Raw genomic sequence first — 72,089 nt, forward strand, 5'->3', positions numbered from 1 at the left:
TCGTTCAAGCCCCGGAATCAGCCCTTAAAATGGTAGGTTTGAATCGGCGACCTGGCCACTCGCACCCATACAAATCAAAGGACCACCCTCAATGGCAAGAGTTCCCAACTCACTCAGAATTGAGGTCATGTTACCTATGGTCATCCTAGTGAAGTGAAGTCTCTGTCATGTACGGTATTATATAACAAGACGTTAACACTTCGTGGTTAGGTCTTATACAAACTCTTTGTATAGGATGCCCCAGCTCACATGTCCCCAACACGAATGATCAGGATTAGACCATATGTGACAAGTCACAACACTTGTGACCATTCCCTAAAGCGGGCCGCGTCCGTAGCACCAATATAAGGTTTCCCTCCTTTATCCATATACTACAGACCATTTTGGTTATCACTCAAGACAGGATCCACTTGTATGTCACCACATACATGCTTGAGTCACATATATATAACCAAGGATTTTATGTTTATTGGTTTGTGGTAAAGCAAATAAAACAAGTAACTGAGTAAAAAATACAAGATGTGAAGTAAATATCATATATTAACAACACAAGCATTCGTACATACTATTTACAAACTATAGGACACAAGACTTTAGGGCATCAACCCCAACAATTTATTGGTTTGTTGTTAATGCAACTAATTTTGAAATAAAACATCAAATATTTTATTATATAAATAAAATGTTTGTACAATACAATTACAAACTATAGGACCCTATGAGATTTAGGACATCAACCCTAACAAGGGAAGCCTTCCCCGTCCCTGCCCCACCCCTTGGACATCTTAATGTACATAGTGTTGGGCACGCCTCGCGTGTAACCCTTCACTCTGTCGCACACCCTCGCAGTGCTATAGAGTTGCACAAAATTTGATGTTTTTGGAAAAAGTGCCTAGCGCTAACGCCGATGTGCTTTGTGTCACAATCGTAGACTTTCATGTACGAGACAGGCGATTGTGCGACACTTGCTCTAATCCAACGAGCAAGTCAGCCGTATAAAAATCGAAAGTTACGGACAATGTTGGTATATGACGTAGCCTCCACTCACGTTTTGAGAGAAGATGATTTTATAAAATGTGACAGAGAAAAAGCATTGAAAACAACATTAAAGAATGCATTGAAGACTGATATTTGCAAGAAAGCTTTGATTGTAAAGAGTACATTAATCCATCGGTCGGGGAGTTGACTAGTGGGTCTCCCCTATAGTGCATTCTAAGTCATTCCTAAAATGCCTAGCTAACATATCAAAAGAGGCAAACGGTCACTTGCATGAAAAACAACTTACTAAACTAATTACAAGATCCAAAGATAGGATGGTTAAGAATGGTTTGGACATGTGGCCATGGGCTAACATTAACCTAGACGAGCATGCCCAAGAAATTTTCCCCCACCTAAATAGTTGACATCCCTATCGATTGGCATAGCTTGAACTTAACGATCTTCTGCTTCCAAGCTTCTAAATCTTCGAGACGTTCCCAACTTGTTTTTTCCACGGGGAGGTTCTTCCACTTAACCAGATACTCGTGGACTCACTTAGTGGGTCTTCTGGCATTTCTCACTTTGTTGGCAAGAATCTCTTTTACGTCATTCTCTTCTTTCTGCTTTAAGTAAATACTTGGTCGGACAGTCTCATTACGGCGATAATCTTCAAGATTAGGATAATAGGGCTTTAAGTTGCTTACATGGAGTACTAGGTGAATTTTCATCCATGCAGGCAATGCCACACTATATGAAGTGTTCCTAATCTTCTTGAGAACTTCCACTGGACCTTCATACTTTCTGACAAGACGTTGGTTCTTGCGGCTTCAAAATCAGATTTGTTCTGGTCTTAACTTTACAACTTGGTCCCCTGCTCGAAATTTTTCTAGGTGACGCTTCTTATCAACCCACTTCTTCATATGTTTGAAGGCTTTCTCCAAGTATGCTTAAGCAATGTCAGTACTCTGCTTCCACTCTTTGGTAAAATTATGGGCTTGAGGATTTTTTCCAGCATACAGATGGTTAACAAGATGAGGTAACAGATGTTGCCTCCCATTTACAACTTCAACAGGGCTTTTTCCGTTGACGAGCTTGTTTGACAATTGAAAAAAAAAATTGAGCTATGTCAATTAACTAGACCCAATTCTTTTGGCGTGCATCGACAAAGTGCGTAAATATTCCTCCAGCAAGCAATTGAATATCTCTATTTAAACATCGATTTGTGGATGATTACTTGAGGATATATTCAGACTTGTCCCCGTGAATGCAAATAGCTCGGTCCAAAATGTGCCAATGAGTCTGTCATCTTTGTCGCTAACAATACTCATCGGAACTCCCCACAACTTCACTATATCTCTGAAGAACAGTTGGCCTATTAGCTCAGTCGAACAGTATTTCAGCGTATCTATGAAGGTTGCATATTTCGAGAACCTATCAATGATAACCAAGATGGCCTCGTGATTGTCCACCTTCGAGAAATGGGTAATAAAATCCATGGATACACTTTTCCAGGGTCTGGTTGGTACAGGTAGAGGCTTAGAAGCCCGATAATTTTTGTTTTCTCGACATTGTTTTGTTGACAGATAAGACAGGTTCTGGTATACATCGTCTCTCATATTGGGCAAAAAATAGTCTTTCTTCAAAAATGCATAAGTCCTATGCCAGCACGAGTGACCGGCCCACAAGGTATTGTGGCACTCGTATAACAACTTCTTTCTTAAGTCTCTCACTCTTGGAATATATAATCAATTCCCTTTGTCACCAACAAGTCTCTCTCAACCCAAAACTATTTGGTTTTACCAGCTTTAGCTAGAGCGATGATAGCTTGAGCAAAGGAATCCTTCTGTAAGAACTCTTTGATGATATCCCGCATTGACCCATCGACCTTACTTGCATGAATGTGGGCTAACATGCATAAGCCCACATGCTCACCCTTCCGACTCATATTGTCGACTGCTTCGTTACTCGTTCCTTTTTTGTGTTCAAACTTAAAATTGAATTCTACTAGAAACTCTTGCCATCGTACTTGTTTAGAAGTCAACTTCGACTGTTCAAAGAAGTGACAGATGGAATTGTTATCGGTCTTCACTACAAAGGAGGACCCCAAGAGATACTATCTTTAGGTCCTCAGACAATGGATCATGGCCATCATTTCCTTCTCACAGACTATATACCTCCTCTCAGCGCTGTTCAATTTTTGGCTTTCCTATGCCACAGGATGGCCTTCCTACATGAGGACACCTCCGAGGGCGTACTCTAACACATTTGTCTCTACCTCAAACAGCTTTGACACATCAACTAGACCAAGGACAGAACCCTTTGTCATGGTTGCCTTTAACTCTTCAAAGGCGTTCTAACATTCTACCGACCATTATCAAACTATGCCTTTCTTCAATAACTCAGTCAGTGGGACAACTCTTCTTGAAAAATCTTTGATGAAATTGGCGATAATAATTAGCCAATCCTAGGAAGGAATGTAACTCGATCACAGAGGTCGGGACTCGCCACTCTTGTATAACCTGCAATTTTTTGCTATCCATTCCAATTTTTCCATATTGATTTACGTGTCCCAAGAAGTTTGTCCGACGTTGCAAGCACATTTCTCTTTCTTGACATACAATTGATTCTGTTGCAATTTATCAAAGACTAAACGGAGGTGAACTTGGTGTTCTTCTAGGGTAGAACTATAAACGACTATGTCATCTAGATAAACCACCACAAAATGGTCGAGATACTCGTGAAAAACTCGATTCACCATGGTACAGAATGTCGTAGGAGCATTTTTCCGACCAAAAGGCATCACAAGAAATTCAAAAGCACCGTATCTTGTCACGCAAGTGGTCTTCGGTTTGTCGCCTTTTGCTATGCATACTTGATAATAATTGGATCAGAGGTTGAGCTTCATAAAGTATCGAGCTCCATTCAACTAATCAAATACATCAACTATAATCGGCAGAGGGTATTGGTTGCAAACCATGACTTTGTTCAAAGCCCTGTAATTAATACACACCCGTTACGTTTCATCATTTTTCTTTTGAAACAGGACCGGGGCCCATAGGGCACCTTCATTGGGCGGATGAAGCCAACGTACAGTTTTTTCCTGAGTTCAGCGAGTTCCGGAGGAGCCATCCGATAAGCATTTTTTGTTAGCAGTTTGGCTGCTAGCACCAGTTCAATCTCATGATCGATCTCCCGTCAGGGAGGTAAAGTCTTTGGTAAGCTTCTCGGCATAACATCAGCATAATCCTTCAAAACTTCCTGGATTTCCACGGGAACAGGCTCTTTCCCTATAGGCTCATCAACAACTGGGATAGCCATAAAGGTGGGTTCTTCTCTATTGAGCCCTTTCTTCAACTGGAGGGTGGAGATCATTCTTACTCCACTAAGCTGTTTGATGTTGGCTAGAACTACCGTGGGGTTACTGCTTGTAATGATCAGGCACTTGGCCAAGGGCATGGGGATGACTTTATACTCCAAGAGGAACTCCATTCTAAGCACAACGTCCAAGTCACCCATGTGCACAACAAGTCAACATTTCCACTCCAAGCACCACGGGGAGGGCTTCAAAGTTAATAAATTTCATCTTGCCCATGTCTTTTTCAACTTTCAATCCCAAACGTCGGGCATTTAGCTCCGAGATGAAATTATGGGCTGCCCCTAAGTCTACCATAATGCCTCTTGCAGGTTTGAAGTTTATGAGTATCGAAGAACATAAGTCCTCTTTCTGACACATCCTTATAATAGAAGGCTTTCTTTTGAATTGTTGCTAAGAATTTCAAAGCTCCCACTCAGGGAGTTTCCCCATCCTCTTCTTCTTTTTCAACTTCAACTTTTGCCTCTGTTTCACTACTATATTGTACTAAGGCTTGTAAGGCTATCAAGGCAGCCCGATACAGGCATTCGGCTACTCGATGAGGGCCTTTGTTAATTCAGGTTTGCTTGATAGGCCCCCAGGAGGTACTACACCCGTAGTTTGGGGTTTCCTTTAGAGATGTTATTTACTGCTGTAGTCAAGTAATCTCTCCGCTGCGGCCAAGGTGGAAGCAAGATCCTAAACTTTCTGTTCGTGTAATTTAGTTCTCGCCCAAGGCTTCAGTCCTTCGACAAAGCAAAACACTTTATCCTTCCTAGACATATCTCTGATGTCTAACATGACAGCTGAGAATTGTTTCACATAATCTCTTATTGCCCCTATGCATTTAAGTTCTCGTAACTTCCTTCTTGCAATGAACTTGACATTTTTGGGGAAGAACTGGGTTCTTAGTTCTCTCTTGAGATCTTCCCCTTTTTTTCAACGATGCATAGACTATTCTGAATATCATTACTTTGGATCTCCACCACATCTTTGCATCATCAGCACGATGCATCAAGGCCAACATCACCTTTGTTTCTTTGGTAACAGTCTCATTCGATTTGAAATATTGTTCCATGTCAAAGATGAAATTCTCAAGTTCTTTAGCATCACGGTTCCCATTGAAAGCTTTGGGTTTTGGGATCTTGAACTTGCTTGAAACAATACATGTCAGTTCGGGGTCTGGTTCCCTACTACCCGCATTGTCAAATTCACTTGCGTCTCCATTTCTACCATCTCAGCTTTGATGATACCTATTGTTTCTATAAAGTCGTCAATCAGGTCATTGAACAACTTTAACATGTTCTTCTGCGAACTATCAAGCTCTTCGAAACGCTCCTTCATGTGTGCAACATAGCTCGTAGAGCTATCCCCACGCTCAAAACTACTAGGTCGTGTAGCCTTGATATCTCCATTGTTTCTTAACTCTCAGCGTCAATTCTTTCATTGAACAACTTTAACATGTTCTTCTACGAACTATCAAGCTCTTCGACACGCTCCTTCATGTGTGCGACATAGCTCATGGAGCTATCCCCACGCTCAAAACTACCAGGTCGTGTAGCCTTGTGTTCCAAAGAATTAACTCTCAGCGTCAATTCTTTTATTGGTAGCTCATCTACTCGGTCGTTCAGGGCCTCAATTCCTACGACCTTTTCCTCTAACCCATCAAGGTAGGTTTGGACGTATCTCACTTCGCCGGGCAATTCCCTTAGATACAAAAATTGCTCTTTAATTTCGGTAAGTTGGTCAAACTGCGACTTTAAAAATTGCTTCATTGTGGACATGATTGCGGTCTTTACTAGCCAATGAGCTAACTAAGCTCTGATACCACTCGTCACAATCGCAGAATTTCGTGTACAAGACAGGCAATTGTGCGACACTTGTTCTAATCCGGCGAGCAAGTCAGCCATATAAAAATCGAAAATTGAGGATAACATTGGTATATGACGTAGCCTCCACTCATATTTTGAGATAAAATGGTTTTATAAAATGTGAGGGAGAAAAAGCATTGAAAACATCGTTAAAGAATGCATTAAAGACTGACAGTTGCAAGAAAGTTTTGATTGCAAAGAGTACATCAATACATCGGTCGAGGAGTTGACTAGTGGGTCTCCCCTATAGTGCATTCTGAGCAATTTTTAAAATGCCTAGCTATCATATCAAAAGAGGCAATAGGTCAATCACATGAAAAACAACTTGGAATCAAAACAACTTACTAAACTAATTACAAGATTCAAAGATAGGATAGTTGATGATAGTTTGGACATGTGGTCATGAGCTAACATTACCCTAGATAAGCATGCCCAAGACACTATGTGTTGTGCCTTCGTGGATATTTTCGTCATCTTTTATCCCTTAAAATCCAGATGTTCTTTTTGGCTCCTAATTGCTCCAAATTAACCTCAAATGATCCATAACGATCAATTCTACCTCTAAAATGTTCAATACTTGTAAAAACATTAAATAAACACATAAAACCAACTAACGACCTTGAATTAAGCGGAGCAAGATAACAAATTTTTGGTGCTATTAATAAATATGAAATGTTTTGGATGTTTGAAACATAATTTCATAGAGGAGATATAAATGGTATAATATATATAATTTTTATAAATATTAGACATAAAGTTTAAAATTAAATAAAGAGATAAAATAGAGAAATATATTTTCATTTACAATTTTAAATGGTCTTGTGTAAAAATAATTATCTGTAACGATATGCACTCGAGATTTTTTTCCAAAAAAAAAAAAATTGAAACAATATTGTGTCTTCTAAAACATTGTGGAATTCTATAGATTGGACAACGATTTTTTGTTTTGATTTTTTAGTTAAAAATTAACAACTTGAACCAAAGAAACTAATATTGGAAATAAAAGATTCAAGGATAATAAGAATCGTCGAAAGATTTAATGAAAAAAGAAAAATGATAAATGAAAATAGAAAAAGAAAAGATAGGAAAGGTAAAATGAAAGTAGAAGTACAAAAAAGTTGGAAGGTATGTTAAATATGAATTATTGAAAGATATAATAGTAAAAGAGAAATATAAAATTCAATAAACAACATGGAGAGGGAAAAAAGGTACCGAGGCACATAGATATAGATTTAGGATAAAGAGGAAAGTTATGGCCTCTTTGGTGGGAAAGTTATTACGGGTGTTCAAATAACTGGACAATCTGAACAACTCGGACTACCCAATCCAAAATATAAGGGTTGGATTGGTTGGGTTGTATTAGTTTTGTTTTAGGGATGGGTTAAATTTTTTTTTTTTTTGTTGAGTTGGGTTGGGTCATGGATTGGCTAAAAAAGATTTGGGTTGACCCAACCCAATCCAAATTTTATATATATAAATAAAATATGCTATATATATTTCTCTTTGTTTAAAATTTGGTTACTTTGTATTGATTAATTTGTGAATTTTAAATATTTTTATTTTAAAATTGTTATGATATTTGTATTTATTTGAAGTTTGCAATAAATATCTTAGACATAATTGGTATAAATTTACATATTTTTAATTAAAAAGAAAAAAACAAATTATAACCCGACAACCCAACCCGAATTTTAAGGGTTGGGAAGGGTTGAATTAGAGACTTTATTTGGGTTCTTTGGGTTGTCAACCCAACCAACCCGAATTTTTGGGTTGGTCCAAAAAACACCCTCAACCCAACCCAACCCATGTACACCCCTAAATGTTATGGCCTCTTTAGTAAAGAATTTGAAAACAAATGATTAAATGAAAACAGAGTTCAAGGTATGGAGACACCATCGTCGAGGTCAGCGTGCGTAGGCACATAAAGCTTATAGGGGTCACCACTCCCCGTCTTTATGTGCCCTACGCGCAGGTCCGACCCTTCCGTTCCTACGGAAGCTTCTGCATGCAGCTTCTCCCTTTTCGAGGGGAGTGGAGCTCACTCGGCTTGTCATGCAATAATCATGATCGACATATAGCCTACAATTGATGCCATCTTTTGTATTCTATGTTTTCAGATATGTGTTTGGTAGTAGAATTCAAAAACTGGATTATAATTTAAACAAATTACAAACTAATTGTAGTTACCCACTAAATATTAGTTGACAATAAACTATTATTAATTTATTTATGCACATGTTTTTATGTTAAAAAGATTGTATAACTATTATTTTGTAATATTATATAATTTATAGGATAAATTGAAAATTGTCCCTATATTTCGAAAAAGTTAAAATTTAGGCCTTATGATTTATAATTAGAATTTACCCTCATGGTTTGATAAAAGTTTCATAAATAGTCCCTACCATAGGTATTATTTAAGAAGATTTAACAAATGTAAAGATATTATTTAAGATGATTTAACAAACTGTAAAGCCTATATATGAAGTTATATCATACCATAGGAACTAATTTCTAAAATTTAAAACCATATGGAGTAACTTTTAACTTTATCCAAACAATAGGGATCAAATTTGAAATCTAACCTAATTTATAATGCATCGCATAATACATATTTTAATTTTAAAATAATAAATTGAATTTATAACATGACATATTATATTTCTAAATGTTTTTATTTTTATTTAATATAATTCAACATTGTAAATTTTAAAATTCAAATTCTGGATACAATGAAAACATAAAAACGTCGAATCCAAAAATAGTTTCCAAAAACAAAATTCGATTTATCTGCCAAACACATATTGGCTAAATTCTCGACAAATCTGGAAATATAAAACAGAATTCAAATGGCAAACCAAACAGAACCTTAAAAATTCCACCCTCTTAACGTTTTAATATAGTACCAATATAGATTTATCTTTTCAGTAAAAGAGGGAATTCTTTCACTGCTAGTTTATTTTAGAGAGAATGGCATTAACATTCCTAATTTGGGCACCTGGTTAGGAACTATTTGTATTTTGCAAGACAAACATTATAAGTTATGCATAGTGTACATGTTTTCCATCATTAGACACTACAATTTGGAAGTACTAGACCCTATTTAAAATAACTTTCCAAGTGTTTAAGAAGAGTTTTTGCACTCAAAAATTACTTTTTTAAGCACTTAAAATTTATACCTCTTATCATTTTTCTCACTTATTCTACAATATGGTCATAGAATGTGAACTTTAAACGATAACCTAACAAATTGACAAATCCTCAATTTACTCGGTTTACTGTCCAACATTGTTTCTACTATTTATTCGTCGAGTGCCAACTCAATTAAAATTTCTCTCATAGGCATGCCACGTCAACATTCAACTAAAAGTAATAGTTAATAACAAAAACCATAATTCAAAGTTCAAAAACATAACTAAAATTTATGAAAGATTATGAGCTAAATATTTATACACAACCATCAAAGTTCAAATGATTAAATTTATAATTTAACCTGGAATGGTTTCTAATATAGACATTGTATTCAACATGTACCAAATAATACCTATGCTAGAACTTTGTAAACAAGTGAGATCTTTCTATATCCCTTATATGTATAAGAAAATGACCAAAAATATCATTGGTAGTCAAGGGCTAAAAGGTGTTGTTTGGTAGCAGCAAGAGTGGGAAGCTTTACCCTTAGAGGATGAGCTTGAGATGTTTGAGGAGAGAAGACAATGCACATTCTTCCATCAACTTCTTTCTCTATATCATACAGCTTCTGTCCTGCACCATACCTTCCAAGCAATTCATATGATCTCTCTGAACCCTCCATTGTAACACACACATTCTCATCACCTATTTCAAATCCAAGAAAATCATTTCAATTCTTAGAAATGGGGAATGAATTAACTCATATATTCACCCATTGATATTTGTTTCAATACCAAGAATAAATAGTTAAAGTTATAACTTTAGTTAATAAAGTTTGGGTATTTATTTAGCCTCAACTTTAAAAATGTTAAACTATATACCGAACTGTAAAGTGAAATTATATATTGTATTTATAATTGATATTAACTTATGCATGTTGAACAACTTTAGAGCATTCAGCAAGACATGGCAAATAAATGATAGCAGAAAGTGGACGATTAAACAAAATTTTGATTGATAAAAGGAAAGTTATGTTACACATCATTTTAGTCACGAACTTTTAGTACCTAATAATTTAATCGTTGTCTTTTCAAATTTGTAACCATCTAGTCTTTAGACTTTCTTTTTAAAAGGTCAAATTAAAGCGAGATAGAGAAGAGCAAGGGTGAGACTGGGCCATTCAAGAGTTTCGGTTTGGTAATCTCACCGTGTTCACACCAGCAAAAGGTTAAAAAATAATAATAAAACCCTTATTTTCACAAGGGAGGCAAATCTCATTTTTTCCTTCAATTTGGGTCATCCATACAAAACTCCCCTGTACAATTGCAACTCAAAGTTGCATATAGCAATTGAAACTTTGAGAGTTTAAAGACCAAAGTTTGACATCTAAATCCTTCACTTCTCTGATCTCTGTAAGTTTAAAGACTAGATAGTAGACACAACGAGAAGAAAGTTTAATTATTAAATCAACAACCCGCTTTGTCATTTCAAAGTTTAGAAACTAAATGACTTTTCTTTTTGTACTAATAAACTAAACGACTTTACTAACTTCAAGGATTCAATTACAAAATCAATCTGTCGAATGGCACTGAAAAGATTAAGAGAAAAAATTGGAATTGTAATGAAAAAAAAGTGAGAGAGAAAATAACTCACAGGCAGCTAATTCAATCTGGGTCAGGTAGACAAAGTCCAAAACTGCAGTAATCTCCCTCTCAAAAGTATAGAAAGGGCCACTCTGAAAATCCATCTTCCGTAGCTTACAGAGCCCCTCTCCAAGCTCCATCATCGCCCCTCTATGATTCTGAGCAAAAACAAATTCACGGTCACAACCACAACCAACTCCATTCCAAAAGACAAACACACGGCATCAATATCACGAAACGAAAACTTCAATTTCAAATCACCAACCCGATTAAAGAGATGATGAAGCCCCACAGCACACTGAAGAATGCCATGAAATAGGGTTCTGGTAGGGTCCTCGGCTCCGTTCCACAGAGTCTCGAGGACGTCATGGCAATCGTAATAAGCTCCTTGATTGAAGAGGTCGACTGCTTCGTCGAAGCCGAAATCTCTGGCGATTTGCTCGTCTTCGTCCTCGTGATCGGCGGCGAACAGGTAGGATGTGCGGAAGGAGAGTGATATCGTGGTTCTTCTTTGGCTGCTTCTGGTTCTTGGAGGGCATGGGAGGCTGGTTTCATGGCTGAAAATGGAGTTCAAACTGCGGTGAGGTCGAAGAGGGGATGGTAAGGAGGAGGAAACATAGAGTGCTGGAAGAGAAGCCATTGGCGATTGGTTGAAGAAGCTCGGAGAACTGAATCCATTTCTTAGGTTTGGTGTGATTTTTTTTTTGGAATGAAGGGTTAGGGGTTTCGTGTGCGGCTGTGTGGCTTTGAACCGGTGGACAAAATAAATATACATATTAAAAATTAGTTCAAATGACAAAATTTATAAAAATATTTATTAAAAAAACAATAAAATATCACAATGTCATGATATGTATCTATCATGACATAGAAAGATATTGTTATTAACATCGTCAATTACAGAAATTTTGTTATATTTATAAATATTTTAGTTTATTTTTCTATATTTAAAAATAGCTCTAATATAGGAGTATACTTGGATTAGGTTAAGAGTGTTTTTAGGACCTATCCGAAAATTTTAGTTGGGTTGACAACCAAACGACTCTCCAATCCAACCCAAATTGGGTTGTCGGGTTATAACTTATTTTTTTCTTTTTAATTAAAAATACGTAAATTTATATATAATATATGATTAATAGCTAAAATCTCATAAAATTCAAATACTAAATATCAAATATCTATTATATTTATTGCAAATTTGAAACAAAAATAAATAACATATTAAAAATTCACAAATTAACCAAATTTTAAACAAAGTGAAATATATATATATAAAATTCAGGTTGGGTTGGGTCAAGTCAAATTTTTTTAGCCAACTCACGACCAATCTAACCTAACAAAAATTTAAAAAAAGAAAAAGTTGAACCCAATCTAATCCAAAAACAAAACTAATCAATAGAATCCTTACATTTTAAGTTGGATAATCCGAATTATTTGAATTGTCGGATTATTTAAACACTACTATTAATATATTTTTGTCAAAGAAGGAAATAGAGATATTTTGATTTTCTATTAGCTATATTATTTTATTGGATAAAAAGTGGGTGGAAAATTTGATCTTATGATCTTGTAATATAAATTTACGTTAATTAGTTTCTTACTTCTTCCTTGCTTTCCAACCGTCATTTTTTTGTTCTCGTCCTTCTCTCTTTCACCTAGGTTTATTTATTTAAATAACTACTCTTTTCATCGAAGTCCAACGCCAACACAACTATCAACACTCTTCTTCTCAATAGCTTCGATGAACTTTCCTCCCAAAATCAGTCGAAAATTATTAATCTTTGCTTATGACTAGTTGGCTTGGCACTCACAAAATCCACAACCAACAATTATATTATTTTTTAACGACTCCTAAATTCTATTTTTCCTTGTTTGCAAAATGACACTTTATTAAATGTGTCACAATGAGCTTGAGAACTAGTTTCTCGAGATATCTCTACATATGATTTGATTATGTAGCAAATTGCATCCATAGGTATTTGCATTTTGCTTACGTATTAGCACAGTAAGGGTGTTTGTTCCGAGGGTTGGGCTTGGGATGAGTTAGGCATCCTAAGCTCAACCCTTATTTGGGGTAAGGGTCTAGGAGGCCAAGGCTTCTATAGTATGAATACACTATTCAAATTCTTGGGTTAGACATTTCTTTTCCTTTTTTTTTTATTTAATCTAGGAAGTTCGTCGGTCAACCTCCGAATATCATTTATGTTGATCATCGTCAACCAACTCCGACCACTGCTGGCCAACCTCCAGGCCAGTCACCACTTCCGATGACTTCGTCGGCGAACTTCCGACCACTAACTCCGGCCAACCTCTGACCACTAACTCCGGCCAACCTCTGACCACCATGAGCCAACCTTGAAAAACATTAATAAAAACACTTTTAGTATATAACAAATTCAACAAACTTATATATATATATATACTTCTAGGAAAGAGTTGTCAAATATTTCTATTTTAAAGGGTTTTTTTTTTTTTATCAAAAGTGTTGATATAAAAATGAATATTTTTTTCTAAGTCATTCCAAATAGGTTCATAGTTTAATTACAAATTTTCTAAAATACACTTTCTCTTTCTTCTAATTTTTTTCCTTTTGGAGTTTTTTTTTTTAAATTATTATTATTTTAGATTATCTTTTTTAATTCTCTCTTCTCTTCCTTGTTTAACGTAATGTTTCATTCATTATAGGAGATTTCATTTTTTTTTCCTATTATTTCTAGCTAAAAATCAATCACCTATCTGTAGGTTCCTTACTTGTATATATTCTAATAATAATAATAATAAATTAAAAAAAAAACTATTTTGAAAAGTCTATAACCACAAGAAATTTATCTTGTATGCTTCTTTTCGTATTATTATTATTAAAAATTGAATAGTAAGGAGGGCTGAAAAGGTAAATTAAGCTAAATTTTAGTGTAAACTAATAGTTTATTATATTGCAATTATATAATTAGGTATATTTAGTTTTGTTATATGTGTAGAAAGTCTTAATTTAAAGTGACAAAAATCTATGAAGTTTTATTTCAAAACCTAGTAAAATCAAATTATCGAATTATTAAAACAATAAATTAAATAAGATTATAATTTTAGTCAAATTTCTATTTTAAACTTACATTCTAAACACAGACTTCTTAATTCAGACTTTCAAAACATGCACTTTAAATACAGTTTTCTTAAATTCGGGCTGCCTAAACCTCCTAGTCTAACCCTCAAACTTAACATTCCAAACTTGCATGTCAAACGTCTCAGAGTTGCTTTCAAATTTAAATAGTTTTATTATGGTATAAAGTTACCTTTACCTTATAGAATCTCATTTAGGTCACATTTACATGGGGGGGATGAAAAATGGTGTGATTTTGGATTTTTTTTCAATTGGATCATCAATCGAAATGGGTCTCAATTATTAACCAATGTGATTGTGATTGTTCGTGTTTACTCATCTAATTTTTCAAAAGCAATATGATTGTGATTGAGCCTATTTATTTCAAACCATTAATTCAAGGTGAAACAAAAATGACAAAACTACCCTCATCATGCCATTTTTGATTGACAACATCGAACATGGCCATTCATCTCCATTTCAAACAATCTGTCGACTGTTTAACCTAGTATTCTTTACTTCCTCATGATTCATCTTCCGATTTTCATTTTCCAGTTTTCATCGATCATTTGTTCACTCGTTCTCATGTAAGTATAACATATTCTACCTTTTACTTCGATTTTTTACTTCATATCAACCGGCAATTGTCTTCAATTAATTGTTCATAACACATACAATTAGGGTTCAAGGAATATATACATCCAAATTCCAAATGTTGTTCGAAATTGAAACTTGCATGTTTGGTGTCGTTACTTTAAGTATGAAGTAGGGGTGTACGTGGGTTGGGTTGGGTTGAGTTAGAGTGTTTTTTGAACCAACTTAAAAATTCAGGTTGGTTGGGTTGGCAACCCAAAAAACCCAAATAAAGTCTCCAACCCAACCTTTTAAATTTGGGTTGGGTTGTCGGATTAGAAAGTTTTTTTTTCTTTTTAATTAAAAATATGTAAATTTTTCTACAACACGTGATTAGTAACTAAAATCTCATAAAATTCAAATGTTAAATACCAAATATCTATAATATTAATTACAAATTTTAAACAAAAACAAATATCATAATAATTTTAAAAGAAAAATATTAAAAATTCACAAACTAATCAATTCAAAGTAATAAACTTTAAACAAAGAGAAATATATATATATATATATACCATTCCAGTTGGGTTGCCCAAATTTTTCTTTAGCCAACCTGTGACCTAACCTAACCAAACAAAAATAGAAAATGCTTAACCCAACCCAACCCAAGAACAAAATTAATCAAACCCAACCCTTATATTTGGGTTGGATAATCCGAGTTGTTCAAGTTATCGGTTATTTGGACACCTCTAGTATGAAGTCGCCATTAATCTGGTCACACTATTTTTATTTAGTATTACATTCGTTCATCGGTAGTTATATCGACTCTATTTGATTTTTTATATCTTTTGTTTATACTTATCAATCTAGAAATCGACTTCCTTATCGTCTATCAGTATGCTTCACTGATGATCATGTCGATTAGGTCATATAGCAGTAAGTCGGTATAAAAAATGATATATTGATAAATCTCTTATATCGGTCAACTGCCCTAAATACCTACAAGAGGGGGGGGGGGGGAGGAAGCGGCATGTCGGAGAAGGACCAAGTGGCACGAAGGTCCAGAAGAAGAACTCTAAACGAACATTGGTAATCATATATATAGTGACTCTAAGTAGGGTTCTTCTTGTGGTGGGGTTGAGGGGTTGAGGTTTGCATTTTTTGTTTTAGTTTGATGAATGACAAACTCTTATCCCATTAACTCTCTCTTGTATGATTATCTTCTCTATTGTATTTAACTTTATTTTATATAAACTTTTTTCCTACAAATGAATGAATATTTTGTTTGTGAGATTACATGAGTATGAATGAACTGGTAAATTCATATGCATGAGGCTTAATCAGACAACCACGTTATATAATAAATTTTTCCTATCGACGGAATATTATAGTGGTAGATCGATAACCATAGCATGAATATGGTTATAACAAAAATTTAAAAATTCAACATTCGAACCAATCAAACAAAATAAAATCGATAAAAGCACCGGTATCTTAATCATTATCGACTTCACCATAGTAACAAGTAGATCGATAAGACAAAGAAAGTGCGATAAAATGTTAAAGCGACCGAAATCGATACCGATAATTCCAACTGTAAACCGGTATCTCCTTATTTCAGAGGGTAAATGATGAAAATTGAGACAAAACGCAATTGGATTTAGGACCTTTCCAAGCTCAATCAGATTACATAATTTCATTACGAATGATACAATGACTCCACTTTTAATTACGATTACGAATGGATGTGTAAACAAAAACTAAAATAATCCGATGAGACCCACAAACCGAATTGAAATTGATTTATACCTATTTTCCTAATATAAACGTGGTCTTATTGTTTTATTTAACCAATAAGTTGTATAATTACCGTCCTCACATGTGCTTTTAAACCATTTAAAATCTTTATTGGCACTTTTTTCAAAAGGATTTATAGAAAAACGTCGATGTACTTTGGTGTACTTTTGGATTAGTATGGCTAGAAGAAGGAATATACACATAAATACATATATACACACATATATATACACACACATACATATATATATATATATGAAAAATTTTCATATATGTCAAAATATTTTCAGAAATAGCAAAAAAGGAAAAAAGTTCGCTCAGTAAAATGCTTCTAAAACACTTTCCCATGTCAAAAAACACGTACCAACAATGGGTAAAAAAAAGATGTTTTCACTATCAAATAGTAGTCTAAAGGGTCTAAAGACAAGTAAACTCCACGACTAAAAAACATTAATTATATTGTATTAATTTCATGACCTATCGCCTCGAATTTCCTGTAAAAAGTATATTGTATTAGAAAGAGATATTAAAGCCTATAACCTGTAAACATATGCTTTGTTATTTGTTGGGGAGCCATGTATCCAAGAGTAGAAGATTCCAAGAGCAGTAAAAGAATTTCCACAATCCTCTATCCTGTGTTACATATCAAGATTAACCTTGAAATGGTACAAACTTCAACTGGAGAATTGAAACTATTCCAACCAAACACCATCCATTTATGCAATATGATCAAATAGAATCCAGATTTGTGATGTTAACTTGGAAAGACATAAACTCAAGCATCAATCAAATTCTAAAAGACTAAAGAATGAGAAATCGATGTGTGAATTTTGTATTTTTTTGTGTTCCAAAATTGACCGACTATTAGAACGATAAAGTTGAGAGCCAGCAGAGCTGTCTATTAACTTGGCCGAGTAAAGCTTGTGCATGATTGCACATAGGAAGCCAGGAAAGACATCAGTTACACGTCCATTGCAGCTTCAACTGGGCCCGTACGACGAATTACCTACAATGTAAACTTCGCTGATTATCATCCAAAAATATTTGACAACTAATTCTAATCCAAAGTTCAAAAATTATCAATAGAACTGCAGAAACAAATTGCACAGAACAATATAACAGGGGGAGAAAAAACTAAAAAAACAAAACAAAACAAACATACAAAAACTATATTTCATTTTCAATTCCTGGTCTAGATGATTCATTAAAGAACCAAAACTATTGAATGCAAAGCTGTTTCCATTATGTTACCTAGAAGATACACTCAATCTATTTAACAGAACATAAAATTTTGGTAAGTAGTTGATTTCACATGAAGTCAAGATTCATTTAAACTTTAATTATTCTACCAAGCTATCATTCAATTTAAACTCTCAATCCTTTGTCAACTCTCTATGAATTGTATTGCATGATAATCTTTCTTTATCCTCGAGTTTCGTCTTAGGGACAATTATAAGCAGAAAAAACAATTATTAAAATTCACAAGAAAAAGAAATCAGCCAAATGTATTATGTAAAGCTACTGAGCATTCATATATCTTCCATCTCTTTCAAATCCTTGTTTTTATATTTATATTTCATGCTTTTTTCTACCATATTGCTAGTCACTTGCATTATATAAAATTTAAAAGCACCAAATAAGTAAAGATGTATGGAACTAAACAAAAACAGGGTGGGTATAAAGAAAGTGAGACCTTAGCAATCATTTCGTCTCCTTGTCATATTAAAACCGTATCAATCCTAAGTTTCATTTGGCGACAAGAGCTTATCTTCTTCATCTTGTTGTATCCGGTAGTGGTAATATATAAATTGTATCAGTATCTGAAGAAGTTAAGGTTTCTTGTTTCTGTGCTGGCAAAATTGGAAGAGTAAAACCACTGAAGGTCATAAAACAAGAGTGTTAGCAAGGACCGTGTTAGCAAGGACCGGTCTGTTTAAGAAAGGCTAAAAAATTTCTGTAACACAGTACATATTCCAAGCAGGCGTCATAAATTGATAATGAGGATACAAAAGTGTCGAGAAGCACACATCCAAATGCATCCACAAGCCATGGGAGATTTGGTTTGATCTTCGACCAACTGGTACTGCTTACAAGTATACTATAAAAGAAATGATCAAAGTAGACATTATTATGATTAGATTCCAAGACCTCCAAGAATAGAAAATAGGCTACAAAAACTTATGATTGAAGTTCACAAACTCTATGATTCCCAAAGGAACTTTCAATAAACACAAGCTAAGAAGCAAGAAAACAAGAGTTGAAGGATAGGCAACATTCACCTTGCTACATACGTGGAGTTTCCAATTAAAGCAAAAATGAACATCAACGGACTAAGACCCTGCACAATAATTGAAAATTTTTAGTTAATTCAACTCCCATGCTGCTGCACTATAAACCATCCTCTAAATAACAGCACGTAACTCATTTAAATTTGTAAAGGATGTAGCAAAAGTATAAACAAGTCCATACTAAACTAATTGCACAATAATTATCAATACCTCAACATGGCCCCTTCTTATCTGCAAAAGTCAACAAACAACCAAGTGTCAATACCTTATAACCATATAGATTCAAATGTTACTATTTGAAGCCCCAAAAAAACCACATGGATGCTAATAAAATTGAGAAAAATAGGCTAGGGCTTAATTATTCAAATCTTACACCAAGTTGCATACATACAACTTTCTAATTTTATGGCACAAACAGAGCCCTGCACAGACTAGGTTTCATATAAGCCAATTGTCCCTATGGACCAAATTATGTATGAGAAGAAATATACAGCCCAAACATTGGTAATAAAATAAGATTTTCTTCGCCTTAAGCTTTCGTAAAGAGAATCTCACATTCAAGCAAATTTGAGGAAGTCGTCCACCCATATATATAATTGCCATTGCCCAACCAAGGTAAGTTCCAATTCCACTGCTTCCTTCGTTGCCATTATTTTGCAACAGATCGCCAGCAACCTGGAATTTCCACAGAAAATGATTTTATATCTCCACTAGAATATCAGAACTTTAAAATTGTCTTCAAGTCAACTTTCATCCCAAAGGATGCAAAAAAGTTAAAATATGAAATGCATATCATTAATGCAGCGCCATCATCTAGAAAGATATTATTTAAAAAATAAAATAAAATAGAAGAAGAAGAAGAAGAAGAAGGAAAGCTTCTCAAGCATGGATTTCCTAGGTTGCTTAGTAGTTTTTGCAAACTCCTGGACCCTAAAATTAATCTGCCGGCTCCAATTAACATATACATGAAAAAACTAAGTTCATGTTAGGCTTACCTGTAAAAGCTTTCGACCTACTGGTATGAGAAATCCTTTTTTCGGATTGTCAGAGACTCTGTGAAATCTGTTTTCTGCAGATTGATGGTGATTGAGTGTGCCAACGAAAGTCAACATGGAGACCTGGTAACGAAAGTTCAAACTATACCTGTTATAATATGTTACAAACAACGGGTACTAAGAATTATTCAATATAGCTTACCACACATAGCATATTCTTGACATTGGGAGGCGTTGCAGATGGCGATGGTTCATTTCCATCAAGCAGAGGCTCTTGCATTGGGTTCTGAGTATGAGGAGGAGTCATTTTTTGTGTTAAAAAAGACCCTGCTGTGGGAGTATGACTCCTTGATAGAGATCTTGCTGACCTGATTATTTACAAATAAATGAGAGAAAATAAGGACAGGGAACATACCATTTAATTAAAAAAAAGTTATATACAAAAGAGTAAGACTAGAAATCCCTAGTAAAACACAAAAGAAGCGATAATTGTTCAATTTCTACCGCCAAGCCAGCATTGTAGGTAAAGATGATTGAAGTCGTCCCACTACCAAGGAAATTCATACAAATTTGAGAAGAAATGCATAGATAAGAATTACTTCAGCTTTCCTTGGAAACTTACCATCCCAAATCCTCTTCCACTTCTTAGGGATTAAGATATAACTCTCTAGGGCAGGTGTTAAAAAGGGATTTAGAGTGTAGAGACCAGAGCCAACAAGATCCCATTTCTTAGAGTCTTTGGAGAGTTATTATCAATTATTTTAATTAGCCTTCCAAAACTTTCAATTTCTCTATCATGAAAGGTGTTAAAGAGTGACTAAGGCAGGGGAAGAAGAGAGGTCATCACGATCCAAGCAAGAGGCTGAATAAACCAAAGGTATTTCAAACCTTATAAAATCAATAAGGTAGGTAGATTGAAGTGATTACATGGTCCCTTGTTTAGTGGGAATAGAGTTGAATGACTGAGTTATGACATTACATTTCTAACATTGAAACTCACTCTGTAAATTAATTAACTTCTATCTTCAAGGTGACTAACATTCTAGGTTTATTTTAAAAAAATTATAATTTTCAGATTGAAGACTAAACTCGACTAATCACAATAATATCATATGATTGTGACTTTTACATGATATAGGACTAAAACAGGAAGCTGAACAGTGAAAGGATAAAATATTTACATGTAGTATAGTTCTCGTCCCATGGAACTATTTTGCCGAAGCATTGGAAGAGGAATAGGATTAGTTGAAGCCCTTTCTCTTCTTGAAGTATTGAAATTGCTCATGTCATCGTCATTGTTGATTTTCACATTAACACTGCCATAACTCTGTTGGACTTTATCATGTGCATCAATCTGTGCATTGGCATCACTCTGAACAAGACCCTGAGGCATGCAGAAAATTGAGGAATAATATTAGGGAAAACAAATAAGATTCATTTTTGTAGAAAAAGAACCTAAGGCATTCGGTAGTTTCACAAATAGCAGTATGAAAAATAAATAGAATTCATCTTTGTATAAAGAGCTTCATCTATAATGTACATTTTCCTGTGCCTAACAGTATTTGATGATTACTTAGGACATTACGGCCCAAAGGAGAACCAAAAGAATTGAATTAAATATCATCACCCCAGTGTTCAGACAGCAGGCACTGTGATGGAAATGCGGCGTACCACAATAAATAAATTGCTAAAACATCTAGAGAGAAATTTAAGGAACCACGTCTCTCCCCTAATGTTGGGTATCGAGGTTGTAGACGGAGGGACACTCTCTATTCGAGATGTTTTGGACCATGTAACCTGAGAGAACTTAACATTTTCAAAAGAAACTACAGATTTAATTGATAAGGAAAAATACATCAGCTTTAACTGGAAACTATTTCTCATCCATGAATGTGTCATAAGTGAAAGTGTACATGTATATGTATGTACGTATCTATAGTAGCATATCTTTATATACACACATAAATGATGTGTGTAGACAAGCAACAAGTGGTGAATAGAAAAAAGAATGTATAACCTTGCACTGTCTCCGCCGATACTTCATTTGAGGATATATGTGCCCATAATATAAGGTCTGTGTAAGCAAAATCCCTGTTGTGATCGTATACAACTGTATACCAGCATGATAATGATTTCCACCAATATCAGAAGAAAGAAGGAGGTATGCAATATTTGGATGGAATGAGACTTGAAAAAATATTTCAAAAGCTTGGACCATACCAATGCCATGTAGTATTGAGTTGGAAGCTGCATAAACAAGCAGACAAAGTTAAAATAAATAAATAAACATGTAGGATCTGACCAGATAAATTTCTAAAACATGTATAAGTTCAAGCCGCACAATTTCATTGTGTCATGCAAACATGCCAAGGAATGACTCTGACATGGTTACCATGAGAAATGTGGTTATTAGATGGGGATTTATTTGCTTGCACAAACAGTTACAGATATAGTCAACGTTAACTTATCTTCAGGAATTTGCCAATGAAAAGAAAGGCATTAATTCTTTAGATTTAGTAGAACCACTTACTGTTGCTGGTTCCAATATGCAGCCAAAAACATTGAAAAGATCTCTGCAAAAAAAATTAGCTAAAATGTAAAATTCCACTGACAGATAGGAATGAAGGAATTTTAATGCAGAGATGACTAAACTCTGCTTAGCGTCTTAGCAACTTTAAAAGTAAAATAAGTGAGACATGTAGATATGAAATGTATTACTCAGTCAACTCAATCAATTCAAAAGAATACTATTCAAAGCACATATCACGTGATTGGCTAATTAAAGGCTTATGTTTGTGAATCCATACCTCAAAGTAGGGATGTACATGGGTTGGGTTGAAGGTATTTTTTGGATCAACCCGAAAATTCGAGTTGGTTTGATTGACAACCCAAATGACCCAAATAAAGTTTCCAACCCAACTCAACCCGGGTTGGGTTGTCGGGTTATAACTTATTTTTAATGAAAAATATGTAAATTTATATACAACACATGACTAATAACTAAAATCACATAAAATTAAGATGCTAAATACCAAATATCTATGATATTTATTGTAAACTTTAAACAAAGACAAATATCATAACAATTTTAAAAGAAAAATATTAAAAATTCAAAAATTAATCAATACAAAGAAATCAAACTTTAAACAAAGAGGAATATATATATATATATACACAAAATTCGGGTTGGGTTGGGTTGGGTCAACCCAAATTTTTAGCCAACCCACGAACCAACCCAATCCAATAAAAATAGAAAAATTCAACCTAACCCAACTCAATAACAAAACTAACCCAACCCAACCCTTACATTTTGGGTTGGGTAGTCCGGGTTGTCGGGTTATTTGAATACCCTTACCTCAAAGATCTGGCTAACATTTTGTACTACATCTGAAGCAGTCCAGAAAAACCGTATAAGGAATTCTACCAAGTTCTAAATTATAACACTGTAAGTGGTTAACGGTAAATATTGATTAACAAATAACAATGTTAAAGAACCCTATCCATCTCCCCCACACTCCCTTCTGGGTGCTGGGCGGAAGAAGGTTCTATTTGCTTAAGAGTGTTTAAGTGCCATCGGACATGAGCTCAAGTCAAAATTAATACTTATATCCAATCAACTAGTGAACAACTCAGATGTTTAGTAATTTTTGTAAAAGCTCTAAAGTTAATTGGGAAGAGAAAATCTTGAAACCGTCCTCAAAATTTGCAGAAATTATAAAGTCCTAAAAGGGCAACACTGCGATCCTTCTGCATTCCTCCAGGAGGGAGTTATATGAAAATAGATGTCAATAGACCCTCAAGGGTGGCTGTTCCAAAGGCTCGTGATGTTTGGAAATCCCCCACCCACCCAAAGTCTTGTATTGAAGCTCCAAATTGGAAAACTTAACTAAACAACTTGTTTCCTGCAGTAGGCCTAAAGTACGGAAAGCCTCACCAAAATTAGTAGAGATGAGCCATGAGCTTAATACAAGGAGCAGAGTCCATAACACTAATTATCAAAAAGGAAAAAAAAAAAAAAAAAAAGTGTAACAAGTGTTTTCAACACCATTAGACGTAGAAAGAATCACAAAAATCATTGTTCTCAATTATTAGAGTACACTAACTGTAACTTGTAATTGGTAATAGCCAACCACGCCAAGATTAACAAAATTTCAATGAACATGCTCTTGGATAAATTACGTTAATCAAACTAAAAGTCTTTAATTATAAGTACACTATCCATTCATTTAAATAAATTCATATTACACAAATAGAGAAGCTCATTTTGAAGGAGACCCAGTGATGATTCATTTATGCAAAGCTCCATTCTCGGAACCTACAACAAATTGAAAGATATGCAGCTTGGGCCATTTAAGGTGTTAGAGAAGTATGGTACCAATGCATACCGCAATGAGTTACCAAACAACTTGCACATTAATCCAGTGTTCAACGTTGCTGATTTGAAGCCTTACTTTGCCCCTGGGCGAGTCTAGTCTTAATATGGTGCAAGTGCCGAGAAGGCCCTTTTGTAAAACTAACCAAGAAGTTAGTTAATTAGTAATTCTGGTTGTTATAAGAATTTGTTAGCATCTTGTAATTACTTTTCCCATATAAATAAAGACTTCCTCCCTCATTTAGAGGAGATAATCATTTTCATTCAATTGAGACTTTTGGTAGTACATCAAATACCCAGCCTTAGCAAGCGAAAAATCAAAGAGAAGGAAAGAAAAGAAAAAAGAAAAAAGAAATACCCCAGTATCCATGTTAGCAAGAAGGCAAGAGACAGGCCTTCAGAAGATTTTTCCCTGTAGTTTGTAATGATTTGGGGTATCTCAGCTACACCCCAACTGATAACACTAATCATTCCCAGAGTGAGCGAAACTCCATCTTTAGCATTGCAAAGGCAGTATTTCATATTTTTCTTTACCCATTCCGAACAATGCTTGTTGCTGGGGCAAATGGATTTTGAGCTTTGAAATAGTCCCATTTGCTTCCCACTATTCTGACTTCAATCTGAGCAAGAGAGTTCACGAGAGAATGAGAGAACATAACCATTAGAATAACATAGAGGAAAAATGATGAAATATATAGAATCACTCAACTTTTCCTTATCCTAAATATTTACAAGCGCTAGAGATTTCTTAGTTCTTATTGTAAAGATTTTCCCACTCGTTTCCCTTTTTCCAGAACAGAATATATAGAGAATCATCAAGGAGTTGCACCAAAAATAGATGTAAAAGACATTCTCAATAGAACAGTAATATGATCGGAAGCGAATAAACACTTCCATACGATGAGATCAGAAAAAGGGTCAAATGAACACACATTCAAATACATTTATATATATAATCCTGAATTCATTCAACCTCTTCAAACCCCAAACGAAACAAAAGATTTACGCCAAATTCAACTACAATCGTATCGAATAATGAAGACAAGACAATGACGAACAAAGAAAATCGCTAACCGAGGAAGAGAGATGAAGCGAAGTCTAGAAAATAAGAGAAGTCTCGAGTTTAAAAACACAAATACTCCATATCCATGGAGCTTCTCGTGACGAAAACTCCCAAAATCAAAACCATTATTAAACGATTTTTAGGTTCTGAATCTCAAAAGCAACATCACTCTTTCTCTCTCTTGCAAAGCTCTGCAGTGACAAGTGGCTGTTGCATTCATCCGCCACTTCATATAATATATATATATATATAGCTATGGGCGTAGCTGTGATATATATATATATATACATATACATGCATAAATACAAAGGACAGTAGAAAGAAAATCAATCATATCTCATAATTATATACCTGTTTATGGCGCCATTGGAGCATTTATCTTGATTCTCTGTACCTTTTTCTACAAGTTTCTTTTTGCATTGTTGGCGATAGCAATCACAGCCGTTTCACCCGGATTTTCTTTCTTCAATATTTTTCTAAATCTTTGAATTGAAGGTTGTTTGAGTTAAAACAAAAGTTTGTTTGATGAATAAGGAGTTTTTTTGGTTTTGTGTGTGATTAATGTTTGAAATGTCATAGGTTTTTTTGTAAGGTTGGAATATAATGGAATTATAGGAGTGTTGGAATTCTGTAGCTTTTATTTTCAAATTAATTTCAATACTTCCATATCTATTCCTATTCTTTTTTTGTTTTTCTTTTACGAAATTGGTGAAGAAGATAAAAATGACAGAATGAGAAAAGAAAAAGAAAAAGAATATGAAGGGTTGAAAATCAATGGTAAGAAAGAGAAAATAAACCAATCAAAATTAAGAATATATAAAAAAATATATGTATAAATTAAAGATGAGCAAGAAAGTTGTTACAAAAAATAATATACATTAAACCTCGCAGAGAAAGTTGTTATAAAAAAAATAATGTAAATTAAACATGAGAGAAAAAAAGAGGACGGATTTGTTAGATAAAATGAAGGTGGGTCATAATAGTGACATATGTCACTCATTGGATGGAAGCGTTCCATAGAATGATAGGACTTGAAAATAGTAGGAAAGATGGTTGAGTTAAAAATGGTAGAAAAGATGGTCGAGTTAAAAATGGTAGAAAAGATGGTCGAGTTAAAAACTGTGGAAACAAAATAAGTTTAATATTACAAATGGGGTATGTTTTGGGTTGCATTCCATTCCAAATTTATTTCATTCCAACCAAACAAATAGCTCCTTAATATCACAAAGAAAGTGTTAATATCTTTTTAAAAAAATTAAAGATGTTTTTAAATAAATAAATAAATATATATTTTTTTTAATTTTTTAAACAAATTTATATTTTTATCATTATAATATATTTATATTAGTGAACTTTTGTTATTGATCTCTTACTATTAATGAAGTTGCCGATGTCATACTCTATGAAAATGTAGATGAGCTATTAAAACTTAATATTATGTATATAATTAGCTTTCATTTCTTATGCTTCTAAAAAAAGAAGGAATTATAATCATTGTAGGTGATACTAAAGAACTCAAAAAAAGAATAATAATAATAATAATGTTGTGAACTTGAGGAGCACAATAGAAATATAGATATCAATAATGTATAATATTAAATAAATTAGCAAAATATAAAATAAGAAATTTCCCTAAATTCTCAATTTTCTCCAATTTTCACGAAAATTTTCCAATATGTGTCTTCCAAAACTCACCGAATGCCACTATTTATAGAGAATTTGGCAAGTAAAAGTAGATTACATAGACATTAATAATGTACAATGTTGAAACACATGGACAACACTTTGGAAAATGGAGACATGACATATGGTCAATAGACACTAAGCATGAGCATCTAATAGACATTTATTATCATAATATCTATAATACTCTCTCTTAAATGTCCATTATATATATGAAATATGTCTCGTTAAAACTTTACTAGAAAAAACCCAAAGGAAAAAACATCTAGTGAAGGGAAAAGAGTACATGTTACATATTATACTCCTAGAAAGTATATTTACTCCCCTCATGGAAACATCACTTGAGATCTCTGAGTCGCTACATCCCAATATTGTGCACTAGTTTTTCAAAGATTACGGTAGTAATGCCTTTGTAAATAAGTCTTCTAGGTTATTTTTCGAACAAATTTGTTATACGGTGATGTAGCCATTTTCTTTAAGATCATGAGTGTAGAAAAGCTTTGGTGAAATATACTTTATTCTATCTCCTTTAATATATCTTCCTTTGATTTGGGATATGCATGTTGTGTTGTTTTCATATAATATTGTTGGAAGATTTTTATTAAAAGACAAGTCATATGTTTCACGAATGTGTGAGTCATTGATCTTAGTCATACACATTTTCGGCTAGCCTAGTGAATTGCAAGAATTTCAGTATCATTTGAGAAAGTAGCCATTATGGTTTGTTTCATTGACCACCACGATAAAACAATTCCTCCATATGTGAATAGATAACCTGTTTGAGGTCTAATTTTGTGTGGATTAAATAAATATTCAGAATCTGCATAACCAACTAGATCAAAATTTGATTTATTTTAATAAAACAAACTCATATCAATCATTCTTTGGAGATAACGGAGTATATGCTTAATTCCGCTCCAATGTCTTTTTGTTAGAGAAGAACTATATCTTGCTAATAAATTTACTGAAAATGCAATATTTGTTCTTGTATTATTAGCAAGATACATAAGTGCACTAATTGCACTAAGATATGGTACTTCAAAACCAAGAAGTTCTTCATTATCATCTCGAGGTCGAAATATATCTTTCCTCACATCTAATGAATGAACTTCCATTGTTCAATGGATGTGCTTTGTCCATATAAAATCTTTTCAAATTTTTTCCTATATAAGTTGACTGATGAATAAATATCCCAACTGCTAAATACTCAATTTGTAAACCAAGGAAAAATTTTGTTTTTCCGAGATCTTTCATCTCAAATTCTTTCTTAAGATATTCTATTATCTTCTCTTCGGGAGTTCCAATTATATTTAAATCATCAACATATACAGTTATAATAGCAAATCCTGACTGTGATTTCTTCATAAAAACACACGGACATATTGGATTATTTGATATTTCTTTTCAACAAATATCTACTCAGACGATTGTACCACATTTGTCCCGATTGTTTCAATCCATATAATGATCTTTGTAACTTTATTGAATACAATTCCAGGAAATTTGGTTTATATGTTTCTGATACCTTAAATCCTTATAGGATTCTTATATAAATATCATTATCAAGAGATTCATTTAAATATGTTGTGACTACATCCATGAGATGCATATCCATATTTTCATATACTGTCAGACCAATTAAATATCTTAGTGTAATTACATCCACTACTAGAGAATGTCTCCTCATAATCAATATCAGGTCTTTGTGAGAAACATTGTGCAACTAGTCTTACTTTGTATCTTGTTACCACATTAATTTCATTTATTTTTCTCACAAATACTCATTTGTATCTCACAGATTTCATGATGGAGTTGAAATCAATATATGGAAGCTATCAAGGATCTAAGCACTTTAACTACATCAATTTAGAAGGAAAAGCATGCACGTTCAGTAAAAAAAAAAAATAAGAAAAAAGGGGTTTGTAAAATACAACCTTTGTAGAATCTACCAGATTGCTTTATTCCTCTCCGATTTCTTTTTCAAACTCAGCAGTAGACCATCACCAAAGTCTTCTTTACTATCTTTAGGACATAAATTGAGCTATGGAACTCAAATTGAGAGGGAATTGGTGAGGGTTTTAAGAGATGGAGAGTAGAAAATAGTTTCAGAATTTTCACCTTTTTCTTTCAATATTGCATGCCCGATTTTCAGCAAATAACCAAGTATTTATTCAAATTAGTCATGCAAATTTAAAGAAGTGGAAAGCTTGACAATTAAACATCCACTAATTAAGTGGATTAGGTGTTAGGAAAATGTAAAAATAGGAAAAACCCACTTTTCATTTTTCAAATTTAATTTTCTTTTTAATTTAATTTTATTTTCAAATAAAATCAAATTAAATTAAAATAAAATTAATTTCTGAATTTTCAATTTCAAATTCACTTAAAATAATTTATTTTAAATAAGTAATTAAATAAATAAATTTAATATCAAATATTAAATTAATAAAACATCTAATCCATACATGAATCACTATTCATGTACATGATATTTAAATCAAATTTAAATATTTTTCAACTCTTCAAATTCGTTTAATTCATTAATCAAATGTTGATTATATCGAATGTAATTATCCAAACCCTAAACCGATTTTGAACATTTCAAATCCTCTCAATATACTATTCTAAGGTTTAATCAGAGCTAGTAGAGGGACCTAATGGACCTATAGATCATGAACTCCAACGATTTGAGATTTATTGGCTAAACTATTTAGATCGAATCAATCAATATTCGTTAACTACCGAGACATACCATTATAGCTTAATAGTTGCACTCACCTCACTGTAGATATATTTCTGTGCACTTGGTTTAACCATAATTAGTAAGTTGATCCTTCACAGGCAACAATTCAAACGAACCAACTGGATCCAGATAAAAAATCTTGTTCCTTAAGTCTCCACTAAACCTCTTTTGAACAATTGGTTTGTGGTCCAACTAATAAACTGAATCCCTCTCTGTCACCAGAGGGTGTGGCCCCTTTGTTTAAGACCAAGAGTCGGCACTTAAGGAAATAACCTATCTGCTGACCCTTAGTTGGGTAGGAGTGAATTCCATCTTGTAAGACTATGTCCCCAACTATCTATCCGGTTTTACTCCTGAAATGGGAGGCTTATTGAGCGGTGATGTTGAACCACTCTCACCTATGCAGATTAGAGGATAATCCTGAATAGATAGAAGTTCATAATTAGCTCAGGATTAAGATCGATTTACCTTAGGTCATCGAATTTGAAATAGTTAGTTTTAACAGTAAATGGTTATTATAAAAAAAAGTGACTATTTCGTGGTCTGGTCTTATGCAAATTTCTTTTCCATAGGATTCCCCCACTCGCATTTCTCTATATGAACGATTTTGAGATCACATCGTTTGTATCAACATACAAAGACAACCGCATCCATAGTGTCCCCAAGATAAGGTTCCCAACCCTATCAATTTACTTATAGACCTTTTTGGCTATATATTAAACTTGATCATCTTTTATGTCTCTACATAAAGTTTAAGTATTCATATTATAGTCATGAGTTAGTTTATTGGATTTATAAAAGAATGCAATTCAATAACACCTTTATTGATAGAAAATTTCAATAATAACTTTATTGTGAATAGAATATGTTTAATGTTTACAAACTACAAGTTTTAGAACATTCCCAACATTTGACACCTTCTGGTGTTCGAACTACTAGTCTAAAAACATTACATTTTAAAAGTGAGTTTAATTCTGCCTCAATTGCTTCTTTCTGCTAAAGCCAATCTTTTCTATGTCGACATTCTTCAAAGATTTTGGTTCAGAATCCTCATTTTCAGATATAATATCAAGAGCAACATTATACGCAAAAATATTGTTAATAATTACATGAGTTTGGTTCCATCTTTTTCCTATCATGGCATAGTTTATTGAAATCTCATTATTATCTTTAGGTATTTCACCTTCTTCACTAGTCATATTAAAGATTTATTTATGAGTATTTACATCCTCAACTAAATATTTTTTACTATTAATTATTTTTCTTTTTTCGAGTATTTTTATCTTTGGAACCTACTAGTCTACCACGCATTTGGCGTATTCCAGACTCATTAGTGACAACTTGTTGTGTTGGGATATCAATTTTCGATGGAACATTTGCAACTGGTATATATGATTTAGTTACTTTCTTTGCATCTAGAAGTGCACCTGGTAATTGATTTGCTATATGTTGCAAATGAACTATCTTCTGAACTTCAAGTTTACATTGATCTATATAGGGATCTAAATGAGACAATAATGATGCATTCCATGTAATTTCTTTTTCCAACTTCTTAATTCCTCCTCCTAATGTTGAAAAAATTGTCTCACTAAAATGACAATCAGCAAATCCTATAGTAAATACATCACCCATCAGGGGTTCAAAATATTTAAGAATTAATGGGGAATCATATCCAACATATATTCCTAACCTCCTTTGAAGACCCATCTTAGTACGGGATCAAATCTCAAGCAAAAGTGTGTAATTGTCTTGAAATTTTGTTTTTGGTTTTATATATACAAAATACGATATGAAAGTAATAACATAATGGATAAACAATCAAGATTTGTATGTATTTAAGAGAAGAGAAAAGGGAATAGCTAAACCTTACCTTTGTAGATTCCCAAATTCTTCACGATTCCCTCGCGTCTTCTCTGAAACATCTCTTCAATGATCAAGGGATACCAACGTAAGTGAAACCTTGTTATTCTCTAGGAATCCAAGAATTGGATTTGTGGTCTCCAAGACATGGAAGAGGAAGAAGTAGTAGAGAAAAAAAGAGAGATTTTGAGAGAAGTAGCATGAGACTAGGATTTAGAATTCTCAATTCAACCGTGTCACAAATATGGGTCATGAGGACCTATTTACAGAGAGGAGGAGTGACCCCCTTCTCCTAGTCTTTTCTATTTCTACTCTAGTTCTAATATAATTAAATAACTTTTATTTAATTAATTAGTCCAAAAATTAAATTATTATTATTATATTAAAATCCAATTTAATATATATAATAAATAAATAAACATCATATTTAATATATTAAATATATGTAAAATCCCATGTTTATTTATCTCTATTTCTAAAAAATTAATTAATTAATTAATTGACCATTAATTAATAAATTAAACAACTATATTAAATCATATTTAATATAGAATTAATCAAAATATAATTTTCACATATTTATATGTATACATCTCTTTAATATTTGAATCTTAATCAAATATTTTTCTCTCTTAATTATAGATCACATCTACAATTAACCATATTATATTAATCTCATTAATATGCAATTGATTTGAACAATTCAAACTATTCCTCTTATATATCCTTTAGTGAGCTAACAAGTGGATCTTATGGATTTACAGATTAAAAGCTCCAATGATATAAGATTAATTAATTAAACTTTTTAATTAAATCAATCAATTTTGATTAACTACCGATCACTCCACTAAAGACCCATAATTGCACTCTTTACATTGTAGTTTTATTTATGTGTTCATGGATATAACCAATCAACAGTAAATCGACCCATCACAAATTGCTCATAACTATAGCTTGGTCATAATATGGTTTTACCCATGTAGTTACATCTAACTTCTTAAATACCATTGATCCCTCTAATGAACAAATAGTTTATAATCCAACTATAAACTAACTGATGGAACGAACATATGCACAACGGAAGAAAAACGAATCTAAAGTGCTCAAATTAGGTTAACTACAAAGGATAAACATGCAATTAAAATAAATAAAAGGGGGAAGAAATAATACAACCTTTGTAGTCTTCTCCAAATCAGCTTCAATCTCCTCACAAGCGGTTCATAGACCACCACGAGAGTCTTCCTGACTATTCTTCGGCCTTAGAAGGGGATGGTGGGATCCGGTGAATGACTAATTTGGAGAGGAAAAAGCTAAGTCTTTGAGAGAAAATTGTTATGAGATTATCATATAATCTCATCAAATTCCACCATGGCCAAGCGTTCTAAAAAAACAAGAAACTCTTCCTTTTAAAGGTTATTACATCCAAAACATGCAACTTTGAGTTTGATGAGAATTTGACATTAAAAAGTCCATTAACTCAAAGTGGGATTTAGTGAGACAAGTGTCTTCAAATGAAGACGACACTTAGTCATGCAAAAGTTGGTATTTTCCACTCACAAATGTTGGATCTTTTCACTAACTTGGTCAAAGTTTGATTCTCAAAGTCCAAAGTCAACAAATTTGACTTTTTGACTATTAAAGTCAAAAGTCAACATATTGACTTTTATTACAATTTTGACGACCTAGTCAACAAATTTGACTTTTAATGCAATTTTGACCAATTCCATTTAATTTTAAAATTAATTTTAAGATTAAATTAATATTAAATAATTAATTAAACAATTTAATTAATTTAATTTAATATTAAATCCAACAATAATCCCAATGAATATGAATCCCTATTCATAATCTTGATATTTAAATCTTATTTAAATATCCCCTATTTTCTCTCTCTCTTTTTTGTTTAATTCACAATTAAACATTAGGTTAAATATATCATATATATTTACCGCTTTGCTCCAAAAATCGAATTTGAACATTTCAAATTCGTTCGTCACACTATTCTAAGGTTTAGTCTGATATGAGCTAGTAAGGAGACCTCATGGACCTATAGATCATGGGCTCCAACAATCCGCGATTTGCTGACTAAACTCTTTAACCTAATTAACCACCATTCGTTAACTACCGGGTTACTCCACTAAAGCCCAGTAGTTGCACTCCCCTCACTGTAGATATATTATGTCCACTCGATATAACCATGATTAGTAAGTTAACCCTTCACGGGTTGTTCAAAATAACGCTTGGGCCAAAAGTTATTTTACCAAGATTACATCTTCTCTTTAAGTCCCATTGATCCTCTAATGAATAATTCGTTTGTGATCCAATCATTAAACCGAGCCCCTCTCAGGCCAATGAGAAGGTGGGGCCCTTTGTTTAAAACCTAGAGTCAGCACTTAAGGGAATAACCTCTCTACTATCCCTAAAAGCGAGTAGGAGTGAATTCCGTCTTGCACCCTATGTCCCCAGCTATCTACTCGATCTTACCCTTGAAATAGGAGACTTATTGAGTCAGCGCTGTTGAGTCAACCCTCACCCATGAAAATCTAACAGAAGTTCATAGTTAGCTTAGGATTAAGGTCAAGTTACCTAGGTATCGATTTGAAATAGTCAGTCTTATATAGTAAACAACGTTATAAAGTAAGAGTGACTTAATTCTTGGTCCGATCTTATGCAAACTCATTGCATAGGCGCCCCCGCTCCTCATGTCAATACATTAATGAATCAGGATCACTTCGTTTGTAGCACTTTACAACAAATTGTAACAACTACAGAGTGGGCCGCATTCGATAGTATTACCAGAATAAGGTACCCAGTCTTATTCGTATACTATAGACCATTTTGGCTATTTACTGAACTTGATCCACTTTTATGTCTTCACATAAAGTTCATGTATTCAAATAATAGCCATGGATCTTTAATTTATTGGATTTAAACTTTATAAGTCTAATTCACATATTAAACAACAATTTTATTGGATAAACATCAATAACATCTTTATTGATAATAGAATATGTTTAACATTACAAACTGCGAGTTTTAGGACATAAAACCCAACACTAACACCTCTAGGGCCAGTGAGAGGTTAAGGCCTCAATGTTCAAGACTCGGAATCCGCTATTAAAGGAGCAATTTGTTTATTTTCCTTAAGGTCAGGAAAGGAGTGAATTCCATCTTGTGTTTGTTCTTAGCTCCCTACTTAGACAAGTCCCCAAAATGGTAGGCTTATTGAGTCAGTTAACAAGGTCACTCTCACCCATATAAATCAAAGTATTGCATTAATAGACAAAAGTTCACTACTAATTCAGGATTAAGGTCAAGTCACCTATAGTCATTCTAGTGAAATGTAAGTCTTTTCAAGCAACAGTGTTATATAGAGAGACTATTCATTTCGCGGTCTGATCTTATACAAACTCTTTGTATAGAATACCTTCGCTCGCATGTCTTCACATGAATGATCAGGATCAGATCATTTGTAGTACTTTATAATGATTGTAACATCTATAAAGCAAGTCGTATTCATAGTGTCTCCAGGATAAGGTACCTAGTCTTATCCATCTACTGCAGACCGTTTAGGTTATCGCTTAAATGTGATCTACCTATATGTCTCCACATACATGTTTAAGTTTCATAAAATAGCCTTGGATCTTATTTATTAGATTGATTTAATGCAATCTAAACATTAATAAAATTCCTCTTATTTTATTCTATATATAATTTTTCTTTACAAACTATAAGATACATTTGATTTAGGACATTAACTCCAACAATCTCCCACTTGTCCTAAAACGAGTGGGATGTACCGTATCAAATATATTACAATGAATAAGTAGAGTATAAAGTATTAAATACCAAACATGAAATGTATAGTATCAAATACAATACAATAAACTAGGGCATACAATATATCCAACAACATCTCCCACTTGCCCTAGATGAAGTGACTCATATCTCGTAGACCATGCTCTTCAAGTGACCTTAAAAAACATTAGCCATGAAAGCCTTTGTAAATGGATCAATAACGTTGCGCTCTGAGGCAATCTCTATGATAATCACATCTCCTCGTTGCACAATCTCCCTAATGAGATAATATTTGTGTTCTATATGCTTTCCACGTTTGTGACTATGAGGCTCCTTGGAGTTTGTCACTGTATCACTGTTATCACAATAAAGGGCGACAGGCAAAATCATGCTTGGAACAACTTCCGAATTTGCCAAAAAATTTATGAGCCACACAGCTTCCTTAGCAGCTTTATGAGCAGCTACATATTCTGCCTCCATTAGTTACATCTAACTCCTAAAATACCACTAATCCCTCTAATGAACAAACAGTTTAGAATCCAACTATAAACTAACACCTTTCAGGCTAGTAAGAAGTTGAGGCCTCAATGTTCAAGACTCGGAATCCGCTATTAAGGGAGAAATTTGTCTATTTTCCCTAAGGTCGGGAAAGGAGTGAATTCCATCTTGTGTAGTTGTGTTCCTAGGTCGCTACTCAAACAAGTCCCCAAAATGATAGGCTTGTTGAGTCGGCTAACAAAGCCACTCTCACCCATATAAATCAAATGGTTACTTTCATAGACAGTAGTTCACAACTCATTCAGGATTAAGGTCAAGTCACTTATGGTCATCCTAGTGAAATGTAAGTCTCTTCAAGCAACGATGTTATATAGAGAGACTATTCATTTCGCAGTCCAATCTTATACAAACTCTTTGTATAGAATACCTCCGCTCGCATGTCTCCATATGAACAATCAAGATCAGATCATTTGTAGCATTTTACAACAATCGTAACGTCTACAAAGTAGACGTATTCGTAGTGCCACTAGGATAAGGTACCTAGTCTTATCCATCTACTACAGACTATTTAGGTTATCACTTAAACGTGATCCATCTGTATGTCTCCACATATATGTTTAAGTTTCATAAAATAGCCTTGGATCTTAGTTTATTGGATTGATTTAATACAGTATAAACATTAATAAAATACCTCTTATTTTATTAGATACATAATTTTTCTTTACAAAATACAAGATACACTTAATTTAGGACATTGACTCCAACAGTTGTGGTGGAGCCATTGGAACATATATTGCACACCCAAAAATTTTCAGATGGAAAATATTTGGCTCATAGCCATAAGCTAATTGTAACAGCGAGTACTTATGATAAACTACTAACTTAATGTGTAAAAATGAGGTTGCATGCAAAATAGCATGTCCTCGTACAAATGAAGAAAACTTAACTCTCATAAGCAATGGTCTTGCAATTAATTGCAAACATTTTATGAATGATTGTGCTAAACCATTTTGTGTATGAACATGAGCTACAGGATATACAACACTTATCCCAATTGACATACAATAATTGTCAAAAGCTTGGGATGTAAATTCACCGGCATTATCAAGACGAATGGTCTTAATTGTATAATTAGGAAATTGTGCTCTTAACTTAATTATTTGATTAAGTAATCTTGAAAATGCAAGATTTCGACTTGATAATAAGCACACATGTGATCATCTATTGAATGTGTCTATTAATACCATAAAATATCTAAATAGTCCACTTGGTGGGTTAATAGGTCCACATATATCACCATGAATTCATTCCAAAAATGCAGGGGATTCAATTCCTACTTTGGCTGATGATGGTCTAATTATTAATTTATCTTGAGAGTAAGCATCTCATGATAATTCATTAGATTAAATAATCTTCTTGCTCTTCAATGGATGTCCATTTGAATTCTCAAAAATTCTTCTCATTTTAGTATTGAAGGAATTCTTTTGACAGAGAACCTTTGAGTGGAAGTGAATCGTCCAAATCCGATTTCGATTGAATGCAAAAATTTACAGTCAAACATAACCGATCATGCATAAAACTTAAATTACAACATGCTTTCTTAGAATAAAAAAAAGATTTAAGATATTATACCATCAAAGAACCCTTCTTTGTGATAATCCCTCGATCTAATGCGTTCATGAATGTGTCGAACAATTCACGAACTCTCCTCGAATAGCAGTAAACAACAACGAGAAACTTGAACCAACAAGGACAATACCACTAAGTGACCTTGGTATTCTCGGGATGAGAATCCAGGAGTGGTGGGCTCTGGCTAATTTTGGTTAGAGGAAAGTTTGGAGTTGGAGGAGGAAGACGATCAAGTAGAAGATAAAGCTATCGCATAGATAAGTCTCTTTGTCGTTTAGAGAAAATGAGACTATCGCATAGGCTCTAAAAAACAATCTTGTAGTAGTTCTTTAATTGTGTAACCCTCTTCCTGGAATAATAAAATCAAATTTCATTTATCCCAATTTTGCTAGAAAACCAAATAACTCCCCATTAAGGGTGTTAGAGAGAAAAAAGATTTAATTATCAAATAATTAATAATTATAAATAAATATGATCCAACTTATCATATTATATTTATAACCTATAGTTTTAATATTGCATCATATACAATATATAAACCATAGTTCTTTTTTTCTATTTTATGGCATTTAATATAAATCATATTTATATTAAATTTAACAACTATGAATCTTATTCATAGAAAATATATTTGAATCATATTCAAATATTTGTTCCTCCAATCAAACAATAATGTATCAAATACATTATATCAATTATATAATATATAATTTAATTAATTTAATTACATCATATATAATCAAATTCCCTCTTGTTAATTTGAACATTTCAAATAACCCAAAAAATGATTCTCAACTTAAATCCATTGAGCTACCAAGGGGACCCCTATGGACCTGTAGTTTGAAGCTTCAACGGTACGTGAATAACTGATTAAACTCTTTAATCACATTATCCACCATCCATTAACTTCGAGCACTCTACTAAAGACCGACAACTATACTCTTTGCACTACAGATATATTTCTGTGTCTATTAGATATAACCAATCAACAATATAACGACACTTCACAAATCGCTCGTAAGTACAGCTAAGCCAAATTACCGTTTTGCCCCTATAGTTACATCTAACTCCTTAAGTGCCACTGATCCCTCTAATGAATAATAGATCATACTCCCACTATGACTAAACCCCTCTCGAGCCAAGAGAAGGTGTGGTGTCACATTGTTCAAGACCCGGAATCAACCCTTAAGGGAGCAATTTATCTACTTGCCCCTGTTTTGGGGAAGGAATGAATTTCATCTTGTGTAGCTGAGTTCCCAGTTCCCCAATCAGACGAATCCCCAAAATGGTAGGCTTGTTGAGTCAGCGATCTGGCCACTCTCACCCATGCAAATCAAATGACCACCCTCATAGGCAGGAGTTCACAACTCAGGATTAAGGTCATGTTACTTATGGTCATCCTAGTGAAATGAAAGTTTCAATTATGAACGACGTTATATAACGAGACTAAACATTTCGTGGTTCGGTCTTATACAAACTCCTTTGTATAGAATATCTCCGCTCGCATGTCTAATACATGAATGATCAGGATTAGATCATTTATAACATCTTACAACATTTGTAACACCTACAAAGCAGGCCATAGTCGTAGTGTCACCAGGATAAGGTACCCAGCCTTATCCATATACTACAGACCATTTAAGTTATCACTTAAATATGATCCACCTGTATGTCTCCACATACATGTTTAAGACAACGATAACCTTTGATGTTAGTTTATTAGTTTGTGGTTAATGTAACTAAAATATCATCTATTATAAATCACTGAAATGTTTGTTCATACATGGTTTACAAACTACAGGACCTTACAAGATTTAGAGTATCAACTCCAACATATAGACCCTGGATAATTGGTCACGCCAAATTATAAATATGTCTAGATTCATGAACTTCAGGTTCATTGTTGCATATATTTCAATTACTCGTATATGAGTATAATATAGTCTAGAAGATAAAGCAGACAACTCATCCAGTATACATTTTTCATATGAGATAGTAGATATGATAAAAGATATTCCATATTATTCTTTCTATCAGTCTCAATATGATAATCATTGTAACTTATATCTTTATAACTAAGTAAATTTCTCTTTGATTTACTAGAGAACAATACATTGTCAATTGTAAATTTTGTTCCTCTAGGAAAAATAATATTTGCTTTTTCAAATCCTTCAATCAGGTTTGCGGAACTTTATATTGTATTGACTCTTGCTTTCAACATTATAAGTTTAGAAAAATATTTTCTATTTGTAAGTATTATATGTGTAGTTGCACTGTCTGTCAGACATAGATCTTCTTTACTCATTTTTTAGTCACCCAACATATGAAAAATGATCCAGGTTTCTTCATTAAAAGAAAACAATTACAATAAGAACAACAACATTTGGAATATACAAAGGTTAACGTCTACTAAGAGGAAAAAAACATAGAGATGAAAAAAAAACACTAAATCAAGATATTTTTAAAGTCAAAGGAAACACTTGATGTTCCATCAATTTTGCTGATTTTCTCTTTAGGAGATTCAAAGAAATCTGCCACATCCAAGTTTGTCATATGGGATGAGTCAAATATGTCATTATCCTGATATGCAAAATTTGCTTCCACATTTTTTTTTTTCTTTTTCCTTCAAGGATGATTGATTATATGTGATGACCACGATTATTATTAAAATTCACAGCTTTCACTTTAGGGAATATTGTTGTTCCAATTGGTTGAGATTCATGATTTTTCATCCACGATTATTAAAATTTACAACATTCACTTCAAGGAATGTTGTTGCTCTAGTTGGCTGAGATTCATATTTTTTTAATCAATAACTTGTTATTTCATTCAGCCACGAGAATACTTTAAAATATTTCTCTTGATATTGTTTTTGCATATATATGAAATGTAGAAAAATGTCTTCTCTAATATATTGATTTAAAATTTTGGAGCCTCAGGTGCATCCGTTTACGACGAGCTTTAGGAAGAAAATTTATTTTTTGATGATCACATTTTTATGGCATCCATATGTATTTTGGCATCAAACACTAACCATAAATAATTATTACCATTAATACCAAATGCTACAAATTCTAATTTTATAATATTTTTCATAGAAACACTATTACAAAATATTATACTTATATTAGAAATTTAATATATATCAACTATGTAAAATAAAATAAAATATATTAATTATAACGAAGAGGGAAAACTGACATACCTTTAGGACCTATCTTCGGTGGAAGAAATGATAGAAGCTCGTGCTGATAACGTGTTGTGAACTTGAGGGGCACAAGGGAAATACAGATACCAATAAAATATAATATTAAAATAAATATAATAGACTAGAATAATAGAATAAATAAATATTAAAATAAGTTAAACATAATATATAAATAAACAAAATAAAATAAATTAGAAAAATATAAAATAAGAAATTTCTCTAAATTCTCTACTTTCTCCAATTTCCATGGAATTTGCCCAATGTATGTCTTCCAAAAACCCATCAAATGTCACTATTGATACATGGATACTAATAATGTATAATGTTGAGACACATGAACAACACTTTGGAAAATGGGGCATAACACATAATCAATGGACACGACGCATGAGTATCTACTATCATAGTATTTATAATAAATAATAGATATTTTAGGACAAAATGTATATTAAAACTTTAAACTTTTCTTTAGACAATACTGAAATGTAGTATTTTAAAATTAAAAAAAAAAAAAGGGACTATGATTTATTTAAGGCCTATTTGAAATGCCTTCCTAATTCAAATATTTTTGGAAAAAAACGATGAAAAAGGATTTAAGGTCTCAAATTTCTTTCTTCTTTTTTTTTTTTTTTAATTAAATACCCTTTTGGGCTTAATTTGTTCTTATACTATAAAGATAAAGTTCTATTTGAAACTAATTAGTATAGAGATGAGCACATAAAGATTGTGAGATTTATCTCTCTTTTTAATATGAGAATTTTTGTTTGTCAACATCTTTTTAATATAATATTGTTTTATATTATGTTGATAGGTTACGTTATTTAATTTCTGTTTATTTTCTATAGGTAAAAGTTCATTGAGCCTCTTTTATTTCAATATCTCTATTTACTATAGATTTATCTAATTTTAATGGATTTAAATTACAAATTTAGTTTATGAATTTGTGGGAAGATTTGGTGACGTGAAATAAATTATGAGATATATTTGCTCCAAATTTATGGACTTAGGTATAAATCTTGAACTATAGGTTTTTTTTTGGTTAAAAATTACTTGTCCCTGAACTTTCATAAAATTAATAATTTAGTCATTGAACTTTGGTTTGTAACGATTTAGTCCTTGAACTTTGGTTTGTAATAATTTAGTCCTTGAACTATGTAAGGATTTAGTCCTTTTACTTTACGATTTGTAACAATTAAGTCGATTTAATGAGATTTTTTGCCTAAATCAATCGATAAACTAATCAGAGACTCAATATTTTTTACAAAATACAAAATCTACATCATAAAATAATAAAAATTGACGTCTAATCTTGATAAATTTGTTTACATGGGAGACTAAATTGTTATGAATTTAAAAGTATAAAGACTAAATTGTTATATACTAAAGTTCAAGGGCTAAATTATTCTAAAATTGAAGTTTCATGGACTACATTGTTACCAACCAAAATTTAAGAACTAAATTGTTATTTTCATGAAAGTTTAGGGGTCAAATTAAAAGTCCTAGTTTTTTTTAAGTAATATGTTAGCTTTGTTAACGGCTGCAAAATATCTTCTAACAATTTTGAATCAATATCTTGCACAAACTATTATATGAGATCTTTATTTAATTCTACCGTATTCAGGATGAGATGAGAGATTCAAATTTTCATGTATAGATGTTGTGTAAAAAAGAATAATATTTGCGTACAATAACTTCGCTCTTTTTTTTTTTTTTGTTGCAGATTACGGAATCGAAGAATATGATAAAAAAAAAAAATGTGTATAGCTTAAGATACGAGTAAAGTATTTTGTTTTTCTTAAAAAGAAGGAAGGTAAGTTTTATTGATTTATCTATATACTACTAGGTCATACTTACATAATTACACTGCATGCATCCACTCAACTCTCAAAAAGAGTCTTTATTGTGGACACATATTTACGACAAGACGGAAGATGGAGAGACGACATGTCGGCTACAACATTTAAGGAACAACAACATCAAATGCTTCATTGATATATATATATATATATATATATTCAGATTCAGGGAGAGGCCTTCCTGTGGTTCAACCCAACAGCCTGAGGAGACACTCCACTCGAACCAGACCCGCCGCCACTTCCGGAGCCAGACCCGGACCCAGAAGCTGAACCAGAACCAGTACTCGTTCCACTTCCGGACCCTCCTCCACCGCCGCCGCCGCTGCCACCGCCGTTGGGCCGATGCACAGCTGCAAGGCTACTGCTTATAAAGAAAATGAAAAAACAGAAGCAAAGGAAAAGCTTGGATGGAGAGGCCATGTAGGGATAATAAGGGAATTATTGGGGCAGTTTTTCAGTTGAAGGCTGAAGGGGGGAATTAGTTTGTTGTTATTATGGTTAATTTATAGTGTTGGGAGTTTTTTGTTTTTGGCATTTGTTGAGCTTGATGATTGCCAAGGAGCTGCCAATGTGGCGGCCTTCTGAGCGTTGAATACAACACGCAAATGCTCCTTATATAGTTCTTATCAATTCATAGTCTCTCTCCTTTATTGTGATCACTAAATTTTATCTTTTACAAATTTGGTGAAGATGTTAAATTTCTTAGTTTTAGATATAATATAATGTTTGAAGTTCAAATTATTTTAGTTTAAGTTATCATAGTTTGTGTTTGGAGTATAAATTATTTTTGCTTGGAAAGAAAATAGTAAACACGGTAACAAAAAAACGAAGGAAAGAAAAATAGTAAATATTGTAGTAAAGAATGTTTTAAAATAGTATTTATTATACATAATTGTAGGTTGTAAACAATTATAATCACCAGTATTATATTTGGTGCCCCAAACATGAGGTGGCCATAATAACCTACTCCATCAACTTCTAGTTGGTGTCCCAAACGACCCTTTAATGTAGTTGAGTTGGATCCGATTTTTTTTTTAGTTCAACCTTACTGAGAATGAAAATTAATTTCAAACTTACGTGTGACTTTTGGGTTAAGAATATAATATTTTAAGGTCTTAATTAGTTAAATTTTGCTCACATTGGCGTATTAGGTCCAAATGATAGTCAACTTTAAAAATGTTAGTAATTGTTAATATATGAGTAGTTACATCATAAAAAAATAATGATAAATAAGCCTGAACAATTTTGAGATAAGTTTCAATTATACTAACTTTGAATTTTCTTTTTATTCCTTAAATTTGAAATTGTTCCAAAAGAATACATGAAATTTAAGTATTCTTGAGGAAAGTTTCATTTTAACTACTTCGAAGATGTTAAAGAGAACACTCTTTGAAAGTTATTTTTTTATTTTAACCCTTCAGCTTACTTTGAAGTTATTAAAAGAAAACACCCTTTGAATTGATGGATGGTGGTAATATATGTAAAAATGAAAATAATATACATTCACATTATATACAATATTTCATAATCCAAGGTAATTGAAGTGATGTGGGAGCTCCAATGCCATAAAAATTGATTGTGTAAATAATGTTGCAAATGATGTTGAAATAATATGAATGGTACTAACAACATTTTAAATCAACTATAAAGTTGTAAATTATGACAATCACAGCAGATCCCCAGAAGTATTTATTTAAAGGAAATGAAAGTTTTAAGGATTGAAATAAAAAATTTGAGTAAAAAAGGATCATTGAACCTTGTTCAAAAGTTAAGTAGCATGGTGATGTCACTCTACCAAGCCGTTCTCTAAGTTATGGGATTGAGCTCTTATTGTTGACAAATTGTAATGTTAATATCTTTCCTAAATTATATACATGTATATATAAAATGATGAAAATGACAATTGATGACAAGGCATGCTCAAGAAATAGCCGTCGAAATACAAATGCCTAAAAATGACCTAGAGAAAAACTTCATAATCAACCTCTTTCCAATTGGATATTTGTAAACCCTATAACCAATTTTCTTAAGTAGCTATGCCTAATTCTATTTCGTAATTAATGTTTATGATGGCTAACTAAATTGCATAATATGTCATGAATGTTGTTAATATGTTAATATGTAGAAGTATTAAGGAGGAAAATATTTTAAGTGTTAGGCAAAAAGGCTCTCGAGTGACTTGAGAAGACATCCAACACTTAGAGAAAATCTTGGAAAATGTATGTAAAGGGAACCTAGGCGTAGAGTAGACTAAGGCAAGGAAATTTCCTAAGTGTTGGGATACAAAAAGGAAAAGGAATTAGGCCAAGGAGTGAAGAAATTTTCTAAATGTAGGATTTGAAGCTCTCAAGTGGAATGAAAAGTCTCAACACTTAGAAGGAAATTGGAGGGCTTGTGGAGTTAGAGTCATTTCATGCATCTAGGGGCTAAAGTAAGGAGGATTGGCTAAGTACAGCAAGAGGTGTGCATTGGAGGCCCCTATATCTATAGATTAGAATGAGCTACCAAGTGTTGGTGTTGGTCGTGGCTAGCAAGAGGTATGTGTTGGCCTCAATAGAGGTTAGTTTGGACCAAGAGAGACGACATACGAGCAGCGGAGTGCCCAAGACAGGCGCTAAAGGGGCACCAAGGCAAGGTGCTAGGTGTCTCAACCCTACTATGAGAAACTGGGTTGAGACTCCCATGAAGTGAGCAGACAAGAAGCAAGCATGATGACGCCTAAAAGGGTGTCGTCCATCAAATCAAAGAAGGGCCAGAAAAGTGAAGTGTCATGATGCGATCGAGGAGGATGATGCATCATCCAACACATAAAGATGAGTTAGCAAACATGTCAAGTTGAACATCAAACAATATGACAAACACCAATGTCATTGGTGGTGTCAGTGACAAGCTTAGTGGGGGCCAGATGGGGCCCAAGCCATGACCTCGAAAGTCAGGGTTCCGTCGCAAGTTTGGACGAACGGCTCTGGAGTTAGATGCATATTGAGGAAATATGCTTGCACGTTGAATTTCATGTCAATCAGAATTAAGACGAGTGCTTTACGCTGGCGAGTGACCGTTCGCCATAATCCACATGCATGGATGGCAAAAAAGAAAATGTTTAGAATGTACTGTAGGGGGAGGCATGGTGTTGGCTCTCAACCACCCCTGGGCTTTGGTGCCTAATTGAGCTACCACATGATACACGAGTGTGTCATGGCGTGGGCGAATGTCGCAAGATGAGTGCCTCGGACAACTTCCTGTGAGGAGTAACTCAAAGACAGCATTGGGTGGCAGGGGTATGCCCACATTGCACCTTCTCGGGAATGTTGGAGGTTGGTATATATGCTTAGGTTTCGACACGGTATTCTCAAACGACATGGCATGGTCGCAAGTGTCGTCATGCCGCAATGATGTGCAGATTGATGATTGTCCCGTTGGTCCCGATAAATGTTAATAACCCAAGAGTTGGTTCTCAATAAAATCGTGCCCACATGGGAAATGAAGCTTTATGTCATTCTAATGCTCGAGATGGCATCGTTGAATACTGGTGGACACCCGATGAGCATTGGAAAGTACGTCTTGGCCCGATTAGAAGTAAGACTTATCCTAGTTGGCAAGTTAAGCTAGTTCCTGACTCGAGATGAAGCAAGAAGCTTAAAGTGAGCTTGATAAAGTAGGTTAGGACTCATCCTAGTAAAGTCCTGACTTTATGTGAGAAGTGGGATGACCGAGTGGTTGAGAACTAAGATGAATGAAGAGATGTTAGAGTGTACGATGGGGTGAGGTACACTCTTAAAATAAGCTAAGTTGCTACCCTCAAGTTGAGAACACTCAGTTAAGACAATGTCGTCGATGAGCGAAAGGATGCTCACGTGTACGACTAATTGAATAGATGTTAGATGCAAGTCGTGGAGCAAAAGATTAAGTAAGCTCGGCTGATGATGAAAGAACCTCGCCTAAAAGTCCAATAAAGTAAAGATGACTCGAGGAAAAGAATGTATTGGGTAGAGTTTGCCTTTAGGCTGGCCATGTTCGAGAAAAAATCATGGTGCCACACGGTTGGAGAAGTATGACCGTGACACTAGGCATGGGTTGCAGAGTGTGTGTTAGCCGTGAAGACTAGAGGTTAGAAGCTAAGTGTGGGCTGCTTGTAGGCGTAGGCGATGATGTTGCCAAGTAGCTTAACATTGGAGGAGCGTCGAACATTGATGTATGGAGGTTAATTTAGGCTATGTTGAACAAAAAAGGCATGAAAGGGAGTGCCTAAAGCTGGGTGATGAAGCATTGGCTATGTGCGTGCATTGGCCAAGAGAGGGGATAAAAAGGACACAAGCCTTGTGCGTTGGAAGGGAGGAGAAGAGCTTAGCTTAAACACTCGGTTAATGAGTTAAGTGGCATCATTAGAGGCATTAAACATGGGTTAGTGGCCGAGGCGTCACCAATTTAGACCCCTTAATCATGCAAAGCTTAGTCCAAATAGAAGTTTGTAAAGAAGAAATCAGTTTGCTTAAATTCTCTCGTGCGTAAGAGAATAAGTTACTGATTAAGTGTGCTTCAATTAGTGTAGAAGGAGATTCAGGGCTACCAAAGAAAAATTCCCACGAATTTGTGCTGAATTTTGAAGAATTTGAAGAGTGTTCCAAGTTTCTCGATCATCTGAGCAAGCTGAAAAAGATTGGGGAATTTTGAGCTCAGCAAGCGGAATTAGATGCTCAAATTTTAAGGTAAGAGAGTTAAAATGATTAGGAAGAAATTCTTAGAAGGATATTTTGTGAGATAGTCTCTAAAATTTAAGTTATAAAAGCTGGAAGTTGAATTTGGAAAGTGTGTGGACGAACAAGCAGGCAGCTACAACCGAGGGACAAGCAAGTAGCTGACCTAGGTGGGAGGACGCGTGAGTGTGTACAGGCATTGGGTGTGTGCGCGTGAGGTCGTGCAGTGGAAGGGTGTCATCGCCAAGAGCGTGCTAAGTCTAGCGTCCAACGAATGCCCAACACCTAGGTAGAGTGTGTGTCTCCTAGCGCCTATCCAAAAGCCCTTGCGTGTGTGTGCGCCTTTTGCCCAACCCACCAAGTTACAAGCTGAGCAGCTAAGTGTTGGGTGGTGCATTCATAGGAAGCCAGGCGTTGATAAATTGTAAAGGAAATTCTAAGTGAAATGTTAAGCCTTAATACTAGAGTTAAGCTCAAAAGAGAGCCAATGATGTTAACCAAGGCTACTGATAACTTGTAAGAAATACAAGTTATTATATCTATTCCATGTGAAAAATAAGAGAAAGACATGAAGTTTCAACATTATTTACCAAAAAATTTATACAAAAAAACGAAGTATGCGATCACACATTCTCAATATCTAACATATCTAAATTTCGGACTGATATTGCTATCTTTGTGCAGAATACCCTTCAGCACAACCAAATGAACGCACGATCGCATAAGCCAAGTACCCACCGACACGATCAAACAAGAACTGCTAGAAAAGTGGATGATCGCATTGCTATAAGCAATGAGTCTTGACATGACATGGGCGATAGGAGTCAAATCACAGACTGTGTGGGTAGCCGACAAGAGAACTTTGTGAAGATTCAACGAACCCTTGATATGTTGCAGACGACGCGACAGGATATGAAATTTAATGCACCCCATCAATGCAATCAATGCAGACGACAGGATATTAATGCACCCCATCAATGCAGACGACGCGACAGGATATGAAAAATAAGATAAAATGAAGAAGAAAAGCTCCTCGAATGCCTATAAATACCCATGCAATTTTCATGCAAAAAGAACAATAGTGGGAGACGAAAAAATTCTAAGAGGAAACTCTGCTAAAAAACCTTCATGTATTTCCATAGAAATTCCCTAATGAGAGCTTAAGATTCCTGTAAGAGAGGAAGAAGGATACCACTGTTTAATGTTCTAAGTGAAGCAGTCGGCAAAAGAGCCGTAGGAAGCAAGGAATTGCATACCACGACTCGATTCTATACTCTTTTCTTTTCCATTGTGTATTTGCATTATACTTTCTTTATTGACAAATTCAGACTTTACAATATGAATACATGTTCATCTTATCTTTTATCCATCTTTTCCATCAATATCATGCATAACTAAATTGCCAAATGAGTTGAGAAGTGTACAGTTGACACTACTAAGCAACAAGAGAATCAGGCGATCAACTTGTCTTATGCATGCTTATATGACTTGCTTGAGTCAATTGAGAAATTGTTCTAAGTAAATTTAATCTAAGTTTAAAAGACCTTAGATTTGGATCTCATAAAACAAGAGAAGATATTTCTTAGAAATACGTATATCCTCTGTACATTGCACTCATCGCATGCATCTTAGAAATAAGATAATGTGTCTAGATATACTGAGAAGTGTTGGATTTAACATTGAGTGCATCGTTTGATCACATAATCCACTTAGTTGTTTAGGAAGTGTTAGTGATAATTCTTCTTAACCCTTTCATCATATATCTGTCATTAAATTCACACTGTTTCATCTAGACATAATTTTCATCGTATAATACTTAGATTTAAAATAGCTCATTCACTCAACCATTTTGAACATTTTAATTTGCACTACGATCATATCTTTAGTTTCACCGCACGTTAGCAAACAATCCCTGCGTTCGACCCTGGACTCACCAGAACTCTGGTTAAATTTGCACTTGGGTTCGACCAGATAAAACTAAGCATTAAACCATCATAGTCTTATCAATCCATCGCATGTTATTAACGCATCAAGTTTTTCACCCCCAAATTTAAAACAATGTTTGCCCTCAAGTATATACTTATGATTTCTTCGTACTTCGATCACCTTCATTGGTTACCTCGACCTCTTAAAGTGCCTAACCAAATTTGCTAAACCAAAACCTTCTAAAGTTTTATTCCTTTTTCTTCTAATTTATTTCTAACCTTGAGAAACTATAGGTTTAATCTTCAAAAATCCTCTACTCATTTCTAAGACAATTTCATATTTCAAAAATGGAGGTTTTGAACAAAATAATAATTTAAAAAAAAAATCTCTCCTTGCTTTTTTTTTTTTTTATGGTGATCTAGAGCTGATCCAAGCGTCTAACATTTATTTTGGTTTGCCTCCACGAGTGTCATGCATACATCCAACTACGAGGTAGTCGCTCTTTTCAGACTACTCGTGCCTTGTTTTTTTTTTTATGGTAGTGGAGTTGCGATGATTTATGTTTTGCGTTGATCACAATTCTTGTCTTCGTTTTGGCTTGCCCTTACGAGTGTCATGCAGACATCGAGCAAGTTTCGATCTCAACGCTTTTTTTTAAGATGAAAGATGAAAGTATTCAAAGAGATTAACTAATTTTAAAAGCTTTTAAGCTCAAAAACCTCCCCCCACCCACAAATTTAGGGAGTTGCAAGGTCCTCATTGCTGAAGAAAAGAATATGCGATGATATTAGAAAGATTTTGTAAAAGAAGTTTGTCGAGAAGCCTACACGCTTATTGAATCCTAGAAATAATTTCAAAAGAAAAAGAATTCTAAAACTTAATACTAATTCCAGTCTAGGCGTTAGTGTTAGAGCATGATTTCATCACTGAGGTCATTATTGGCAACCAAGACAACAAAAAATAATAAGCAATCAAAAGTATATACAAGATACAAATAGCAAAAGAAGACACAAAAGATAGACAAATTCCGGAGATACGGGGGAATTGGAGGCACCACCACTAGGCGAGCGACGGCGTTCTGAAATAAGTCAACCATATAATGGAACTAATCATGTTGCCTTTGCATCAACTATTGAATGAAGTCACATGTTGTATTCTGTTGGTCTTGAACAAATTCCCTCAACTCGTTATGTTGTCTAACGAGCTCATCTTGTTGTCGCTTTAGATCATCCATTTGCGTTTGGAGTGCTTGCTGTTGCCGCAACAGTGCATCGAGACCTCTCAAAATCGATTCATGGAGGTCATTGTGAAGGAATTTGTACCATTCATCCTCAGAATCGATCGTTTTGGAGTCATCTGCATGTTCATTCTGCGCATCTTCATCAGGTTGACGATCACTAGCCTCGCCAATGCCAAAGTCAACGTTTGTTTCAGTAGGTAATGGTAAGCTTAGGTCATCAGTAGTGATGCGTGAAGGGCTTTTAGGAGATGGTAGTGGGCTCGGTAATCTAGATGCAAGAGGGAGGATAGGAAGAGGTTCATCTTTGGAAACGGGTGGCGTTGGGTTTTCAAGCGATGGAAGGTGAATATTGAGGTCAACACTTACCCGAGGGAATCAAGGTCCAACTGGGATGGTGAAGATTTTTCTGATTGAGGCAAAGGGAGTGCTTTTTCGTTAATTTCTAAGGGCGATAATCACCTTTCTTTTCTTGCGCTGAGAGGCTTCTGGGACAATTTGGGTACTTATTCATGTCACAGGGCAAACGCAAGTGGGAGAAGCCTATAACCCTTGGGGGTAGCACAAGACAGTGACTAACTAATTTTAATAAGGATTTACCTTAACTTAATTTCCATGATTTAAGTTATATGTTTTCTATAATGATTCCAATGCATGACTGTTTTAAGTATGATGTGTTCACAAGTTTACAATACGAGTTTGATAAATGATTATTCAAACGCATACTTACCATTCAAAAACCTATATTGTTGAATGATTGGTTCTTTTCACTTAAATGTTAAAGCTTTATATAAAATGAAGCATGCATTTCAGTAGGCTTTGTGCCAAAAGTTCTAAGTATGCTTTTCTAATTTCAAAGCATGTTTTAAAGTCCAAAGCATGATAAGTCTTGAGAATAATTTTATAAAGCATACTTAAGTTTTATTGATTGAAACCATGCGTTGATAAGCATTCTTAAGGTGATTTATTCCTCATGACTTACTATTTCTATTATATGTTTTCAATGGAATGCTTAATGCTTGGAATACCAAGATTTTAGTTTAAAACCATGTTTTACAAAGTTTTTACTAAGTAAACCCGATACTGAAGGAGATGAAGGTATCTGAGTCCTCTAATACCTAAGGAGATTCATAGTATCTAGGGTGTATATACTACTACTAGCCTTTGGGGCATATCCACGTGAACGTAGGATTAGTATCATCGACGTTGATCGCATTGAGATTACTCTACATCAACTAAGGTAATTGACGTTGAGCGATCGAGCAAAAGGACACTCTCTCAACTAAGGCAAGAAGGATGATGGTTTTTTCAAACAAATTAACGATGTTTGAGATTTTTAGAGTTTTAAAAATACTCATCGTTTTATATTCTTTTATGAAAATAGTACTGTTTCTTCATTCTGAGACATTGAGATACATGTTTTACTCAGCAAACTATGTTTTCATATCATGTTCATTGTGTAAGTATGTTTTAAAAAGAGAGTCACTCGCTGGGCATTTTTAGCTCACTATTTTCAAATGTTTTCACTTTCTTCATGTAGCGGTCAATTCCTCAGAGCCTAACTAATCTGTCAGTCTGCCACAAAACTCAAAGATCTCAGAGAATCAGAAGCTTAGGTAGTCCAACATGTTTTACTTAAGTATTAAGACCATCATGTACGTATTAGGGGCAAAGGGTAGAATCCCTAGATGACACTGATGTAGTATAAACCTATGTAAGTTTGTTGGTTCTGTATATAAGTTTGGGAGTGTTTCTGCGTGATAATGAAATTTGCATGCATGTATGTCTGGATGAAGATATGTGAACAGAAGTTATATACGTAAATGTTGGATTTCCTTTCTTTTCTCTTGTAATATTGGATTATTATTATGTGTATATTCATCATTTATGTCTGTAATATTCTATATTACTTTTTCCTTATTGGTATATGGTTTTTCTTCTATATAAGAAGACCTGGTATTTGATTCATAAGTAAGAAGAATAACATTACACTATTCTCTTCTAATTTCTACATGGTATCAAAGCAGAGAAAAAACCCCTGATAGAAACCTTAGCCATCACCGTCAAGCACATTAAAACCTTAACAGACACCTTGAAACAACATCTCTCCTTTCAGCGATCTCTTGATTTGTACAAGGCTTGTTGCTGATTTATCTGTGGGTTTGTCACACTATGTTACATCGCTGAAATCGATCGCACCCATCTGAAGTCATCACTGAACTCGTAACCATCGTGTGACTTCAACATCTAAATTGTCAATGTCTGCACCGAACAAGTTTTCTCTGTTTTCAACATCCAAATCAATGGATACAAGTCTGCTCGTCGATATCCGTACCTCTACCCGTCAACATTTGACCCTCTATTCGTGCCACCGAGCTCCGATTTGCTCAGAATGGTGCCAAGTTCCCAGATTTTCTACTTCATCACCGCCAACAAGCCTCGTTGGTCTTCGCTGGTCCACTCCCCCGTAGTTCTCTGGTCTTCTCGCTAGTAACTTTCTGTAGCTCTCTAACCCCATCGTGGGAGTTTCACGTTGGCTCTCTTCATCGATTCATGAGAATACTTACAACTCACATGATAATATTCAAATCAAGTTTTATGGGTCTGATTCGGTTCATATTTGGCTTGGTTTGATTAAGTATGGTTTGTTCACTTCAGCTGATCTGATTTAAAATTTGGTTTGATTCGGTTTTTTTCCCTTTGAACCTTCACACCTATTATTTTTTTTATTATGTCATTGTTGGTTGTTGACTTAAGTTGCCTTATTATGGAACAAAGCCATCTGCTTTTGACACTGTTGCAAACCAATTTTTTATCAAGTGATCTTTGTGTTTCCTTGGCACAGGTAGGTAACTATCCTCAAGTTTTTTCCAGTAATAGTTCATCTCCTTGGATCATTGATTCAGGAGCCACTAATCACATGATTGGTTCATCCCACCTTTTTTATTCTCTCTATTTTTCATGAAAAAAAAATTAAAATTGTCGATGGCAATTTCTCTTCTATTAGGGAAAAGTAACCATTAAAGTGACTGATAATATTTCTTTGCAGTCCGTTCTCCATGTTCCTAAACTAGCATGTAACATTTTATCTGTTAATAAACTTTGTCAGGATTCTAAGTCGTGTTATTTTCTTTGATTCTCATTGTATCTTTCAACATCAGGAGTCGGGATAGCAAATTGAGAGTGTTAGGATGTTTGATGGTCTCTACTACTTTGACCAAGGTCTTAGTAGTATTAGTTCTCTTTCTAACCATGAACAAATCAAACTTTGACATTGTAGACTAGGACATCCCAATTCTCAACATCTTAAACACATGTTCTCAAATTTGTTAAAAAATATGGATTATTCCTCTCTTCATTGTGAAAGTTACATTTTTGCAAAAAGTCATCGATCCACATTTGTTCCAAACCAACAAAGCCTCCAAATCGTTTTATCTCATTCATAGTGATGTTGGGACCCTTCTAAAATTTTGACTCATAGTGGTAAAAAGTGGTTTGTTATTTTTATTGATGATCACACACGTCTATCTTGGGTTTATGTAATGACAAATAAATCTAAGGAGAAAGATTATTTTTAAAAAAATTATGATATGATTGAAACACAATTTCAAACAAAAATTAGTATTTTACACTCTGATAATGGAACTGAATATTTCGATACATATTTGAGTGACTTTTTAAAGGCTAAAGGCATTTTTTATTAGACTACATGTCGAGATACCCCTCAACAAAATGGAATTGTTGAATGGAAAAATAGGCATTTACTTGAAGTTGCACGTGTCATAATGTTTTTTATGCATGTTCCTAAGTATTTCTATGGGAAGCTGTACTCACGACCACCTATTTGATAAATAGAATGCCTAGTAAAGTCTTGGATTTTAGAACACCTCTTGAATGTCTTAGAACGATTTTCCCAACTTGTCTCATATATTTTTATTTACCCATAAAGATTTGTGGTTGCACTGCATATGTTCACATGCCCAGTCTTTTTCGATCGAAACTCAATCATAGAGCTACGAAGTGCATTTTTTTTTTTGGGTTATGCTTCAAATCAAAAAGTACAAATGAACCCTCAAAATTAAAAAAATTATGTGAGTTTGGACGTGTCTTTTTTAGAAAAACCACCATGTTTTACCCAAAATTCTCTTTCAGGAATGAAGTCAAATTTAGGCGATAATTTTTGGGAAACCCTTCCTTATATTAATCATCCTGACATGTCTGTCCCAAGTCCTACAATGACAAATATAGAAATGTCTCATTCATTGGTTGAAATACTACAAACTGACCCTACAGGTCAAATTCTTGAGTTAAAATTTTATACTAGAAGAGTAGTCAATGAAAAGAACCAAGACCAGAGAGTTGATTCTACATAAAACCAATCTGAAATTCTGATAAATGATATTGGAAATCCCTTTCCAATTCTCACTGATAAAAGGTCTAGTAATTCTTCTGCTATTCCTAATCTTTCGAATGTTCAAAATACCTTACCCATTATCTCTGATCTTGATATTCTCATTGCTATTAGAAAAGGTGCTAGACCTTGTAATAAATATCCCATTGCAAATTACCTCTCATATGAAAAATTGTCCACTAATCATAAAGCCTTCACATTTAGGATAGACAGCTTATTTGTTCCAAGGAATATATAAGAAGCCCTAGATGATCCATATTGGAAAGTGGCAGTTATAGAGGAGATGAATGCTTTAAGATAAAGTGGTACTTGGGAAATAACAAACTTGCCAGAGGATAAGAAGACCGTGGGATGCAAATGGGTGTTTATGGTAAAGTGTAATGTTGCAGTTATAGTGGAGATGAATGCTTTAAGACAAAATGGTACTTGGGAAATAACAAACTTGTCAGAGGATAAGAAGACTGTGGGATGCAAATGGGTATTTATGGTAAAGTGTAATGTTGAATGGTACAATCAGATTAGTAGCTAAAGGCTTTACTCAAACCTATGGAACTGATTATCAGGAGACTTTTGCTCCAGTTACAAAGATCAACTCTATTATAATCCTATTATCACTTGCAGCTAACTTAGATTGGCATCTTCATTAATTAGATGTTAAAAATGCTTTTCTTAATGGTGATTTAGAAGAGGAAGTGTTTATGAGTCTACCATCAAGATTTGAAATGGAATTTGGAAATAACAAAGTATGTAGATTAAAGAAATCATTATATGGTTTCAAACAGTCTCCAAGAACTTGGTTCGAACGTTTTGGAAAAACAGTCACTAATTATGGGTATCAATACAGTCAAGCAGACCATATAATCTTTATCTGTGTTGCTGATATTATTCTCACAGAAAATGATGCAGAAGATTTGGTTGATCTTAAGAACAAGCTTGCAAGTGAGTTTCAAGTCAGACACTTGAGAACCTAAAAATATTTTTTAGGAATGGAGTTTGTAAGATCTAAAAATGGAATTTTTGTTAATCAAAGGAAATATGTTATTGACTTACTTCGAGAGACAGGTTTACTTGGCTGTCAGACATCAGATACTCCTATTGAACCGAATCTGAAATTACAAGTTGCAAGTCCTGAAGAAATAAAGGACAAAGACATATACCAAAGAGTTGTAGATTGATTGATCTACTTATCTCATACACGTCCAGCACTTGCAGTTAGTATGGTGAGTCAATTTATGCACTCATCAGGACCTACTCATTTCGAAGCAACGTACAGAATCCTGAGAGACCTGAAAGAACTCCAGGCAAAGATGTATTATTCCAGAAACATGATCATTTTCAAGTTAAAGTATACACTTATACAGATTAGGCTGGAAGCACTACTGATAAAAGATCTATTTCTGGCTATTGTTCGTTTGTTGGAGGAAATTTAGTTACATGGCGTAGTAAAAACAAAATGTAGTAGCCAGAAGTAGTGCTGAAGTAGAATTTAGAGACTTAGCCCATGAAATTTGTGAAGTATATGGATCAACAAGATCCTTGAAGAGCTGAAAGTGTCTCAAAAGAGCACTATATGAGTTTATTGTGATAACAAGACTGTCATCGCTATAACTCATAGTCAATTCTATAGGATAGAACAAAGCACATTGAAATTGACAAGCATTTCATAAAGGATAAGGTTGATGCAGGTATAATATGCATATCTTTTCTTCCAACGACAGAACAAACAGCAGATATGTTAACAAAAGGCCTTTCGAAAAAACAATTTGATAAACTTCTCAACAAGCTGGCCATAGATGACATCTACAAACCAGCTTGAGGGGGAGTGTTGGATTCCCTTTCTTTTCTCTTGTAATATTGGTTTGTTATTATGTGTACATTCATCATTTATGTTTGTAATATTCTATAATTTTTTCTCCTTTTTGGTAGATGGTCTTTCTTATATATAAGACCTTGTATTTGACTCATAAGTAAGAAGCAATGGAGATAGGTTTCAGGAGTAGGTTTGGCAGTGGGTATCATAAGAGGGTTGATATCTACCATCTTCACACCTCTTTCCAGATTAAAAGGGTAATCTAGGAGGGGTATGACAATATGGTTTGAAGATGAACCAAGGTAAAACCTTGCAGGCATGCGACATTAGTAAATGAGAGTTACATTCATGAATCGAGACCACATATAAATGAGATAAATCAGGAAGATATGCAAGTATGGTTAAGAAAAAAGCTTAAAAGAATTGATAATTACTAGCTTATACTAACATAGTGCACCATACCTTTTTGTGGCTCAATCATAAGAACTCCGAAGTTAAATGTGTTCAACTTGAAACAATTCTATGTTAGGTGACCTCAAGGTGGTGTAGCCAAAAATTTGGATTCCAAATCTTGGTTTTGGGTCGATAAGTTGGGCAACCAGCATTAGCTAACACTCGTGAATATTTAAAAATTGTACTTTTGTACAGTATAGATTGATAAAATTTAATTCTATTTGTTGGCAGAAGCAACAGATTTACAATCAACAAGCGGCAAATTCTACATGCGTGTGTAATGTCCTAAAAAAACACCCACCACTTTCATAATAAAACATCAACTATATTTATAAACTATGAAGGTAAAAAACTAACATAATGATTCTTCTTTTTTTTTCCTTATGCAGCATCAAATAAACAGTAAAATCAACATATTTAAATATCAACTTACCAAACATTACATCTCATGTTTCCATGTAAAAAAAAAAGAATAAAAAATAAACAAAACAAAAAATTATCAACCACTACTATAACCGATTTTCTAACACTAGTATTAAACTAGACGAAAGAGGGGGGTGGGGTGGGGGAATCCCATTTTAGTAGAAGAGTAAAATTAGCAACTCAGAAAAATCCCATGAGAATAGAAGAGGAACTCTGTGCTAAGCTAGCAATCTGATAAATTACCGGTATTTCTCGGAAGCTTCAGCCATGAAGCACCTATGTTTCCGGGTTAGATTCCATAGTTTGTGTCACTGGCGGGGTAACAACAGCCAGAGTCAACTCATGGGAACCAGATCCACCAGCTGATCTTTCCCGAATCTCTCTATATTCTTGACAGATAGCACAGAAATGGCAGAAAAAGTGGGTCACAAAGTCTCCACAAGGTGCTTCCTGCATCACATTTCAGAAATTAGGTGTATGATATAGCAACAGGCGAGTTAACTCATCAACTAAGCTTAACAAGAAACCGAATCGTAGAAAGTTGAGCTACATGATCTGGCAGGGGTAAAGGCATGATAGCCAGTTCCTTGCCTTGTCCAGTGATGAACCTAAGAAATAAAAGCTACAGCTTTGACATTTCTTTTTTTTTTTTTTTTTTTTTTTTTGGATAAGAAGGCTTTGACATTTCTTAAGCGAGGTATATATCAGGAGAAGGAGAAATGATCAATGCATGGTATAGTGATAGAATGTATAAGCTTACAAAACCATGAACAAATGGATAGTTGAGGCATAATGGAAAGAGACAATGAAAAAGTGTTAAGAGTATGATATTATACTGGCAAATTGTACTTCGACCGTAGGGCCTTGCGGTAGCCACAAGCATAACATGCAAGAAAGCATCCAGGTACATTCCACAAAACTCCATCAGTTAATAAGCAACAGACTGTATTCATAAGTGCCCACAAAATGAAATGAGTTGCACATGACCCAAACATCGTTCGAGAACCCAACAGTTCCGCATTCTTCCCAAACAGAAAGCATGGACAAAAAAGGCCAATAAAACCTGCACTCAGAAAAAGTTGCAATGAGCTCCCCATTTAACATGCTATAGATGGACCACTGTAAATGCAATGCTCTTATACTAATGTCAACAGTAACATGCAACCTATTCATTTCTCACACACACACACACCCAAAAGAAAAAAGGGTTTGTTTCATATCATCTAAATGCTACTTGGTTTCTAACAAACTAAAGGTGCACAAGATCAAGTGTCCTGTTTTATTTCAAATACTTTACTCCCACAATCTGAGAATCTTTTATACACACTTCAATGATAGAAACTAGGGACTCAAACTTTTTTAACAAAAACAAGAAATTGATACTAGGGATTCTACCTGATCATACAACCTGTAATATAGTTAGAGAACTAACAAAATATGTAACCCCCCAAGTGGGTAGTCTTAAGGATTTCTTGACCACCCCTTAACTAAATTTGAAGTCCTTCAAGCACTATTCACAACATTTAGGGTTGATCTGGTTTCCCATAAAAAAAACTAATCATAGTGCAAAATCCAGTGGTTCCGCTTGACAGAAGTAGCTGATTTCACAACAACAACAAAGTTTCTGACAGATCAAAGAACACTCAACAAACAAATGACACGGCATGGGATATGATAGGTTCCCTAATGGAAACAACCACTAGCCTACAATTCAAATATTCAAAATTTTGATACAAGAACACATGCGAAGTAATGATACATTTCTTTCCATACGCAAGATGCACCTTCATAATTTTTCCTTCGCATAAATCAAGGTCAGAAGGCAGAAAGTAGCGTACAGCTCTGCATATCATCGCAGCATGCACAGATTCCAGATGACCATTGTGATAACCCATCCTTAAGTTCATCAGGTGTGGGCTGGCTCTCATCTCTGGAAATGATCTCCGCTTCTGAATCAGACTGGCCTAGTGGAACATAAGCAGGAGGGACATAACTCCTTCGGCCATCCATCTTGCGCTGATACACAAAGAATTCCTCCCAACTTCTTTCAAACGAATCCAATCTGTAAGCTTCATTAAGAATCATCAATATACAATTCGTAAAACCGACACTCCGGCCAACCCTCATTTTAGTCTTTACACTTTGATCTACCGATTCATTTTGCACATTTCATCTCGATGAATGCTCAAGATGTAAAACTTCATGAAGCAAAAGTTGAACCGTAATGGGAAAAGAAAAATAAGAAGTAGCTAAAAAAATTCAAGAGCTCAACAAGAAAAACGAGTATTGGAATGACAAACGCCCAAAAAGCGCCACTAAAATTTCGAAGTAAGATAACATTTAGGAACTTCATTAGGGTATCCAAATTGAAGATGTTTGTTCGGTATGTGTAAAAAGTGGAAATAAAATTGCAGTGACGAATCTAAACGAGTACGAACCTGTGGATCAAAGTATGTGGATCGCTATCGAGTGTTTGACCGTCTTCTTCGCCGAAAAGGCGCGGCGGAGCAGAATCAGAAGGAATGCGGATGGGATCGGAGAAGATTTGGTGATGGTTATGTCGCCGGAGTCAGCAACTACGAATCCTTATATAGTCGTAGCTAAGCTGAAGAGTACTAGATAAATAAATGGCGGTGGGTTACGGAAAATTGCCCAAATTAACCCAAAAATAAAAAACTTTCCAAGCATTTCCACACGGCCGGGTCTCCACCCCTCCCGTTTAATCGAGGATGGATCAAACTAGGGTCCTAATCGGGTCCTCGAACGGGAAATGGGAGGGTATCTCGTCCCCATCCTCGATTAAATTTTTATTTTTAATATATATATATATATAAAATAAAAAAAAATGGATGAGTTCCCGTGAGGAATCTCCGTCCCTGTCCCTGCCTTCAATTGGTGAGAACGGGGACAGGGATGGGGAAATACCCCCACGAAGACGGGGATGGGGATTCCCCCACCCCGATCCCGCCCCATTGCCAACCCTAATTGACATCTTTTTCAAATCATGTTTGTCTTTTACCTTTTAAAAGTGTGAAATACCATTTTTTTGTCCTTAGTTTTAAGTGGATCTCTTTTTACTCCTCCCTCAATTTTTTGGGTCTCCTCTATTTTTATTTCTTCTTATGTTATCAAAATATCACATGCCAAAGTTTTGTGAAGTTATTTAAAAGTGAAGATGCTTTAACATTTTGCTCAATTTATAAGCATGATTGAAAAGACACGATAAAATATATGAAAACGAGTAGTCATTCAGCTAAAATGGAGTTGTATCAATGAAAATATGACAAATACAGAATTATCGTTCTCGTAGAAAAAATGTGCAATTGTTGACCTCATGTGCGGGCGATCACTGACATCATGTGCTCGATCGTCAAGGTCTCGCTTTGCAATTTTGTTTTGGTCATACCTCCATCGATACAACTTCATTTTAGTTAAATGATCATTCGTTTTCATATGTTTTTCATGTTCTTTCCAACTATGCTTGTAAACGTAATAAAAACTTAAACCATCTTTGACTTTAATACTCCAAGAGTAAATTATATACAAGTTTAAACATTGTAAGGCCATTTATATTCAATATTCTTTTAATTTTTGCTCTTTCTATGAGGGTTTTTTGAAAGAATACGAAAAATCATATAAAAATGAGTGGTCAGTTATCTAAAATGAAATTGTATTGAGGAAGTTATGATCAAAATAAAATTGCAAAGCAATAACTCAATGATTGTGCACCCAAGGTCAGCGATCTCGCACTTTTCTGTGCGAAGAAATAATTTTGTTTTGGTCATATCTTTGTCAATATATCGTTCTAGCTAAATGACCACTGGTTTTCATGCAGTTTCTCGTTTTCTTTCTAACTATGCTCATCAATTGAACAAAATGTTAAAACATCTTCCATTACTTAAAAATGTTAAATCAACTAAAAGTGAAAGAGCAATGTGAAAGTTGAGACTATTGGACTGAAAGTAGAAAACATAAAGTGGTCTTCCATTATTTGTCTCGTGCTTAATATCAATAATATAGAATATTGATGATGCAATGTTGGTTTATAATAAATGTTGACAGAAAATGGAATGGAATATTGGCGTTGCATTGAATTTTCGGTTTTTGGTTAGAGAGATAGGAAATAAAGGGGAATGAAGCATTTAATATTGAGAGGGAAAAAAAAAACATGTTTTTCAAGATAAAGTCAATCATAAAGACATCTTTGGGTTTTTTTTTTTTTTGTCAATTTGGGAAATTTTCCAAATTTTTTTAAAAATAAAATCACAAAAATAGGGTTTGAGGGAAGCTTTTTATAAGAAAAGGTGTTTTGGGAAACTATTGACAAAATTGGGGTAGTGAAATCGTGTACCGGGTGCACGATTTCCATGTGACAAACTCATGTACCCGGTACACGAGTACCGTTCAATCCAGTCAGCACCACGTCGGCTGACTGGTTGACCGGTCAGACGCAAACTTGTGGACCCAGTCCACGATTTGCTTATTTTTTTTTAAAGTTTGTTGACTATTTTTTTTTAATTGTAGATGTACAACAATATTAAAACTTTAGGAATTGGTCCACAAATTTCTTCATTATTAAAATTAATTATATATTTAATCTACAATGAAAACATCTTGCACTCATATTAAAAAAAAATATCATGATATTAAAGAATATTTACAATTAGTTATTTAATTTACAATTTGAAAATGAAAGTTCACATGAAATTTAAAAACAACCCTCCTACTCTTACCCCTCATGGGATTGTCTTCATGTCCCTCTAAATTAGGTTCACCCTGTTGTCACTGTCGTCTATGACGAATACGTCTTCGATCGGTGTCAGCAACATTGAGTCGTCTTGTTTGTTGAATAATACCTTATACGTTGATTCTGGTAAGTTATTCTGCACTAAATATTGTTGAACATCACCGATAAAATTATTCTGTACAATAAAAATATATATATATATATTAAACAATATTCATATCATATATATGGAAAATGTCTGATTTTAAATCTCTTACCATGCAGTAATAGTAAGCGCCGTCAGGTGTGATAAATCGCCTCCTGATCGAATTGTACTAGGGAAAGTAGTCGTCTGATACAACTGGCCCATTTGTTAATTCTCCTTGTGCACAACGATTATGTCGTCCATGCCAGTAGGATAAATATTCTACATGGATTTGACGTCAGTCTTGGTCGTGCTTACCTCTCAAATCAATTTGGTGTAGTGCTGGAAACGTATAGGACAACGAAGGTATCGTTTGTCACAAACCGAACTGTCTTAACACACGATATGGATAATGTCACTCTACTATATGGAAGCATATAAGAGGGCTAATGGTCAACCAGATGTCTTCACCATCACGACAATAATCAGGTAGTTAAAATAATAAGTATAAATATAAAATATTTTAAATATTCATTTATATATACATTTGCTACCTGATTGTGCATCAACATGTCGAATATTTTTCTGTACACGAGTAACATATTTGCTGACTGTTCAGAGGCAGCTAATATACCACTCCATCTAAAATTATAAAAAATATAATTAATTTATATTCTTATATAAAATGGTAACAAAATAAATATGTAAATGAAATGATACCTGGCACTAAGTGGACGATGATCTGGAGTCTGTAGCTGGATTTGTGGTGCTATAATTGGCGATCATAAGCTCATACTTGTAATAATATCAGTGGCCCCGCTATTTCCAATGCTTGTACATTGGAAGTCCGACAAAGTTCTCTAGACAACCATGCAAGACATGCACCACCCCACGAGTACATACCAGTGTACTCGAAATCAAACAAAAGTAGGAGGAACATGAGATGCACTAGAGTATTTGACTTGTCAGCAAATAAAAATCCTCCAATAAGCTGTAGGATGTATGCTCGTGCATACCTACGTACACTGATGTCATCGGCATTGGGAGTTAATTCTGGAAACTGAGACTCCAACCAAGGGATACTCAATCTTGATCCATTCAGATCCTCTGATAGAACGCCTAAGAGCTCTTCACAAACGTTCTTTCAGTCATACTGTAGTGAACCTATCAATGGTTGCCCGTCTACTCGTAACCCAAATTGTATGGCTACCGTAATCGTACATTCCCCACAAGGCAGGTGAAATGTGTGGGTTTCTGATCTCCAACGCTCAACTAGAGCAGTAATAAGGTGCCAATCAAGCTGGATAAAACCAATTTGTGCAACCCCAAGAAAACCTACCTGCTGAACATATGAAATAATACGGTGATCAAATGAGATAGTATGTTGTGCAGTCGCCTCCCTTCTCCGACAACTCAACACTACAATAGAAGAACTATCCCATACTGTTTGTGAATGAAACGTATTTTGTTGGTATAGTTGTACAGGATTAGAAGGACCAGACTCCATTACCTAAGAAGTTCAAATTACATTACAAAATAAAATCCATGACATAAAAGATACATAAAAAGATAAAATTACATAAAATAAACTCATTACATAAATTCATTATAAGTACATAAAGAATACAAATACATAAAATATATAATTACATGAAAGATATAAGTACATAAAGAATACAAGTACATAAAATATACAATTACATGAAAAATATAAATACATAAAGAATGCAAATACATAAAATATACAAGTACATAAAGAATAAAAGTACATAAAATATACAAGTAAAAAAAATACACCTAATGACCCGAAGACGACGAAGCACCCAGTGTACGTTGTGGATAAGTGTGTTTGTTATGTCCTTCTCTCTTGTAAATTGTACATGGTACTTTTTGGCTTACTTCTCTCCAATCCATTTCATTATGAATGAGCGTACTTTTTAGCCGACCTTGTTCTCTTAGTAAGTCCGCATTTGGACGAACTTCTGTAAATGATAATTCTGGCCAATAATCTGGGTGTTGAATTGGATGGAAGCGGCCTTCCTAACAACGCTTGAAATTAGACAATTTGTAGCATTCATTGATAAGTGGTAGGTATGTCATAAACATGTAATTACAAACTGAGAGCATGGAATCTTGAATGATTGCCACTTATTGTAGGAACATGTTTCTTCTTTCAAGCTCAAAACTTGGGTGTGTTGTCCTTTATAGGGAGAAATCATACTTATGCCAGTTTGTACTTCAAAAGTTTGACTTTCCCTGTCAATGGATGTCACCGTATGTGCAGATGCTCGTTTTTCCCACCTTTTAAGTTTTTTTAGGGCATATTCTGTATACATGTCTCCACGATCGAGTGCTTCACTGATTTCTTGTCTCCGGATTCAAAATACAATATTGTACGATAGAATGTTAGCCTAACCAAAGAAGTAATTGCTAACATTCTAGCACCTTTGAAAACACCGTTCATGCATTCAACTGCATTGTTTGTCATCCACCATAGCGGTACCCACCGTCGTGTGACTGTGTCCATTTTTCCAAGTCAATGTCTGAAAAATATTCAAGACATTCAGGGTGCAATTGTTTCAATTTTTTCATGCATCGAATGAACTTACGCCTTTGGTGTTGATTTTTGGCCTTAAACACCAAATTTTGTAGTTGCTTTGATTTGTATTTCGTATTGAAATTATTGGTAACATGGCGAAGACAATATCGATGGTACGCTCTGAGTTCACTCCAACCAATTTCTTCATTATTAATTGCAACAAGAATGCCCTTATATCTATCAGAAATCAAGCAAATACCCTCTATTTGGATAACATATTCACGCAATGCCCACAAAAACCATGACCAACTGGACAAATTCTCACCTTCGACGATAGAAAAAACAATGGAAAATATATGTCTGTTTGCATCAATAGATAAGACTGTCAATAATACTTTTCGTAGAGATGAGTTCCATCGATCTGGATTAATGGCCTACAATGGTTGAACCCTTCTCTTGTAGGACCAAAAGACCAAAAAACTCATCCAAAAATAATCGTACCTGGCACATCAAAGGGAAGAAAAAACCAATTTGTTCGTGTTCCTGGATTGTAATGAACAAGAGCACTAAACCAATATGGAAGCTCCAAATATGATTTCTCCCAATCACCAAACACAGCAATCAACGCTTTTCTCTTGACTTGTCACACCCGTCTATAATTGACATTATAGTCATATTATTTTTTAATGGCTTCTTGGAGTAGGGCATTTCAATACTCAATAAAATTTGAATCAAGCTGTGAATGATCCGGTGTCAATTCTAAAAACAAACGTAAGTATTCTCCTTGAAGTTTGGTGATTTCGAACATCCCATGAGTTTTACGCCGACATGCATGTAACCTCCAAACACAACCTTCACTCAATGATTTACATTTAACATACCAAAGATCCTAATTTGATTCCACTACAACAATTTCGTAGTGTTCTGTCACACAATATTTTTTTACAGCAAGCTGTAAATCTTCTTTGGTATTAAACAACATTCTTTTTTGTATTAAACTACAGTTATCTACACCTATATTCATTTCTTCCAAAGTAGACCCTAGTTCACACGTTGAATCTGTCATTTCCCAATCTATTTGGGTGAACATTTCCGACGGTACCAACTCAAGATCATGTTCCCCACTACTATCGTTTCCAAATAATTCATCAACTTCAACGTCAATGTCACTATCTCCATCATTTTCAGGTTCAAGAATAACTAAATCTTCAAGACGCATCGACATATTTATTATGATTTTTTCAACTGTTATAGTTGACCAAAAAAAAATATGTTAATATGTCAACCCAACAAAAGCCAATTTCTAAGTTTAACATATAAGATCTAAATATTATACATTTAAATCATCCCAAATCTAAGATTCATAAACTATATATTTAAATCAGCCCAAACAAATAAAAAAAAATATAAGATCTAAGATTTAAGATTTATAAACATATCAGCCGAACAAATATATATATTTATAAGTTTAACATACATATATTTCTAAGTTTAAATCAACCCAAACAAATAAAAAAATATAAAATCTAAGATTTAAGATTTATAAACGTATACACATAAAATCAGCCCAACAAATACATATATTTCTAAGTTTAACATAAAATTTAAATCAACCCAAATAAATAAATATATAAGACCTAAGATTTAAGATATACATATAAGATCAACCTTATAAACATATACATATAAGATCAGCCCAACAAATACATATATTTCTAAGTTTAACATACATATATTTCTAAGTTTAAATCAGCCCAAACAAATAAAAAAATATAAGATCTAAGATTTAAGATTTAAGATTTATAACAAATACATATAAAATCAGCCCAACAAATACATATATTTCTAAGTATGTTAAACTTAGAAATAACTAGAGAAAGAATTTTACCACATAAGCGTTCGGACGATTTTGGACGGACGAACAAATGGAGGACGATTTCGAACAATTTTGGACGGACGAGCAAATGGAGGCGTTTGGATGCACAAGATAGAAGCAAAATGAGGAAGATTTTGGAATTTTGGACAGAGTAACGCAACAAAAGAAGTAAAATCGTTCGGATGGAGAAAGCTTTCAAAAGGTATAAAGCTCGGTGAGGAAGAATAAGAGGCGGGGCGACAATTTAATGGAGAGAAAGTCATGTACCGGTACACAATTACCTCAGTCAACCCTGCATGACTGCCACGACAAACTGCGCGTGCCAGATGGCTAGGGACTCGTGTACCCGGTACACGATTTAGAGCTAATCATGTACCCGGTAAACGATTAAGGTGTAATCGTGTACCTATTTTTGGGAATACTTTCCCTCCAGCCCTATTTTTTTCATTATATATTAAAAAAACATTATTTAAAACAAAAAAATCCAATTTTCCACCTGGATTCTTTTAAGGATTTATTTTCCTTTTTTAAAATGGAACACTTTTTACTCTTTTTTGAATGTTTAAATTTTGCTTAAGTTTTTTAATACAAAATTTTAAGGCATGCGAGGTAGATAATTTGAAAACATAATTAAAAAAAAAAAAAAAAAAAAAAAAAAAAAAAACAAGGGATTCGATAAAAAGAAAAGTTGTATTTTATGTTTTCAAATACTTGTGTAGTAGCATATTCCAAAATTGAATTCTAGTTTAAAATATGTTTATATTATACATTTATAAAATAATACATGGAAAATTCTCATAAATGAAAAAAAATATATATGAAACTATTTACAATTAGAGCAAAAAGCAAGATGAGTCTATTTGGTAAATTTAATAAATTTTGCTATATGCATAAATAGTTTAACGTATTTTCTATATTTGAAAATGTCCCTTTATAAATCATAAAATAGTTGTAGTTATATTAAGTTCACAATAAACTCTTCTAGTTTATTTAAAAATATGATTTAGGTTTTTTTCCTAAGGAGATATGATTTAGGTTAAAAATAAATTTATATAATATAATTATTCTTTTATAATATTATACCTAAATAAATTTATATAATATAATTATTCTTTTATAATATTATATAATTTATAATACATTGCATAATATATATAATATTAACAATGTTAATGGCTCGTTCCCTCGCACATCGAGGTTGCGCTCACTCTCCCAATTGAAGTTAGCTCTGAAGGAAGGAGGACAAACTCTCAAGAGCAGTTTATACAAAAGACATATGTCACTCTGTCCTTATGTTTTGTTATTGTATTTCTAAATATTTTTATTTAATATAATTTTATATTGTAAAATTTAAAATTAAAATTTATATATAATGAAACAATAAAAATGTTGTTTTCATAATTATATATAGATTTTAATTTTAAATTTTAAAATGTATTCAATCTGTCTATTAAACACATAGTTGTTGAACTAAGTGAATTTGAAAATATAAAACGAAATCTAAATTCTCTATCAAACATACTCTAACTTATTTTACCTCATTCTATTTTAATCGATAGTTTAAAATTTACAATTTTAGTCAATAGTTTCAATAAATTTTATAATCAATCTCCATTATAGGGACGTGCACAGGTTGGATTGGTTGTGTTGTGGGATTTTTTTTATACCAACTCGAAAATTCGAGTTGGTTGTGCTGGCAACCCAAAATATGGGTCTCCAAACCTTAAATCTTGGGTTAGGTCGAGTTGGATTACTATTTTTTCTCTTATTCAAAATACTTATTTATTTATTTTTTTATAGCACATACCTAATAACTAAAACATCATAAAACTTAAATGTTAAATACCAAATATCCATGATACCTATTACAAACTTGTAACAAAGACAAACATTTCTAAAAGCAAAACATTTAAAAATTCATCGATAATATATATTTTTTATTAATATATATGTAATTTGGGTTGGGTTGGGTCAATAAAAAAAAACTATAATTATTCAACTCCATATCCAACTCAACCCAACAAAAATATAAAAATTTTAACCCAACCCAACTCTTCGGCCCCGTTTGGTAACCATTTTGTTTTTTTAAAACTAAGCCTATTGATACTACTTTCATCTATAAATTTCTTCATTTGTTATATACTTTTTACCAATGGTTTAAAAAACTAAATCAAATTTTAAAAACTAAAAAAAGTAGCTTTTAGAATTTTGTTTTTGTTTTTGTAATTTGACTAAGAATTTGACTATTATACATAAAAAGATGCAAATCATTGTAAAATATGTGAATGAATAAAGTTTATATTTAATTTTCAAAAACTAAAAACAAAACCTGAAATGGTAATCAAACAAGATTTCAGAGTTTGGAGTTAGGTAGTCCAAATTGTTAACATTTTTGGGTCGCATGAACACCCATATTCCATTATTAGTTCATTTTGAACTTTTCCCAAACAAAAATTAGTTTGTAATAGTAGTCTCTATAAATCTTAAAAAGTATTGAGTTTTATTTTTTACTTGAAAAATAATATTATTATTTAACCAATATCGGGTTTCAAATAAAGAAAAATAAGTCAACTTATTTATAAATATCGCAAAATGTCACGGTTTATCAGTAATTGGTCGTTATAGACCACGATATACATCTATTATGGTCCATCACTGATTTTGCTATATTTGTAAATATTTTCATTAGTCTTACAATTTTAAATAATTATCCTAAAAAATGAAACTAGCATCAAAGATCGGTCTTGAGATTTATTGACAATATAATAACTAAAATTAGACATTTGAAACTACATTAAAATAAAACAATTTAATATACGAGAACCAAAATAATAACCTTACCATTCTTATAAATGTTTTTGAAATTTAAATGTAATATACTAGGGAAAAAAAGAGTTATAAGAAATGATTTGAGATGGTGAGATTTGAAAATTTGTAGATAAATTAATGTTTTGCAAGATGGAAAGAAAAATGTTTATAAATTATCAAGGTCAAGCTCAAATCTCGCTACCCTTGTTGAATTAAAAAATATTGAAAGAAAATGTTGAAAATAATAATAAATGAATGGATATCAATATACATGATTTCAACCAACATGCAATGATTCACCTGAACATGGATTAAAATAGGAAATTTATATGTACAGGGCTTCTGTTTATTGTTTGAACAACAACATTTACTTTTTTTTTGGGTGAAACCTATGAAATATTTTAGGTTAAAAAACACTTTTAATCCCTAAAAGCAACCATTTAGTTTATGAACTTTGATATGTAATGATTTAGTCTATATACTTTTAATTTTGTAACAACTTAATCCATGAATTTTACTATATAACAATTTACGGCCCATTTAGATTGACTTTAAAAAAATGTTTTTCAAAAAATTCATTTTTATTTAAACATTTTTTGATAAAAACTAATTAAAATACACTTTAAAAGCTATTTTGAATGATTACCAAACACTGTAACTTCTTCTAAAATAACTTATTTTTTAAATTAAACAATTGAAAATATAATTCAAACACGTCATTAATCTCTTTATTTTAAATTTGTAACAATTTAGTCCATAACCTAAAAAATATTTATCAAAAGTAGAGGTCAATTTTTATTATCTAATGATGTCGACCTTGTATTTTATTTTTTAAAAAAAGTCTCTAATTAGTTTACCAGTTTATTTATGCAAGAAATCTCGCTAAATCTTAGTGCTAATTTCTCCAAGAGGGACTAAATCGCCACAAATTTTACAGTATAAATACTAAATTGTTACATAGTAAATTTCTGAGACTAAATTATTATAAAATTAAAAATATGTGGATTAAATCATTACAAACCAACATTCAATGACTAAGTAATTACTTCTATGAAAGTTTGGGACTAAAAATAATTTTTAACCAATAATATACTACAGCAGTCTTATAAAATTCTAGTCTCAAAACAATATACAAACAAAACAGACAAAAATCTAGCCAAAAGGTAGAAGAATTTCTAACTTCAAGCAGATTGATCACTTGAAGGACTGGCACATGACTTTATACATATTTTTATACAACTCACAAATTTTATAAAACACAAATTTTTATAAAACTTGCACATGACTTCACAAAATCAGGAAGGAACAAAGGACTGGCACATTCAACAGCAGCATGATATTTAGAATGAATTTCCTGAGATCTACCCGATGAAAGATGAAAATTATAAACATCTTCTTACTGATCTTTGTCGTGTTCTTCTCGCACGGCCTCGGAATTTTGGTGTCCATTTTCAGAATCCTCATTCAATTCAGCCTCTGATACAAGCACCCCAACTTTTACATACTTTTCCATGAACTTGTATTCCCAGTCCTGCAAGATTACAAGCTCTTCTTCACTCAGACCTTCAATATTACCATTGATGTCTTCAGGTTTGAAAGACAAGAGAGCCAAGGCTCTGCTGGCATCCTTCCCGACGAACATAGAGTATGGTGAACCAGGTCCATAAAACATCCTGACCATCAAGCCAACCAAAAATCAGCACCATCTTTAATAATAAGGTTAAATTACATATTTCATCCATGAAATTTGAACTTTCTAGTCTTTGAAATCTAAGAAGCTCCAATTACGTATAGAATTAGGTTTGTCAAATCCCCACTCTTGAAAACAGTTGATGAAATGCAAACATAATACTCAATTATTAAATTTTGGGTGAAGTGGTGTTGTAAACTTGTTATACGGTAATTAACCAATCGGATGGATCAGAAATGAACAGGTAATACTGAATAAGCATTAGCTTTTGAGAGGTTTGATTGGGTTGGGGTGTTAATTGGTCAGACGGTCTTGTTAAAATTATGGCTTAAATGTAATTGATGATTGGTAAAATTAGATTGAAGGGGATTATTTAACTTCAAAGGTTTAAAGTTGGGACTCTGGGAAACTGATATGGACACCTAATGACATGGGTCTAAAAACAAGTACTATTCAGTATTTAGAAGTTGGTGAAAGCATAGGAACAAAAGAACAACAAGGTGTGTAAGTTAATCAAATAATACCCTGAAGGCTCACCTCGACTAATCTCATAGAACAACCCACCTGACCCTACAACATTCAGGTATCGAGAAAACTCGTAGGATATTAAATCCTAAATAGTTGACTACCATGGATAGAACCCATGACTTCTTAGCCTTTTATCAAGGTCTTGCTCCCTATTTACAACTAAGTCAACTCATGATGGTTAATAACCCGAATGCTATAGAAGTTAATATCACGCACTAACCATAATAAAACCCAATGTGTAGGCCCGATATTTTGGCTTTAAATTCAGTGCCTGAAGAAGCCCACTCTTGTGACACTGTAGTTGAAGACTTTGCACTCTCTTCCAAAGTTCGAATAAGAAAAACTCTAGTCAAAAGCCTTGCTCGATGCATTGTCAGTTATCTCTTT

The 72,089-nt window shown here is 33.6% G+C and overlaps 4 protein-coding genes across 8 annotated transcripts in view; all 4 read right to left on the bottom strand.

The window, feature by feature from the left end:
- Positions 1–9,596: 9,596 nt before the first annotated feature.
- LOC120091273 (DUF309 domain protein) lies at positions 9,597–11,717 on the bottom strand. The gene is made up of 3 exons (XM_039049231.2): positions 11,242–11,717; positions 10,987–11,134; positions 9,597–10,038 (listed from the first exon to the last, which is right to left on the bottom strand). The coding sequence occupies exons 1-3, from the start codon at positions 11,614–11,616 to the stop codon at positions 9,818–9,820; spliced, it is 744 nt and encodes a 247-aa protein (XP_038905159.1). The 5' UTR covers positions 11,617–11,717; the 3' UTR covers positions 9,597–9,817.
- Positions 11,718–16,979: 5,262 nt separating this feature from the next.
- On the bottom strand, positions 16,980–25,714 carry LOC120091473 (PQ-loop repeat family protein / transmembrane family protein). 2 transcript variants are annotated; one of them, XM_039049515.2, is made up of 14 exons: positions 25,513–25,714; positions 24,457–24,718; positions 22,257–22,299; positions 21,947–21,973; positions 21,744–21,836; positions 20,908–21,110; positions 19,929–20,094; positions 19,727–19,849; positions 19,287–19,406; positions 18,942–18,962; positions 18,723–18,781; positions 18,451–18,541; positions 18,137–18,263; positions 16,980–17,449 (listed from the first exon to the last, which is right to left on the bottom strand). In XM_039049515.2, the coding sequence occupies exons 2-13, from the start codon at positions 24,690–24,692 to the stop codon at positions 18,183–18,185; spliced, it is 1,263 nt and encodes a 420-aa protein (XP_038905443.2). In that variant the 5' UTR covers positions 24,693–24,718; positions 25,513–25,714; the 3' UTR covers positions 16,980–17,449; positions 18,137–18,182. The 2 variants fall into 2 exon arrangements, with proteins under 2 accessions (XP_038905443.2, XP_090162808.1); XM_090306682.1 differs by lacking the exon at positions 25,513–25,714 and adding an exon at positions 25,173–25,382.
- Positions 25,715–55,432: 29,718 nt separating this feature from the next.
- On the bottom strand, positions 55,433–60,030 carry LOC120090069 (PLAC8 family protein). 4 transcript variants are annotated; one of them, XR_005485404.2, is made up of 6 exons: positions 59,829–59,975; positions 59,229–59,452; positions 58,227–58,453; positions 57,634–57,840; positions 55,755–55,990; positions 55,433–55,671 (listed from the first exon to the last, which is right to left on the bottom strand). XR_005485404.2 is itself a non-coding variant. In XM_039047558.2 (4 exons), the coding sequence occupies exons 2-4, from the start codon at positions 59,398–59,400 to the stop codon at positions 57,667–57,669; spliced, it is 573 nt and encodes a 190-aa protein (XP_038903486.1). In that variant the 5' UTR covers positions 59,401–59,452; positions 59,829–60,030; the 3' UTR covers positions 57,272–57,666. The 4 variants fall into 4 exon arrangements, 2 of the variants coding, with proteins under 2 accessions (XP_038903486.1, XP_090162625.1); XR_016524205.1 differs by lacking the exon at positions 59,829–59,975 and having other exon boundaries at positions 59,229–59,633; XM_039047558.2 differs by lacking the exons at positions 55,433–55,671; positions 55,755–55,990 and having other exon boundaries at positions 57,272–57,840; positions 59,829–60,030.
- Positions 60,031–70,541: 10,511 nt separating this feature from the next.
- LOC120089715 (membrane steroid-binding protein 2-like) overlaps positions 70,542–72,089 on the bottom strand; it is a 3,772-nt gene continuing 2,224 nt past the window's right edge. The window contains exon 2 of the mRNA XM_039047081.2: positions 70,542–71,157. Coding sequence (XP_038903009.1) covers positions 70,881–71,157 — 277 coding nt within the window. The 3' untranslated portion in view covers positions 70,542–70,880. The remainder of the gene's footprint in view (positions 71,158–72,089) is intronic.

Source organism: Benincasa hispida, chromosome 11 (assembly GCF_027475165.1).
Source record: "Benincasa hispida cultivar pf3 chromosome 11, pf3_genome.v1.1, whole genome shotgun sequence".
Taxonomy (NCBI): Eukaryota; Viridiplantae; Streptophyta; class Magnoliopsida; order Cucurbitales; family Cucurbitaceae; genus Benincasa; species Benincasa hispida.

Coding starts and splice junctions, on each gene's coding strand:
- LOC120091273 (XM_039049231.2), bottom strand. CDS start 11,616: ATGGCTTCTCTTCCAGCACTCTATGTTTCCTCCTCCTTACCATCCCCT. Junction 11,135..11,241: donor TTCATCATCTCTTTAATCGG/GTTGGTGATTTG, acceptor GTTTTTGCTCAG/AATCATAGAGGGGCGATGAT. Junction 10,039..10,986: donor CCAGATTGAATTAGCTGCCT/GTGAGTTATTTT, acceptor GATTTGAAATAG/GTGATGAGAATGTGTGTGTT.
- LOC120091473 (XM_039049515.2), bottom strand. CDS start 24,692: ATGGGACTATTTCAAAGCTCAAAATCCATTTGCCCCAGCAACAAGCAT. Junction 19,850..19,928: donor TCAAGAATATGCTATGTGTG/GTAAGCTATATT, acceptor TTTCGTTACCAG/GTCTCCATGTTGACTTTCGT. Junction 19,407..19,726: donor TAGGTCGAAAGCTTTTACAG/GTAAGCCTAACA, acceptor TGGAAATTCCAG/GTTGCTGGCGATCTGTTGCA.
- LOC120090069 (XM_090306499.1), bottom strand. CDS start 59,517: ATGAGGGTTGGCCGGAGTGTCGGTTTTACGAATTGTATATTGATGATT. Junction 58,454..59,228: donor CTGCGATGATATGCAGAGCT/GTACGCTACTTT, acceptor TTCTGAGTGCAG/GTTTTATTGGCCTTTTTTGT. Junction 57,841..58,226: donor GGTCGAAGTACAATTTGCCA/GTATAATATCAT, acceptor AATGTGATGCAG/GAAGCACCTTGTGGAGACTT.